Raw genomic sequence first — 56,014 nt, 5'->3', positions numbered from 1 at the left:
TTCAGCACTTTTGAACTTAAGTTTGCAATTTAGGAGAAGGAAAAGATACACAAGTAACCTTACAAACTCTAGACATACTCTATGATGGAGTAAAGAAACTCAAATAGTATTTAGCCTTTTCACAGAGCCTTAAACAGAAAGAAACACTTGAAGGGGGGCCTCCACAATCTTAAGAAGTCACAAAGAGGAACCCCAACAACTAAAGTATGCCAAGATAAGGCTGAGTGAGACACTCAAAGCCTCTTCTCAAGCCCTCTAGTTCTAGGACATCACTCAATGCTATTATAAGATGAGCGACATCCCTCATTCAGGCAAGGAAAACAATTGCACTTATTGTTTCTATCCCTTTGAACTCAGAACCACACTTTTTTTATTATTCTATTTGACAGTTCAAGAATATAAAGGATTACAGCATTTTTCCAAGTTTTCCGGGACACAGAGTTAAGCCATAAAGAATCATACATTTTCTACTAAAACTCCATAGTCTTATACATGGCACCAAACCAACATACAGTATTCATACAAACCCATACATGGCACTTTCCGCCTAATATCCCTTCAATATTTATGAACTAAATAGCTCTCCAATCGGAGTCTAAAAGAGTAAACCGTAACCTATCTCGAAAGATGAGCGGGTGCCATGAACACTCAAACCTGAGCTTTCCCCTTCTAAAGCGCTTCCGAACGAGCAAAGTCTACCAAATACAAATTTTACATTAACACACGATTCTAAGGATACCCATATTGTCTGTCACGACCCAACTCGTGGGATCGAGCGGGCACCCACACTAACCCCCCTGGTGGGCGAACCCTTCCCTTATTCAACATCCAATTCAAACATAAGAAAGTAAGTAAAAGGATAAAGTAGTATCAAATCATAAATAAATAAACATGCGGAATACTAATACAAATTCCCAGAATCTGGTTTAAATAGTACAAGAGCTACTAATACATAAGTCTGGAAATACAAGTCTGAAATACTGAAACTGTCTCATAATAGGAAATAAGACAAGACAAGTGATTTAGAGGAGTCTCCGGGCAGCGGGATCCATCAAAATCACACCTTGGACACTCTATAAGTTGAGCCTTGGTATCATTCACGAGGTGCGGAGGAGGAACCTGCTACAAACTCTGCACTCAGAAAAAGAGTACAGCAAGGTTGTATAAGAACAAACACCATATACCGGTAGGTATCGTCGACAATAATTAGATCACATATATATTAGAAAGAGATTGAAAGGTAGGCATGCGAGTAGTCAAGTCCAAATCACAACACAATCCAAGATTAGAACAGCATACGGGATATAAATGCCAAGCAGAATCAATGATATAGATGAATGAAGTAAATGAGTGCACATGCAATGCAAGGATACACTGGCCAATTTTCTTTGTACACACATGCTACGGATAGATATCCTTCACGTCTCAATAGTCATGACCAATGGGGGACCCGCGAAGTCCATGTACCAGTCACTCCGCACACAACCCAGTGATGACTTCCACAACACTAGCTACTCGGCACACAGCCCAGAGATGGCTTCCATATCAAACCTGTCCACAATCTCGGATGTTCCTTTCTCACTTATCATCACCAGTACCAATCACAGTCCGTATCAATGAATCATGTAAATGTGTATAAATGCTATGCATGATGTCAATATCAAGTGTAAATCACAATCAAATCTCATTCGTGCCTCTACATGAGCACACATCATAATACAAATTCTAAATCAATGTTCTTTCATTTATTGATGATAAGTAACAATATAAGTGAGAGATGGATGCATCACAAACACAACATAGAAAATGGGCAACAAGCCCAACACCTCACACGTGGCAATAAGACAAATCACGATAAACAAGGTGACAAGCCCACAAAGTCCAACAACAATACTAACCTAAAAATATCCATCCCAACTTCATACCCAAAGGTTACATGCTTTTTTCTGTCAATCACTAACTTCTACATATGTTTCGCTAATTGAAGTCTAACCGAAAGGTAAGCCGTAACCTACTTTGATGCCGAGATGGTGCCACAAATTATCAAATGTGAGCCTTGCCCTTCCGAAGAGCCTCTGAATACTCAAAGTCTAGTCATTATCAAAATCTCAGTTAGAAACAGGGATTATCGGTACCCATATTGCTATACATTTGTTCGAATCGAAAATCAACTGTAGAAAAGAGGGAAACCAGACCCACAAGGGTAAAACGGGGATTACAAGAGTGGAATTGGTAACCCAACGTTCTAAGAGTTCAATTCTACTCTCCAATTGCTACTTAAGCTCAATTATTGATCAATTTCATCATTCAAAAGGAAACCCCTAGTTTAGGCATAAACCCTAGTTTTCCCATAATCAAGTCATTAACCCAAATTAGAAATTCAAGCTTATTACTACTAATTCATGAAATTTCATGCTTAGATAAGCTAAATCCATCAATTAAACTCGCATTCATAGCCCAAGATTCAAATATTAAACTTAAGGTTAAGACTCATCTTCTCCAACTAGCTTTTCTAGATTCCACCATAGATTTCTAGCTTAGGAAGGTAAATAAACAAGAACAAGGTGAAGGAGACTTACCCTAAGATGAATCAACTCTGAATACACTTCAAATCGCCCTTGAGTCACTTGGAGAATTAATTTTGGGAATGGCAAGAGAATGGTTCGAATTAACACATTTAAAGATTCTGGTTTAGCGATTTGCACTCCAGCGGAAGAGTTCCGCGGACTAGCCTCGGCGGAGAACCATCCGCTGAGGCAGGTCTCAGTAAAATGGCAGACATTCGCGCCTATGGACCAAGCCTCGGCCGAGGCGATCTTGGGGCGAGACACCGAACCGACGGTCCCCGGTTTTTCACCAAATTTCACCCCAAATCTCGACATCCACCCGAGACCACCCAAATACAAAACAGATATGCACACGTAAAAACACGCTACGAACTCACTCGTGGCCTCGAATTCCCAACGGAGGTCTATTTGACTGGGTCAACCCCCAACGACCAAAAACCAACTTTCCAACCATTAGTACAGAACGCTCCTAAATGCCTCGGGAACCGAACTGAATACACCCACCAAGTCATAATCAATCCTCCGGACCTCACGGAATCGACGAATTTTTGAAAAAGGTCTGTTTACCCAAAAGTCAACTATGTCGTCCATCCCTGCGGGTCAAAATCATACTAACAAGGCTCAGGGAAGGGTCAACGGGGCTAAATAGTCAAAAGTACAGTAATGGCCAAACGGGTCGTTATATCGCCATACTTCCACTCGAAACCCAAAAATAGACCCAAAATAGCCAAACCCCAACCACAAGGGTAAAACTGGAAATTTAACTTAAATTCATCTTACCCATAGTCTAATTAGTCATAATCCTAAATATCAAATTCTAATCACAAATGACCTTCAATTTCATTGATTTCCCTTATACCTGATTTATGGAAAAATCCTTATTCTATAATCCTAAACCATGAATGGAATTAGTAAATAATGGTTGGAAACATGATTAATTACTTAGAAGATGGTTAGAAACTTACCCCAAAGAAGAATATTGAACTTAGCACTTGATCTCACCCAAAATTGAGCTCTAGAACTTGAGTTATGTGAAAATGGGGTTTAATCTTGAAGTTTAGGGAAGAAAATCCCTCTGAATCGCAATCGCAAGACCACTTACACGACCGCGATAACCCGCGACTCACCAACCCAGACCATGCTTCATCCCGAGACCGTGAAGCGACGCCACGCGATTTCCTGTCCCACCAAGGCTAGCGATCGCGGCCGCTTCCTCACGAACGCAAAGAAGGAAACTAGATACTGAACACCATATTTTTCTAGTGTTCTCCGAAATTGGTTTTGACACCCGAAATTCACCCGGCACCCCCCCCCTCCCCCCGCCCCCCCAACACACACAAAAACCAAATATGTATTTCAGTCATAAAACATGCTATGAACTCACTCGCGCACTCGAAATTCCCAAAAGAGTTTGTCTTGACCCAGGGCTGACCAAGGTCAACACCAAAACCATGAATTCTCATAATCCCAACCAATGACCCAGAACACATCCGAACACCCCAGGACCCAAACCAACTACTCTAGACTAAGTCAAAAGTCACGTTCCGGACCTAAGGGAACTATCAGAATTCGATTCCGGACACGTTTACCGAAAAGTCAACTATTGATCAAAGTCTTTCCTAAAATCAAACTTAAGAACTAAAAACTAGGATATCCCTCTCCAATACTAATCTGATTGCCTCGATAACCACGCCACCCATCCCCGCAAGTCAAATACGCCAAACTAAAGCTAAGGAAATGGTCGTTTGGGTAAAAATAGGTAGAATCATCAAAAAAAAAAAAAAAAACCTAACGGGTCGTTACAACAACTACCTATTTTACTTTCGCAAAGACTCAAATTTTACAAAATCGTATACTACGTGACTTGACATACAAGTGCAACACACGTGTATATATATATATATATATATATATATATATATATATATATATATATATATATATATATATATATATATATATATATTTAAAGGGCCAAAAAGTCAAACGACATTTAGATAAGGTGCTTCGTGCTTATATATATATGAGCTATAATTCTATTTTTAAATATGTGCCGACTGTTTGAGTTCTAATATGATACAAATCAAATATCAGTAAATTTCTACAAATTTACGTGATCTGCTAGCTTTCTTCAATACTAAAGTTGCTTTAGGTGAACTATCACTCTAAAGTGTGCACCGTGACTCTGCCGACATAAAAACCTAGAGATGTCATCCAATTCCTTTAGAATTTTAGTTTGTACGAGACCACTCAATATATGAATTTGATGAGTTCTTGGAATTTTTATTGGTGATATAATTCATGTCATGTTTTGGTGGTAATTACTAGTAAACGATCATGAGTCTGTCACAAGCACTATGTACCTCGCCTATGTTGACAGAGTATTGTGTAGGATAAGATATGCGTTTCTTTTTTCTATATCTGTTTTTAATGTTTGTTTAATTACGTCAACTTATTCTTCATAGGTGCAAATTGATGAATTGATATATACTTATTTATGAGTTATTTGGATATACTTTTTTTATGTATGTACTTGATATTTTTAATAGAAGATTAACATCTTGCTTTTGTGATCGACTTAAATTTTTCTAAATAAATAACTAAATATTCTTAAAACGGATTGGTATTATGATAATGTAATTTTATATATTTAGTAATGACTTTCAAACCTTTTGTATATGTAAAAATGATAATAAATAAATATATGGTCACTTAATCTTTAATATTGAATTATCTTATTCGTAGCGTGTTTTCTATATGGGAAAAAAGAAGAAAAAATAAACACAGAGAACATTAATTTCAAAAAAGTATTAAGTAGATACGATCATATAATATAGTAATATTTTTGTAACTCATAAGATAAATGTACATAATTACAAATAATATTATCTAAATTTTTTTTAACTATGATTGAGATTGACTGGTACTAAGGTGCAACTGCACGTTTATAGAGACTAGTATATTTAAAAACACGAATCACTTTATCTAAATGTCGTTTGACTTTTTGTCCCTTTAAAAGCAGATTTCACTGTAGATTCTTTTTTTTATATATATAATTCACGTCATAAGTGGCGCTCCCTTTTATTGATAATCATCAAATAGAAACATAGACAGAGGGGACTGGGCCAAAAACAACCTCTGTCAAAAGAGCTGTGTAACAGGGGTACTTCTGCGAACATCCCTCTGCAGTGGAGAAGAAAATGCATTGGAGGATTACGATCCATATATTAGCTTTCAAAAAATGTATTCAACAAAAAATTGTCATTTAAGCATTTTCCTAATATATAGGACTTTAAAATCTATAGTTTATTTATTACATTATTTTCTCATAGTTAGGACTTCAAAATCTACTAAAAATCTAAAATTTTACATATAAAATATTTCCTGATATTGTGTCCTAATATTTAGGACTTTAAATCAATTAAGACTCATCTAAAAACTACCTATTTTACTTGCCCAAAGACTCAAAGTTTACAAAATCCTATACTACATGACTTGACATACACGTGCTGAAAATTATAATTTAGACCAATTAATTTCTTTAGAAACGATTTACTCTAATAAATTCCACAGGTTGTTAAAGAAACTTACGGAATCAAACGTTACTTGTTGGAAGGTTAATTCACAGTTATAGAAAACTAAAGTTATTTAGGAATACAAAATCGTGTAGTACTTAACTTGACATACACGTGCAACACACGTGACTAGAATCTGGTCTGTATATATTTAAAAGCATGAAGATCCTTAGCTAAATGTCGTTCGACTTTTTTACCCTTTAAAACTAGATTGCACAATAGACTAAATTTGTCATTTGATCATTTTCCGACTTTAAAATCTACAATTTATTTATTATATTATTTCTTTATATTTAGGACTTCGAAATCTACTAAAAGTCTAAAATTTTACTCATAAAATCTTGTCCTATTATTTAGGACTTTAAATCAATTAAGACTCTTCTACAAACTGCCTATTTTACTTGCACGGAGACTCAAATTTTTTGAAAAAATCATACTACTTGACTTGGCATACACGTGCCGAAAATTATAGTTTAGAGTAGCTAATTTCTATAAAATCGACTCACTCTGATCAATTCCAAAGGTTGTTAGAGAAACTTAAGGAATCAAATATTACTTGTTGGAAGACTAATTCACAGTTGTAGAAAACTAAAACTGATCAAGAATACAAAATCGTATACTACATGACTTGACATACACATGCAATATACTTGCCGAGAGCAAATAATTTCTATAAGAATGATTTGCTCTGATAAATTCCACAGGTTGTTAGAGAAACTTAAGGTTTCAAGCATTATTTGTTGGAAGACTAATTCACAGTTATAGAAAACTAAAATTTATTAGGAACACAAAATTGTATACAATATGACTTGACATACACGTGCAATGCACGTGCCGAGAGCAAATAATTTCTATAAAATCGATTTACTCTGATCAATTCCATAGGTTGTTAAAGAAGCTTAAGGAATCAAACATTTTTTAGGAATACAAAATCGTATACTACATGAGTTGACATACAGGTGCAAGACACGTGCCGAGAATCTAGTATTAATAAAAGTGAGTAGCATAATTTCTGAAGAAAAAAACACCTAAGAATGTGAAAGATTCTTTTAATGGAACAAAGAAAGTCGATTGAAGAGTGCCACATTTGTCAAAATGTCCGTTTTTGAATGTGGCCATTTAGGAAATTTATCCGAATAAGTCTCATTTGTAGCCATTGGCATATAGAACCTTTTAGGAAGTTAATTTAACGTAGGGGTAGATGAAGCTTTGAGGTACCAGGTTCATCTGAACCCAGTATAGTGATGCAGAATATAAATTTATGTGTAAATATAACATAGGATTGCAATATATAGCAAAGATGAACTCATAACTTAAAAAAATTAATAGGTTAAAGGTTAAAAATGTTAAAGTTTGAAGCCATAAAACTTAAATCCTGAATTCACGTCGGGTCTAACGAGATCCTTAACTTGATTCTGTGCAATAAAAATCAACTCATGTTTCATGGCACTATTCGATCGAATATGGGGAATTATATTTCTACTCATGAGAATATATATCGATCATCTTTGCAACTGATAATTAATATATGAGATTACATCTTCTTAAGCCACAAAATGTTGGGCTAAAACGGCCCACACCACACTCCGCCATTTTCATACTCGTCCCGCCAAATCATTGGCTCTGATACCAGTTGTTGGGCTAAAACGGCCCAAAGATACTCTTAACATGATGTGATATTGTCCGCTTTGGGCCAAGCCCGCACGGTTTTCTCCAAAAGGCCTCACATTATTAAGAGCATATAACACCTTATAAGTAGTTCCTTTTTCGTTTCAGCTACCAATGTGGTGCTTTGTTCGCACACCCAACACAAAAAACACATGAATCATCTCTGCGCCTAACATCATACAGTGCGTCTTGAAGATGTACAATGTAATCACTAGAAATGGTTAATCTTAGCTTCTTATTCTCGTGGATCTCCTTAGGCCTTCCTCTAGATTGAAATCGTGAATTATGTTTAGTGGGAACTTGTTAATGATTTAGATTTACGGTAATGCATATATTTGTTTCGACTAAAAGTACACAATGGAAAAAACTAATTTTTATACTAGAGTTTTTGAGGTGATAAACTGATAATATGATACCCCTAAGTAATTTCTCCCTGCTCTCCCCAGCCCAAGAGTTGGAGAAAATGATATATTTTTCTTTCTTTTATTGAAAATCCAGTCAATTTCTTGCGATGAAATTACCATAGGTGGTGTACTAGTTTTCGTATTTTTAAGACATGAAATACTTGGCCATTTAAGAAAACGAAAGGAGAAAACTACAGAGGAAAAAATAAAGGCAAAAAGAGAAAAAACTAAAAGAGGGAATGAGTAATAACGGCTTGTTGAACCAATAAGGCGTGGGGAATAACTACCCAAATGGCCAAAGCTTCCGTCCTTTTACCTTAGTAAAAAACTAGTAGATTTTCACATACCCCCTTCGTCCTAATTTATATGATATAGTTTGACTAGGCACAGAATTTAAGAAGAGAGGAAGATTTTTGAAACTTGTGGTCTAAACCAAGTCATAGGTATTTGTGTGGTTGTAAATCATTTCATTAAGGGGTAAAAGAAAAGTTTGAAGTTAAATTTTTTCTAAATATAGAAATGTATCATTCTTTTTGGGACAGACTAAAAAGAAAAGTTTATTACATAAATTAGAACAGAGGAAGAGGAAGTAATAGATTATACCAGGCCTAATTATGTAGCCATGCAAGCTGGAAATAAGCATAATTATGTAGCCATGCAAGCTGGAAAGTCACACCATGTATTAACATCTATATACATATAACCACTACAAGAAATATGATATTTAGCTACGAAAATACTAGCTACGGTGCAAAACTCGTCACTATATGTTCACTTTTCGTGACAAAAGTTCCATTTCGTCCTTAAATACTTGAGGCACATATTTTTAGTGACGAAACATAAAGATTCGTAGCAAAGTTTTGTCCCCTAAAGTTTCCCTCCAAAAAAAGCGTTGGCGCCATTTATTGAGTACTATTAGCCACAAATTTAAAGTTATTAGTGACACATTATTTTGTCATTAATGATGTACCCAATTTGTGACAAACTAATTTTCGTCCTAAAATAAGTTAAATTTTTGGACAAAAAACTTTTGTCGCAAAAACTATGTTGATACATTAGTGACAAATTAAAATATGTAGTTAACCATTGTAAACTTTAGCCACATAATTTTATAATTAATTGTGACTTTAATTTTTGTCACTAATAGTTCAAACAATTAGTGACAATTGTATTATTTGTCTCTGTTCAACTTACAATTTAGTCACAATGCAATTTTGTCACAAAAAATATAAATTTGAAATGGCTACGACTTAAATTTCGTAGTTGACTAGTGCAATTATTGGCTACAAAAAAATTTGTAGTTATAAAGAAAAAGATTCAGACACATCTCGATCTAAACAAAATAAAAATTAGAGTTTTATCCGTCAATAGATATACCCTGCAAGCATAATTTTCTTTGAAATACTAGACCATACTACTGACAAGCGACATAGACCATATTACATAATAAAAGAGATAAAATGCCTATACACATATTTTTAACTAATATACCACTAAAATTTGGAGACGAAAACTTTTGTCGCAAAAACTATGTTGATACATTAGCGACAAATTAGAATTTGTAGTTCATCATTCCAAACTTTAGCCGCAGAATTTTATATTTAATTGTGACTTTAATTTTTGTCACTAATAGTTCGAACAATTAGTGACAATTGTATTATTTGTCTCTACTCAACCTACAATTTAGTCACAACGAAATTGTCACAAAAAAATATAATTTTCAAATGGTGACAACTTAAATTTCGTAGTTGAATAGTGCAATTATTGGGTACAAAAAATATGTAGTTATAAATTAAAAGATTAAGATACATCTCGATTTAAACAAAATTAAAATTAGAGTTTTCTCCATCAACAATTATACACCACACAAGCATAATTTTTTTTTTGAAATACTAGACTATACTACTGATAAGCGACATAGACCATATTATATAATAAAAGAGATAAATGCCTATACAGCTTATTTTCTGAACTAATATACCATTGCGCAGTGAGCTTAGCAGCTAATTTTATTAATAACAAGGTTCATTACAAAAAGAAAGTAGCTGCGCTTTGCAGAAAAATAAAATTCTATAATTAACTGCAAAGATAACTTATTTTGAGAGGTAAGTTTACAGATAATCCCAATCAATGACATGAAATAATCTCCATTGTCCAATTCAATCTTGTAATACGAAACCAAGAAAATCTACCTGGCCTGCCAAATACTTCCATTTCAAGTTCTAGTCTACTTTTAGCGCTACAATAAGGTGAACAAACACTTTCTTTGGTGCTTATCCTCTGTCAAACTTCCCAAGAAAGAGTATAAATCTAGCGATCTCTATAGGATGCATACTACGCTTCCTTCGTAAATCTAGAATAACTTGTGCGAGTCACTTGGATATCTTAGCGAAAGGAATACATTTTCTCGATAGTGATTCTCAAAAGCAAAGTGGAATGCAATTGTCAAGATCGAATGATGATTGTAATTGCTTCCTTCAACTTCACCAGTGGGTCGTGTCCCACCAGTTCTAGCCTCAAGAATTGAATCTAAATCCAAAGTCCGAACTGCACTGGGAGAATCCTGCATCATAAAGAGTAACAAAGAGTAAACTATGAGAATAAGGTAAGAAACTAATTTCGAAGTTAATAGAAAATCCAAGTAAAGTCATATGTAAATGATATACAACTATTTCCAGGAAACTATATCAATGTCCACCAACATAGCTTCACACTCCATCTGATACAAACTATTGAAACCAAGATGATTACATTTACATATCATATGTAATAGCAAAAAGAGTTGAAACACCAAAAAGTGAAAAAAAAACTTTATGTTATCGGTTACTTTCACGCTTTCACTAGACAAGGCGCTTTAACTAAACGATGAAAATTGGCGAAGCGACTCAAATTATAGTGTCATGTGACATTCTTAATTATCCAAGGATGCTCCATGATCTTTTGAAAAGAAAGCATTTTTGAAGAGTCCATCACAAGAAGCTGCAAAGAGAAAGGAAACAATCGTAAAAAAAGGCGTGCAACCAGAAATTTTGCAAGTGTTTTAAAATGTAACTCTTTGACCTATATACACCAGTATTATTTTCTATATGCACTGTATGTGCTTTAACTAACCACCCTTCAGTTTATGTAGTTTCTTCTTACAGAACTAAAGCATAGACAAGTACTAATAAATTTACGTGGCTAATGAGATTCTTAGGTTCAAAGAGATACATCAGGTGTTGAAGGGAAGCTGAGGTCTACCTTCATAATTCCATAATACTCAAGTTAGTTTATCTGGATTTTCCAGTAACAGTTAAAAGATGACAGAAGCAGAGGAATAGTTACCTTTTGAATGTGTCGGTCTGTCTCTCGGCCTCAAATGGAGGCACACTGTATAAAAACTCGTAGCAGAGGATCCCTAGAGTCCAATTGTCAACCGCATAATCATGAGCTTTGTTCTCCACCATTTCCGGTGCTAGATAGTCCAGAGTTCCGCACATTGTATGTCTCTTGCTTCTTGATTGTACAGACCACCCAAAGTCTGCGATCTTCAAGCGGCCCTGCATTTCATGTGATAATCTAGTCTAGATATTTGTGGCAGTTTTCAGATGCTAGGTGCTTATTAACTTTTCAAAGCACCAAAATAATCTTAAGTTCTCTAAAAGATGAAAGGAAGAAAAGGCTGTGATTAAAAGTTAGAAGTTTCTGCATTTGTAGGTTTTCAGACATAAGAAGATATACATAATTCAATCAGACAAAATCTGCAAATAACTTATGAAAGTCATCCCCCTGAAATCCGCTAAACAAGATACAAAATTCAGAAGAACTATTAACAGGTAACTGACCTTACTATTATGAGGTTACATCACAAGCCAATGTCGTCGCCATCACCTATGCTATCAGCTTCATCGTCATTAGTCCTATTATTACCTTCATTCTCCTCATTATCACTTATGTACTCTACCATAGTGTCATCCTCTTAGTCAGAATCTTCTTCGATATAATCAACTTCAACTTCTGGTTCTGTTTGACCATCCAATTCAATTACATTTGCATCCAGGGTAATCGGTTCAACATCATCTCTATGTAGTTTAATCAACATGTCTACCATCTCATTGACAATCGAATTGCTTTCAAGTGACATGTCTTGATACACGTCATTATTTGTAATATGCGACTTATCACTTTCTGTCTCTGAATTTTCCTTCTCCGGGACATCATATAAGTGTCTATCTTGAAATTTGAGCACAATTCTCCAATTTCCCCCCAATTTTGGGTCATCAATGTAAAATACTTGTTTTGCTTGAGTAGCTAGTACGAAAGAATCATGTTCATACCAAAATCTTTTAACACATATGCTCGTAAAATGTTTATCTTTTTGCATCCCCGTTTTTTCTTGCGAAGATCAAACCACTTGCATTTAAATAGAAAAACTCGATTCTCATCAACATACTCTAACTCAATGATGTCGGTTATAATACCATAAAAATCAATCAACTCATTTTCATGATAGCACCGCAACAACTATACCACAATTCGACTTTTACGTAATTCATCGCGTCGTTGAATAAGATACCTAACACCATTTATAACACAGCCGATATGTTTTCTTCCACGCACATCGATTCCATTGCCAAAGGATATAATTTCTTGATAGACATTGACTTGTCCTTATTATATAATTTCAAAATCTATGATTAAAAAAATATTGCGTTCAATTAGTAAAGAAGAAAAAGATTAAAATTTAAACACAACAACATGATTATTATCTTAAAATCACTTACTTTCCTTTTTAAACCATAAAGGAAATTGTTCTCTGTGTTTCTCTTCTATATTCCCAACATCTTGTTTCACCAACTCTTCTTTATGCTCTCTGCATGTAAAAAAATAAATTATTTAGAAATAGTATTAAAAAATAAAAATATCAATATATAAATAGAAAAATTACTCACTGAAGAAAAGATTCTGCTTCTTCGCAATTATTCAACACATACCACCGAGCCATATCAAGATCTTTCCTTGGTATGGCATCATAATCTCCATCTCCAAATGGTCTAACACTCTTTGAAAATATGTCTAGAACAGGTTCATCTTTCTTGCTAGATCCATCATCATTTCGATCTTCACGATTAAATCTAGTTTCGATGCCGGTAAGATACATAGAGCAAAATGTCAAACATTCATCAATAATATAGCCTTCTGCAATAGAACCTTCTGCTCGTGCCTTGTTTCGCACATAACGCTTAAGCTTGCACAAGAACCTCTCAATTTTGTACATCCAACGATATTGTACTGGTCCCCCATACATAGCCTCTCGTGGTAAATGCACAGCCAAATGTACCATAATATCGAAAAAAGCAGGTGGAAAGATCATCTCAAGCTTACATAATATAACAATTATATCCCTTTCAAGTTGTTCTAAGTCATCTCGTCTCAATGTCTTACAACATAATCGTTGGAAGAAATCGCCTAAATCAATCAATGATGAAGAGACATTTTTATTTTCAAATCCACGAATAGCAATAGGTAGCACTCGTTGTAACAGGACATGATAGTCATGACTTTTGAGTCTACTTATTTGACCATCATCCTCACTTACACACCCTGAGATATTTGAAGCATAACCATCAGGAAATTTAACATCTTTTACAAATGCCCAAAACTTTTTTTTCTCTTTTTTTGACATAGTATAACAAGCAGCTGGCATTGTACAACTAGAACCATCATGTTGCAACCATAGTTCTTTTCTTATGTTCATATCCTTAAGATCTTGTCTTGCTTTATATGTGTCCTTAGTTTTCCCATCAATATTTAATAAAGTCCCCAGAATACTCTCACAAATGTTCTTTTCTATGTGCATGACATCTAAATTATGCCGCAACTTCAAGCTCTTCCAATATGGTAACTCAAATAAAATACTTCTCCTCACCCAATTCAACTCTTCAGGAAGACGTTTATTTTTCTTATTATTTGAGTGTTTTCCTGGTTTATAAGTACTGAGTAAATCCAATTGTTGCAAGACATCATCTCCTGAGAGCTCTTTTGGTTTTATTCTTTTTTCCCATCAAATTTCTTGCTTCTTCTCCATGGGTGGCTAGCTTCAAGATACCGACGGTGACCCATGTAACAAATTTTACTTCTTACCCTCTGTGAAGGTGCATCCTTATTGCAAGTAGGACATGCCATGTATCCCTTAGTGCTCCATCCAGATAAATTACCTAATTCATAAAAAAAGATAATATATGTTCAGTAGCAGAAGAAGAGCTCTTCTCCTTGAGAAAATACAATCAATGATTGCGCAACTTCTCTCTCTCTCTCTCTCTCTCTCTCTCTCTCTCTCTCTCTGTTCTTCATGTTCTTACTAATAAAGTTGGTCTCCAAAATGAAAACGGAAAAAAGACTTACAGGGAGGCAAGTTTCCTCTTTAAGTAAGCTCTATAAATATATTATTGATCTAACCCATTGTATAATATGAGTTGCATATTCAACTTGCCTATTTGACGTGAAATTTAGATTTACATGTGAAAATCCGTTAAAATTCCAACAAATATTAGATCTGAACTCCTAATTCTAAAAGTACCACAAGTTTACTGCTAAGAATCTTACAGGTCAAACCTATAAATTTTAGATCCTAAATCCGCATTTGGTCTTCTCATAGTGATCATGTTAATTAGAGATACACAAACTTCAACAGAGTTATATTATTTTTGATTTACGCCAGTGCATCTACCTAGAATGAACTATTAAATAAATAAACCAGTCATCAAATTGTGTGCTGCTATCGCAAATAGTGCTAAGTTTACACATCACTAACTGATATAAATAAACAGTTTCTAATATACACAGTGTAGTATTTGTTGCACATGTCTATGCATCACATAAGTCGGTAATTATACACTACTAATTCTTTTTTGTTTTTCATTAACCTACCATCCGAAATACATCTTCATGAACAATTGAAATTACACTCGTAAAACAACGCTTCATGATAAAATAAGTAAAAGCTAATTAATATCACAGAAATAATTGCAACGACAATAGTTGCGTAAGGATAAAAAAATATATAACTCTTCATCAACAACGTTTAAAGGTCACGGGAGAACCTCGTTAGTATGCAATTTATTATCTTACGAATCTTCTTGGAATGAGTTAGCTTATTGCTCATTCTCTATGAAGTGAACAGTTGCCACGAATTAACAAAAATTGCACTTACAAAGTTTGACTCCTTCTTTGGAGAATGCAACGATCACTAGAGAGTTGAATTCCTCGGCCAACGAAATTGCTCTATTAAGAAAATGTACAACGGTATCGAGAGGTACCTATCCAAAGATTCAAAGGGAAGAAGCTCATTTGCAATAACCAAGGAAGTCCTAAATGGTTGTTCATTCTAAATTTAGCTCTGCAAAGAAAATTGTACACCAAAGATAGATTGATAAAATGGGGTAGGAACTACAGTCCTACATGTCCATTGTGTGAAGGAGCAGATGAAAACATTCAGCACTTATTCTTCCTCTGTCCAATATCAGCACTCATATAGCAAAAGATACTACATTGGCAAGGCATCTCAAAACCAGTACAAGGGTGGTTGTGATCTACGCCTTTGAAATCCAATGATATTTTATGTAATCTGTGAAATTTATAATCAGGAGAGGATTCAAAGACTATTTCGAACATCAAAGGACATGCTATTAGCTCTCCAATATATCCATTGTAGAGGAACACCAACATTTGTCGATGAATTTTTTTTATCCTTGGTGCTTTGTTAAAAGATACAACAAAATGAAGCAAAATTTTCAGTTGTTTCTCTCTTCATCTATTTGCCATACTCATATGGTGTTTTGAAAAAAAAAAAAAAACTTTGACTTTTTCCATCGATGATTCCACTAAGATCGAATGGTCTAATAATAAATAGTAGGGAATTAGACATCTTGAAAGGATGAAAAAACTATGGGAAGCATTTATGGTCCATGAAAATTGAGATTCCACTCCCCGGGAGGCATCAAGTGTCTCTACATCATCACTCCATAACTCTTTCAAATTATCAATCAACTAGGACGCATAATAAACATCAATATCCTTTCGCTTCCAAACAAGTGGAAGGAACATTTCACAAGAGAAGATTAAAGAACAAGATTTCCAAACAAGATGTTGTTGTGTTCCACGTAAGGATTCTATAATCTTGTAATTTTATTACATGGTAGTGATTATAATTAATTTAAATAATATTAATATTCTTCTTTTTGAAAGATGTATATACTTCGGGAGAGCCGAGAGAGCCTTCCATGACTATCATCAAATTATTTATACTTGGTACAAAATCGAACATAAAAGGTCTCGGTTATGGTCCGAAATCTATCTCAAGAAGAAATCTAGTAGTAAGTTCAAAGAGGAAGCTCATTGCCCAACATGATTTACCGATTAAATGCCAAGAAATGGCCATAAGATAGAAACCTAGCGCTATAAAAACTCGGCGGACCAGATACAAGCATTAAATTCTCAATTGGTTACTTTAGCGACGCCAAGAGGAAATGTTTAAAAAAATGCAACATTTTGTTAGCTCATCGCCATCAAGGTTAGAAATAACACTACTTTACATGATAAATTCTGTTTTAGTTCTTTTATTATATATATATAATAATTTGCATTTGATCCATATCCTAAAGCAACCTCTTGAATCCATAGGAAAGTTGTTAATTGTTGGAGTTCTTAGTGACAAAAAATCACATGTTTAGACTTGATTGACTTCTAAGATCTGTTTTTTTTTTTAAAATTAAATTTCGTATGGTTTGTCATCGAACGAAGAAACATTTAGGTAGGGAAGTAATTGCAAAGTAAAATTCCTCCATTTATTTTCGAAACCAAAATGGAAGTTCCACTTTGATCAAACATGGCTGTAAAAGCGTAACTTTCTTGTAGATTATCTTTCCAAGCTTAGCAAAATCTTGCAACTCTCCCTTTTTTCATTGCAACTGGTGGTGTAGAAGGATCAAGGAGCATTGTGGAATAAGGTACACAAGGGACATCCAAGGCTAGAAAGCAAAGGGAAGTTCGGGTGTTCTTTAAAAAACGCTTATAGCAACATAGTAGGTGTGTTGGGTTGGGGGGTGTGTTGACACCCAATTTTGTCCCTCCTTTATTTCAATTTATTTTCTCGGGATTTTAAATTAATTAAATTTAAATATTTTATTTTTATTTTCGCTACTATTTTATTGCTATTAATATCATTACTTTCATTTACTATTTTCTATCAACATTACTTTCGTTATTTTATCACAAATCTTTAATAGTTCGTCATCGTTTCATTTTCGGATTTTGCACTCGTTACAATTAATCTTACTTTGTTAAATCCTTTAATTTCTACTAATTAATATTTACCTTCACATAATATACATTGTACTAGATATTAAATTAAAAGCCCAAGAAAGAATTAAAATTGAAAAAGAATGGCCACGATCTCTCCCGAACCCATCACCATTCTCACCCGACCCGGTCCACTATGCCTATTCATCCCTAAAATCTAATGAAACAAAGAGAGCCACACACTCTTTCCTCTTCAATACAAGAGCCAATAAATATTTCCATACCAAAATTGTCGCGATTAAGCCTTCGTCGTTGACAAGGAAGGCATTCCTTTTCTACTCCAAGACGCAACAACCTTGAAAGAACAAAGTAAAATTGGTTCGTTTTAGGCGCGAATCCGCAACCAAGTCACGTGAAGATTACATATCTCATTCTTTTCAAGAAAACCCCAATTCAACCTAAAACCCCGCCCAAATTCCGAACCCAGCAAACCCTAGGTTGATTGACACCTATAAATACGTCGCTAAGTCATAGCCACACAGGGAAAAAAACACCAACAGAATACTATAAAAACATTTCCATCTCTCGATGATTAGTTATTGTTTTAATATAAAAGTGAATTTGATTGTTTTGTGTTTCTTCATAAAATATCTACATTTTTTAGGAGAAGTTTGAAATTGATTTGGACGAGCATTACGTGAAAGATAGTGTTGAGGATATTTTAAAAATAGATTCCGACAATGGCGTTACAAGTTAAAACGTCCCTCTTTCGCTCTATTTGAAAGTGCACGTTCCGAGGAATGTAATTTACTCGTAAAATTGAAATGATTATACGACATATCGGTATTGGTTGTTGATTTATTTGGTCTGACAAGGTCATGGAGAAAATTGGAATAAGTTTGAGATTTGAGTTTACCATGTGGGCTGATCGAATTCGATTATAAGGTAATTTATATTCATGTTATTCTCCTTGTGTGTTTAAGTTACATATATTTATATTTTTTATCTTTGTAGAAACGAAATGCATAAGCATTTAGTTTAAACTTAAAACTTGATTGTCGTATAAGTTATTTGGATTAAATATAATCATTTTTGATAAGATGTGTGGGTCAAAAGCGTTTGTACCGCATTTGGGTATTGTCCTCGAACTTGTAAGTTATACCATTTTTTGTTCTTCTTTCTAACAATATTTTAGTTCTACATCATATTAATATTTTATTTTATAGGTTTTAATGGAGTTAAAATAGTTAACAAACGTTTTAACAAGTGTAAAAGGAATTGTATTACTCGATTCCGATATACAAAGGATGGTCATCTTTATATGCCGATTATTAACTATGTAAGAAAATTATTATTTTAGTACCATATGCCATTGCATTTACAACTTGGGATTAATTGTCTATTGGCATTTATCGTGCTTTGTTGAGAAATTAAGATTTCCCTTGAGTAATTCATAATAAGTTTTTCTTGTGATTGGACTTTAAAATAATGAAAATTCCACTTTACAACTCGACAACTACTCAAATTAACTCCCGCATCTACTTTCATTCAAAGCTCTCATCCTTTTGACGCTCATCTGAACAAGAATATTGATTTTGTTATAGTCTTCCATCGAAAACTTCGTTTCCAAACAAGATGTTGTTGTGTTCATCTCATTAGACATTCTTTGATGTTGTTTATGTGTTGGTATGACTTATACTGTTCGTTGGATGATTAGTTGCTACTAACCTTATCTCACGTGATTATTTGGAATCTTTCCTTAGCCTTATAGCAAGAGTAATTTAAATAGATAGCAATATTCTTAGGATCTAGAAAACAACTTCTAACTAGCGGCCTCCCATCACAAATTGGTGATTACAAAGATATATATAAAATTAGCAAAACGATTTGCCAACCAAGCTTTTTTAACTCTAAAATGATTAAATTATGGAGTACTATACTTGGTAAAAACTTAAAGGGGTATTTTAAAAGTTCCCACAATACCATTTCAAAACTCCCCGTTACCCAATTTCTCAAGTCATTAGTTTCCCATACTTTTCGCCAAACCAAAATTCTACTTTCAAAATCATATCGGCCTTTTTGCTAAAAACATCATGTTAACCCATTTACATTCTATACTATATTTACCAAACGGATTTTCAACATACTTTCTTTCATAAAATGTTTACGACTTACACTTAGCCTAATTAATTCACCTTAAGTCCGGTCGGATTAACCATCATTAATGGAACTTAGAGGATGCCTAATACCTTCCCTCTAGGTTAATTGAACCCGTACCTAGAATCATTTGGTTTCGTAGACTTTAAAATTAAAATCAACTTTAGATAATTACTCTAATTAATCTTAGGTGCCCTAATTCACCGTAAATAATTAGGTGGCGACTCCTTAACTTTAATCAACCCCGGAATTACAATGCATTAAACTCTCAATTGGTTACTTTAGGGGGGGGGGAGCAAGAGGAAATGTTTAAAAAAAATACATACATTTTGTTAGTTAGACTATCGTCAAAAGGAAAAGAAAAAAACAATCGTACTTTACATGAGAAAAATGAACCCAAAAGTCTGTTTTATGTTTTTATTATATAAATAATAATTTGCATTTGATCCATATCCTAAAGCAACCTCTTGAATCCATAGGAAGGTCGTTAATTGTTGGAGTTCTTAGTGACAAAAAATCACATGTTTAGACTTGATTGCTACTTCTAAGATCTGTTTTTTTTTTTTTTTTTAAATTTCGTATGGCTTGTCATCGAACAGTAAACATTTAAGTAGGAAAGTAAGCTGAACAAAGTAAAATTGATGCAGAATGACCATTCGTATTTTCGAAACTAAAATGGAAGTTCCACTCTAGAAATGTTATCAAACATGGCTGTAAAAGCGTAACTCGCTTGTAGATTATCTTCTCTCGTCAACCCCCATAAAAGAAAAAAATTAGAGGAAATATGTTCCTAACTCTCCCCTTATTTTCATTGCAACTAGTGGTGTAGAAGGATCAAGGAGCATTGTGGAATAAGGTACACAAGGGACATCCAAGGCTAGAAAGCAAAGGGAAGTTCGGGTGTTCTTTAGAAAACGCTTATAGCAACATAGTAGGTGTGTTGGGTTTTGGGGGGGGGGGGGTGGGGGGGAGCAAATAGCATGGTTTGGAGGGATATAGTACAGGAGGGTTGACCAACGGCCATATAATACATACTTTTAACATCATCTTGGAGTATTAGTTAGACTATCTGTCAAAAGGAAAAGAAGAAAAACAATCGTAGGCGTCGAAGGTTGGGATTAAATTCACCAGAGAAAAATGAACCCAAAAATTGAGCTAAATCATATGGGTCTGGACAGAATACTACCAAAGGTGTCATCGCTTTGACACAACATTAGATCAAAAGTATATGTGATAAATGTTTTCTCGCAACCTGTCCACTCAATCCAATCTTCCAAAGGCCTATTGTTCGCGCGGCTTTTGCTCTTGCGATGAATATCACCACACCAGTTTGTCCCGTAAATCCAAACATATACCTCCTATACAATCCGTACTCATCAAAACTGGAATAAACAGTAGTACTCATAAAATCTAGCTAGACATTTGAAACATAAAAAAAGTTACGCTATTAGGAGAAGATATTAGAATTATAGTATTGTAGTATGATATTGTTCCAAATAGATAAATCCTTTTGATGATGAACTCTATTTAGCTTTGGATTTGAGATTTGAATTCTTCAACTTCTACACTTTAAATCTAATCTTAATTTTCTTTTCTCTCTTTTCCGCAGGTATTAAATGTGGAAATTGAATCAAGACTCGATTGCAAGCTAAGTGTCACCACATTATTAGTATTTTAGAAGAAACCTCGCACTATCCGTCTTAGTTTAGGAGTAATATTTCGTATATTTCGGTTGGATTGGTACTTTGGAAGAAACTGCATTGTCCGTCTTAGTTTAGGAGTAATATTTAGTATATTTCAGTTGGATTTTCTTGTTGTTAGACATATTTTACTTTTATTTAGGAGTTTGTAATGAGATATGATCTCAGTACAATTTTAGTTGTTCTTAATTGTATGACCATGGGTGAATTGTATTATTATCTAGCATGTTTTGTTATTTTATTTTCAATTTATGCAATTCTAATTTTAAAAATTAATAACTACAAAATAATTAAACGTCATCGAATGTCTATAATTAGTGACAAATATTTTGTCATTAAAGGATTAATTTTTGGCGACGACTAAACTAAATTTTTCTAGACAAATATATTTTCGTCACGAAACAAATTATTTCGTCATAAGTTGATTACATTCAGCGACAAAAATATATTTGTCCTAGTATCCTCCTCCTTATTGGGTACAAATTAATGCTTTATGTTATGAAAATTGTAATTGTCACTAATCATGACAATTTATAGTGACAATTTTTTTTTGTCAGCAAAAGCAATACTATTAGTGACTAGATGATAGATTTAACTACAAAATTGTAAGCTTTGTTTATAACAACAAATTTGTCACTAATCTCTATACATTTAGGGACGAAACATTTTTTTGTATATAAAAGGTAGTCTTTAGTGACGAAATTATATTATTTCAGCTACAAAATACATATAGCTTTTGAGACAATTGGTATCGTCACTGAACAAACTAAATAGTTAGTGACAAGATAGTTTCGTGGGTGTTAGTAGCCTCTTTAGTGACAAAAACACACTATCAACTACGAAAATCTATCCTTTTTATGACAAATATGTTCGTCACAAATACTATGCATTTGGGGACGAAAGGAAGATTTCGTAGTTAATAAACTTTATTTAGTGACGAAACATTAAGTTGTCTTTGTATACTTTTAGCGACCCGCTTTTAGGGACGAATGATTGACGAAATTTTTTTTGTCACACAAGATTTTTGGTGACGAAATATGACTTATAAGTGACGAAATTATTTGTCCCTGATAATCGAATTTGTTGTAGTGAACGTTTCAATGAAGAAAAGAGCGGAGTGAGATGATTGTGATATTTGACACAAATATCTTTAGTTCGCGTCATTTTCCTCTAATTTTTAGCACTTTAATCGCATATCTTTGTATCGAAATCGTTATATTCGAGCTTATGTTGGTTTGTTTGTGATGTTTAGGTACAACGAGGATGAATGGAGGAGCTCCGAGTGTTTTCGTGAAGTTTTGGAAGAATTGCATGCAATAAAAGAGACGAGAGGTAGAAGAAAATCGAAGAATCACTGAAGGCCTGCGCGGCACCTATGCTTCCCGCAGGTGCCGTAAGTCGGCAAATTTTCCAGATTCGTTCGGTATTTGGTTTTTTATTTCCAGACTTTACCCTAGACTGTAAATATAGGTTTTAACATTGTAAATACGGCTAGGACATGTTCTTGAGCACAGTAAGCCGTCGTTCTTAGTTTATTAGCTTTTCTTATAATTTTTTGTCATTAAACCCTAGGTTATTCATGAATTCTTGCATCTCTTCTTGAATCATGAGTAGCTAAACTCTCTAATTTTAGGGTTGTGTCAAAGACATGATAGCTAGTTTGACGACAACTTCTATCTATTGAATTTCCATCTTTTGGGTTGCTTATTTATTCTTGTGCTTAAATTGTTTATTTACCTGATCAATAGTTATACACTATCTGTGGCGTGTGAATAGAACTTGAGAGAGAGAGAATTTGCTTGCATAATAAGAATAAATAGAGTTTGGTCGAGATCCCTTAGGGCAATCGTTTCGCTAATGAGGATAGGAATATACCCTTTAGCCTCGCGTAGTTGAATACAGAAATTTAAATGCGTTCTTGCTATTTGTTTGATGACCATAGGAATATAGGCGTTGGAGTAGCTATAGATCAACAAACACAAAATCACTCAAGAAAGTTTAGAACAAAGTTTAATTACAACTTCCATTATTAATGGCAGGGCTTCAATATTACTTCTTCCCTTCTGATTCCTACTATCCAAGGCCACCAAAGATTACTACCGATGATGTGGCAACGACAACGGTGGTGAGTAGCGGCGTTCTTGAAAAACTGGTGAGTGGCGCCGCCGTGGTCCACCGTGACATGTTGTTACAAGACAAGATTCTTAAAGTGTCAACTCCATTGTCAATGAATTTGGTTAGATATCAGCCAGTGTTGGTTTCCAAGACTAGTAGAGTTATGCTTTATTGCAACAATTGTTTTTTCAATTTTTGATTTACTAATATATTAAGTCTTTAGTATACATGTATCATTATTAATTATTGTATAACTTAGCTTGAATTTGAAAAAAAAAAAAAAAAAAAGGTAGCTTGAATAGACTTGTGAGCAACTCTGAAGAGACTCATAAAGTAATTATTAACTGGTCAACTAGTTACCCAGAAAATAGAATAAGTAGAATTGTTAGAATACTTGACTGGATTGTCGCAAGCCATGACCTTGGAACTCTTTCTCATCTGATAAATTTAAAGAATTTCTTCCTAGTTTCATATTGCTACGAATCTCTTATTTTATTAATTTCGTTAAATAATTACAACAAACATTGAAATTGTGTCACACCCAATCCTGGTAGGGCATGACGAGCACTCGCCTCTCATCAGAGTCGAGCGAACCTCAGACATTCGCTCTATCAAAACCTGTCATTTCAAAAAACTTTTAAGAACATAAAACTTTTCCAAAAAGAAATCATCTAAAATACATACTCTTTTAAAGTATACAAATGACTCAACTGATATCACTCTATCGGCATCTAGACAAACATATCACAGGACACTGTCTGCAAAGTCTCTAACATATACAAAATACCATAACATAAGTACTTTGACTCAAAGAACACTCCGAACTAAGATGGAGCTCACCAATCCGAATTTGATAGCCCGGGAACATCCTATAGCCAAAAGTCTTCTACTCATCCGTATACACACACGTGGCATGAAACGCAAAGACCCCCGTGTAAAGGGACGTCGAGACGAACAATGTACCGAGTATGTAAGGCGAAACCGAAACAATATATCTCGACTCGGATGATAAAAGAGAGATGACTCAACTCGTACCCGTAACCAACTCGATAAACATGTACGTGCATATGAACTTTTGATGCAAAGAGTGTATATATATATATATATATATATATATATATATATATATATACGCATGCCTTCACCCCGCTCGCACCCCTTCGGGCATAATAGCATAACGGCCTCCTGGTTCCCTCTTCGGCATCATAATCATCGTATACCGAGTGATCGGTGGTTTGCGTATATAACGCCTTAGCCCTTTTCCCTTCCCCATGAAATGATGTCGTGCATGTATGTAAATATTCAAATGCATGAAAATCTTTGAAAACCATCAAAAGACTCCTTCGGAGCAACTTTAACGCAAAACGGAAACTTCTTCCCCTTTTCATTTGTCTCCTTCGAGACCCTAAAATTTAAATGTAAAATGCATAGGAAAGAGAAAACCCTTTGAATGTCCCCTTCGGGACTTAAGAGGTCAAAGATACAAATACTCCTACACTATCTAGGAATAGAGTCTTTGGAGTTCGTTTATTTGCTGGGTTCGTTTAGATAATAAGGATCTTCATCACTACCATAATCATCACCACTATCATGTCTCACTTGAATGATCCATAACATAAACTGAGGCCATATGTTATATAGCACGCTCAGACATAAGCTGAGGCCATATTTCATATAGCACACTCAGACATAAGCTGAGGCCATATGTTATATAGCACGCTCAGACATAAGTTGAGGCCATATGTCATATAGCACACTCAGACATAAGCTGAGGCCATATATTATATAGCACGCTCAGTCACGTCATGAAATCATCTAGAAACTTAGGCTTGAAAATCTCTAGGATTAGAGTCATCATAAGATTCTTCAGAAACTATAGACTTCTGGTATTTCTAGGAGTAAAAATATTATGGATGTCATGTATGGAATCATAATATAGGAATCATGCCTTTGAAAGAAAGTTTTAACCTTAACATACCTGGAAGCTTACATTTCACTTTCCAACCTACCTCCTTGAAATTTACGTCTTGTCTCAAATCTACATATAAAATCATTCATACTATTGTTAGGCCCGTTGTCATATACTTATCCTAAGCCTCCAAATAAATCTTTCTAGAATCCCAAAATTTCGGCGAAAGATCTCCTCTTGTTTATATACCTAGCCCAAAATCTCAATTCAGCAACCAACAACAACAACAACAATACCAACATCAACAACAATATTATCAACACCAAAATATCCCATAAACATCCCACACGATGTTTTATCCAATTTCTCGACCCATAAATTCCTTATATGCTCATTTAGTAACTTTTCCTCCGTAGATAAGCTTAAATCAATACTAATAAGGAAAGGTTCATACCTTTCACCCGCTAGAACTGCAATATCTTTGATTATCACCTTGAATCCAAGCCAAGTTCCTTCGCAATTCCATATTATAATCGGAGCCATGTGTTGTCCAAACTTAAATTCGGGGATTTTACTTAATTTGCGTTAAAATCTAGTGGACGGAAGTTGGGAGAGTTTTCAAGAGAATTTGAGAAATGTTTGGAGAATTTTTTTTAGGCTGAAAAAAAATGAGGGGTTTTAGCCCTTAAATAGTGAGCTAAAGTCGGTATACTGTAGCAGTACTGTTCACCACCTTACTGTTCACGGTGTACTGTTCATCCGCGAAAATTATTTCGAGACCTAAAACTTTTATACACCGATCTCTTTATTGCATACTTGGACATGACCAAAACTCCATACTGTCTGTATAACTTGTTCAACATCTCAAATTTGGCAAAACTTATTTTATTTATTATTTTTTTTTCCGATTCGTTTAACCTCCAACCTTCACGATACTTACTTATCACTTGTTGAACATAACGTAAACACTTATAACTTCAAACATAATCCTGTCCTTTGAGCTTATGTGACTAACCTATGATGCAACTTAACGCCCGAAAATACGGGATGTAACATCCTTTCCCCCTTTAAAAACATTCGTCCTCGAATGTTAAATTAAGACGCAACTTACTTCAAGCTACATCTATAATCCATCCTTGTGCTCGTACTCAAGCTTACTTGCTTCCCCCCTTAAAGGTTTTACCTTATGGTATCACTATATCCAGAGTATTCTATTCGAATCCGTAGTCGTAGTCATTTCGTCATGATCCTTAACATCCTTCCCTTTTGCCTCCACATGCCCGCTTATTTTTCCTTTATTCTTTTCTTAAAAGTATCGTCCTATGGTACCTTTCGGAACTCTAAATCTCATGTCCTTTCCTGAACTCATTTGCATTTTTTTTTTCATTTGTCAGCTTCCTTTTTTTGTCACCAATTGTTCCAGTTTCTTGAGCAACCATTTCCTCATTTCTTCTTATTGTATTTCCTTTTTCCATAAATACTATCCCGTGTGATTATCTCTACTTCCTTGCTTCTTTCCACCCCTGGTCATCTTTTGCAGTCTATTTCTGTCCTTGGTCTTTTTCAGATCTCACTTCGATTTATTCTATCTAGTTTAACTCAAAAATACTTTCGTAGCTCACCTTATGTCCCTACACTCTTATCCTTCCATTAGTATCGAAATAGCCTAATCTTGACTGCAGTTTTATCTTAACACTCTAACTTGCGTTGCCTTGTACTTTCCCTCAATTCATCCGTAATATCGTGGCGTATATCCTCCGCTTGTTATCCCACCTTTGGCATCAACTCTTCACTTAGTCCTTTCCCTCATATTGTGTCACCTCATTATCAAAACCCTACTATTCCCCTTAATCCCACTCGTATACAATTATCTCAATAGCTTCGACCATAAGTCTCAAAATCAGTCCGTATCTATGTGCAGCAATACTCTTTAACTTGACTTGAACATATAGCCGATTCCATAATCCTTCTGATAATTTACTACCTTATTGTCTTCATACGACTCGCAATACTTTACTCACTTGTTTTTATAAAACCTCAAATTGTACTATTGATCACCTTCCTTGCTGATCATTCAGGATATCTTACTTGTTTATCAATTTTCTTTATAATCCCAATAAGTCTCATTCCTATAAAGCCTTTAATCCACCTGAATCCCCTTAATCTCAACTGAGCCATCTAAGAATTCCTTCTAGAGCAGTTCACAAGTATTAATCCAACATATTTCACTTACCATCCTGTCGCTAGGTTTCCCATTTCCCTTACTTATGCAATGTACACATACTCACATGATTTAGCTTTGAGAGATTTTTTAATAGAGCTTCCCTTGTAATTCTTACTATCCCAAACCTGCACACAGCTCAGAAAGCAAGTCCAATGCCTCACAGGGCAACCGCAGAAATACAAACGATCCATAGTTCAGCTATACCAAATTCTTCTCATATATCAGCACCAATAGACGGAAAACATACCTTTCTGATACGAGCACCAATCCTTACTAGTAACCTTAAAACCAAGCAAGCAATCACTCATCAATAATCAAGACATCTGGGGTTAGGACCAGGGATTTCATAACCTATGACATAGCTCTACGCACGATCTAAGATAAGAAAGAAAGGTAACCATCCTAGATGTCCTGTAGCCTCCTGTTTATAAATGTGGCGCGCTTCACACCATAAACAAGACTCTACTGGACACGACTTTGCAGACAACCCCTAGGACGAACTGCTCTGATACCAATTTTTCACACCCCAATCCTGATAGGGCATGACGGGCACCCGACTCTCATCAGAGTCGAGCGAACCCTCAGACATTCGCTCTATCAAAACCTGTCATTTCAAAAAACTTTTAAGAACATAAAACTTTTCCAAAAAGAAATCATCTAAAATACATACTCTTTTAAAGTACACAAATGACTCAGCGATATCCTTTGTTGACAACTTGACAAACATACCACGAGGAAAACTGCAAAGTCTCTAACATATACAAAATACCATAACATAAGTACTTTGACTCGGCAACACTCCGAACTAAGATGGAGCTCACCAATCCGGCGATAGCACGGAACATCCTATAAAATGTCTTCTACTTATCATATACACTGCGTGGCATGAAACACGAGCGCCCCCGAGCAAAGGGACGTCGGTACGAACAATGTACCGAGTATGTAAGGTAGAACGAAACAATATATCTCGACTCGGATGATAAACTTTAAGAACAACTCGAAAACATGTACGTGCATATGAACTTTTGATAATGTGTATATATATATATGTAATGCATGCATCACCATTACATGACCCGCCGGGCATAATAGCATAAAGGCCCACAAAATGCGACTCTTCGGAGCATCATAATCATCGTATACCCGACCGATCGGGTCGTATATAACGCCTTAGCCCTTTTCCCTTCCCTATGAAATGATGTCGTGCGTATGTAAATATGCAAAAGCATGAAAATATTTGAAAACCATCAAAAGACTCCTTCGGGAACTTTAACGCAAAACGGAACTTCTTCCCCTTTTCATTTGTCTCCTTGAACCCCAAAATTTAAATGTAAAATAAAGCATAGGAAAGAAAACCCTTTGAATGTCCCCTTCGGGACTTAAGAGGTCAAAGATACGAATACTCCTACACTATCTAGGAATAGAGTCTTTGGAGTTCGTTTATTTCTTCAGATAATAAGGATCTTCATCACTACCATAATCATCACCACTATCATGTCTCGGAATGATCCATAACATAAGCGAGGCCATATGTTATATAGCACGCTCGGACATAAGGCGAGGCCATATGTTATATAGCACGCTCGGACATAAGGTATGTTATATAGCACGCTCGGACATAAGCGAGGCCATATGTCATATAGCACGCTCGGACATAAGCGAGGCCATATAAGGCGAGGCCATATGTTATATAGCACACTCGGACATAAAGTAAGGCTATATATTATATAGCACGCTCGGTCGCGTCATGAAATCATCTAGAAACTTAGGCTGTCTGTGTGTGTAAGATTCTTCGAAACTATAGTCATTTCTAGGAGTAAAAATATTATGGATGTCATATATATATATATGCAAAGAAAGGTTTAACCTTAGCATACCTGGAAGCTCGCTTCTCGACTTTCCAACCTACCTCCTGTCTTGAAATCTACATATAAAGCCATTCATACTATTGTTAGGCCCGTTGTCATATACTTATCCTATAACCAAATGTCTTCTACTCATCTGTATACACCTGCGTGGCATGAAATGCAGCGCCCCCAGGCAAAGGGACGTCAGTACGAACAATGTACCGTGTATATCTCGACTCGGATGATAAAAAAGAGTAACGGACTCAACTTGTTGTAACCAACTCGATATATATATATATATATATATATATAAATATATATATATATATATATATATATATATGCATGCCTTCACACGCCTCGAAATTATTCGGGCATAATAGCACAATGGCCCCCGGGCCTCTCTTCGGGCATCATAATCATCGTATACCGGCTGATCGGTGGTTTGCGTATATAATGCCTTAGCCCTTTTCCCTTCCCCATGAAATGATGTCGTGCGTGTATGTAAATATGCAAATGCATGAAAATATTTGAAAACCATCAAAAGACTCCGCCGGAGCAACTTTAACGCAAAACGGGAACTTCTTCCCCTTTTCATTTGTCTCCTTCGAGACCCCAAAATTTAAATGTAAAATGCATAGGAAAGAGAAAACCCTTTGAATGTCCCCTTCGGGACTTAAGAGGTCAAAGATACGAATACTCCTACACTATCTAGGAATAGAGTCTTTGGAGTTCGTTTATTTGCTGGGTTCGTTTAGATAATATGATCTTTATCACTACCATAATCATCACCACTATCATGTCTCACTTGAATGATCCATAACATAAACTGTTATATAGCACGCTCAGACATAAGCTGAGGCCATATGTCATATAGCACGCTCAGACATAAGCTGAGGCCATATGTTATATAGCACGCTCAGACATAAGCTGAGGCCATATGTCATATAGCACACTCGGACATATATATATTATATAGCACGCTCGATCACGTCATGAAATCATCTAGAAACTTAGGCTTGAAAATCTCTAGGATTGGAGTCATCGTAAGATTCTTCAGAAGCTATAGACTTCTGGCATTTCTAGGAGTAAAAATATTATGGATGTCATGTATGGAATCAAAATATAGGAATCATGCCTTTGAAAGAAAGGTTTAACCTTAACATACAGAAGCTTACATTTCACTTTCCAACCTATCTCTTAAGATCTTGAAATCTACATATAAAATCATTCATACTATTGTTAAGCCCGTTGTCATATACTTATCCTAAGCCTCGAAATAAATCTTTCTAGAATGCGAAAATTTCGGCGACATCTCCTCTCGTTTATATGCCTAGCCCAAAATCTCAATTCGAACCAACAACAACAACAACAATACCAACATCAACAACAATATTATCAACACCAAAATATCCCATAAACATCCCACACGATGTTTTATCCAATTTCTCGACCCATAAATTCCTTATATGCTCATTTAGTAACTTTTCCTCCGTAGATAAGCTTAAATCAATACTAATAAGGAAAGATTCATACCTTTTACCCGCTAGAGCTGCAATATCTTCGATTATCACCTTGAATCCAAGCCAAGTTCCTCCGCAATTCCATATTATAATCGAAGCCATGTGTTGTCCAAACTTAAATTCGGGGATTTCACTTAATTTGCGTTAAAATCTAGTGGACGAAAGTTGGGAGAGTTTTCTAGAGAATTTGAGAAATGTTTGGAGAGTTTTTTTTAGGCTGAAAAATGAGGGGTTTTAGCCCTTAAATAGTGAGCTAAAGTCGGTATACTGTAGCAGTACTGTTCACCACCTACTGTTCACAGTGTACTGTTCATCCGTGGAAATTATTTCGAGACCTAAAACTTTTATACACCAATCTCTTTGTTGCATACTTGGACATGACCAAAACTCCATACAGTCTGTATAACTTGTTCAACATCCCAAATTTGGCAAAACTTTTTTTTTTTTTTTTTTCCGATTCGTTTAACCTCCAACCTTCACGATACTTACTTATCACTTGTTGAACATAACGTAAACACTTATAACTTCAGACATAATCTTATCCTTTGAGCTTATGTGACTAACCTATGATGCAACTTAACGCACGAAAATACGGGATGTAACAAATTGTTACTCTCTGGAGTAGTCACATCGGAATTTGAAGTAGTTAAACAGTAGAAAATCTAAGTCTTTGCGGGTATGATATCTGGACTTTAAATCCTATACTACTTGTAAGACCGTATATACTTGCGTGTGCGTTTGGGAGCAACAAATTGCAACAAATTTAGCTTTAAGTTCTAATCATCATGAATAGTGCTATCAGATTAAGAAATTATACTAACATAACATCGTAATAACATGAAAGAAGTTGAACTGGAAAAAAAGTTGAATTCATCTTAAAAATCTTATTGATGCCCACAATTCAATTTTCTTATTTGCCTAATGTCACCATCATCGTGAGGTTTTTAAATCTACACAATTTGAAATAAAATATGTTTTCAATATTCGAATTTTTCAAATGGTATAGTTGCAAGCACTTATACCTATAAAATAGAAATTAGAAAACTGTTTTACATAAAAAAATATAGACAATACGAAATACATCTTGTTCGTAACAAAATAATTGCTAGTTAGAGGAACTAATCTTATTTTTCCCATTTCTTTTACATAATTTCTTTTAGTTAAAAAACCAGTCAATTTCTTGAATTGAAATTACCGTTGGTGGTATACTAATATTTTCCTATTTTAAGACATGAAATACTTGCCCATTTAAGAAAAATAAAAAAACAAAAAAGAGGGAATGAATAATAACGGCTTCTTTAACCAATTAGGCGCGCGGAACCAAAGCTACTCGTCGTTTTTACGGTAATGCATGTATGTGCTTGGCCTCAAAGACCATAACGGACAAAAATAATTAAACAAATATTAACTAGTTTTGGAGAATTAATTTTTCTACTAGTTTTTTGAGGTGATATTATGACACATACCACTAAGTATTTTCTCCGTGTTCTTCCCAGCCCAAGGGTTGGAGGTAATAAACTAATAATCATTTTTCCCTTTCTTTTATATAATTTATTTTAGTTAATAATCCAGTCAATTCATGATATGAAATTATCAGGTACTCTCTATCCTGTGCCTTTGCACGCCCCTTAAGAATTAATAAATGAAGTATATATTTTACTATAATACTCATATTAATTGGTGTATAGTCTCATTGAACTTGGAGAATAATTTGGAAATTGAGTAATTAATGTTAAGGGTAAAACAAGAAAAAAAAAAAGTTTGTCTTTTCTTGATTTTTTTTTTCTTTTTTTTAACCCCTCCCCCTAGGAGCTCCCTCATTTGCTTCGTTGGTGACTCGAACTCGCAACCTTCAGGTTGAAAGTGGAGGGTGCTTACCATTTGAGCAACCCCCTCTTGTCTTGATATGCTAAAGTGTACAAGTAAAATAAAAATTTATTTTTAGTATAATGGACAAGTAAAAGTGAATGGAGAGAGTAGTACACTAATTTTACATGAAATACTTGGCTATTTAAGGAAAAGAAAAGGGGAAAACTAAAGAAAATAATTAAAAACAAAAGAGGGAATAATGAATAATAACGGCTTCTTTAACCAATTAAGCGCGGGCTTTTACCATATAAATACATGTTATTCTCATATTCATCTTCTTCTCTTCCTCATTAAACCAATCCCAAATTTTCTGAAAACTATCATTCTTTGCTTCAAGAAAATATGCAGAATAATCCCAGAAACCCATTCACTTTTCGCAAAGAAATTGTTTCTTCTTCAAATATGAAGAATCCAAGAAGGGTATTTGGTTCTTCTTCCAGTCTACAAGTGGAAGTTGGTTCTTCTTCTTCAATTCCCAGAAATCCATTCAGTTTTCGTGACGAAATTGCTTCATCTTCTTCTTCAAGTCTAGTACTACCAATAGATTATCAACCTGGAAAACTTGGCCAAAAATTCATTGATCCCCTCACTAATGACACTTATCTTCTTGAAGAAGAAATTGGTTCTTCTTGTAATGGACTTTGCCGTGTTTACAGAGCTCAATATACTGCATGTCTCGAGACGAATGGCTGTTTTGTCCCTAATGGCCACGTCACTTTAAAGATCATCAACAAGAACCTTCAAGAAAGTGATGAGCTTCAAAATCAAGTTCATACAAGCATTAGTTATACTAGAGATAATACAAGAAAGTTGATTGGACTTAAGAGAAGTTTCACAACTGATGAATTGGTATGTATTTCTTTACCGTATATGAACAGAGGATGTCTTCGTTATATTCTTTCTACACGTCCGGATAAAAAATTGCCTGAAGATTTCATTGCTGTTGTTCTTAAAGAAGTAGTTGTGGGTTTAAGTGATGAACTTCATGTTGAGTTTCATAATCCAAGGGCTCATAAGACTTTAAATGCTGGAGATATCTTTGTTCATATTGATGATGCTACTGAGGAAATGTTGATTAAATTAGCATTTGAAGCATCGGTTTACGATTCCGAAGTCATTGAGGAAAATCAGAATTGTAATGTTGGAGAAGCTAGTTCATCGTCTTCGTTTTTGGATGTGAAGAGTATTTTCAAATGGGGTGCTGCACCAGAGGTGTTAAGGGGAGAAAATGACACACCAAAATCTGATGTTTGGCTATTGGGAATAACGGCATTGGAATTAGCGTATGGGGATATACGTGTGAGAAATCGTGGGGATTTGGATTATATAACCAAGAAGATAAGGAAGAAGAAGAGGTTGCCGAGATCACTTGAAAAGCTGTTGCTGAAGAGGAAAGCGAAATTGAAGAAAGTGAATTTGATTAAATGAAAGAAAAGGGCATTTTCGGAGGAGTTTGAGAAGATGGTTGTTTCTTGTCTTTGTGAGAATCCAGAAGAGAGGCCAACTGCCCATCAGCTTTTGAGTACTCCATTCTTTACTACTGCTATTGAAAGGTTTCAGCAATTTGTATTGAATGCTAAGGATAATCCAGACCATACTGATAATTGAAGATCAAACAAAGAATTATCACTGTAGAATTAGACATTTACATTCATATGATGGTATTAGTAAGAGCAAAATTCTAGGTATATTCAGCTGATTTTGGGATTAAACATCGATGTATAGTACTAGCTACTACTTCGTTTAGGAATAAAATGCTCTATTTTTTGAGCTTGGGATGATATGGTTTAGTATGCACATGGAATAGAATTTCTGCTGGATTTGTCATCTGATTTTTTCTCTGCTTTATTTTCCTTCTGATCGTAGCTGCTTCTAGTATTTGATTTGGATGATACGTTTGTATATTCCTACGAAGTTTGTCATTGTTTGTGGATAATGCATTGGTTTATGTTCAATTGTTTCTGGTGGCAGTGACCTGTATTTGTTGTTACCCACAGTAGCTGAGAGTCTGATAAACCAGTATGCAATTTTAGTGTATCACTTCAAAAAGGAGTGCAATGAAGCACATGTTGAGCAGCATACTGCTGAGGCAGGAATAATCAATGGACAGTAGATATTAGTAGCATAATTCATCAGCCAGGAAATAAACCATGTTTTCATCTGTTAAAAAACGAAGATCTTTGGTCACTTCCATCGTCAAATAGGTAATCTGTGAGGTTTAGTACCAAAAACTGGCACACACAATTGCAAGAACTCAAGTCAGTGACGCTTCACTTGTGCTTCAGAAACAGCAGCTTTGATGAAGCGCATGTGGAAAACATAAGGCGCTGGAACTGTTAAGTACCTCAACATATTCCAGCACTGCTAATTAATCATTCACATCAGCAGCATCAATGTTCACAATCTGGACTTTTGGTTTATGACATTCAAGATTAATCCTTTCATAAGCATGGTCTTTGCACCACTGAATCCAAATCAAGACAGCCTTGTCTATCTGTTGCCATAATTAGCAAGTAATTTCCCTCATGATCTCTCACACTATATGACCCGCTCCTGTTCTTCCATCTGTATTTTCCTTGATTCATTTCACTGTAGGAGTTAGAGAAAGGATTTTCAGTAGCCACATTTGTGTCATGCCATTACGGGACTAGTGTTATGTTTAGTAGCCAGATCACTGGACTCATTAATGCTGGCACAGCAGGGGTGGGGGACATAGGGGGTGGATTCACTCAACTCCTCACGCCTTTTCTTTTTCATATAATCAAATTAATCGGGGCTTCTCCGTTCACTGCCTGGCGTATCGCCTTTTCTGTTATGAAAGGACTTATTATCTCAACTCTTGGGCAAGATTTCCCTGATGGAAACCTTAGTACTCTCCAAAAAAAGGGGAGAGGATGCAAAAGATCAATTTTCAAAGGTTAGGCTCTGCCCCCCATATACATGTACAAAGCACTGTAATACAATAGTTAATTATTAACTGGACTGATTTTGGTTTCCATAGCTTATGTAATATATTTTTGGGCTTAGAACTCCACCATCTGGACATCATACTAATGACAAGGATATTCCCCCATCTGATACCTAAAGGCCCTCCAAATGAACTCCATATATATCCTCTTGGCCAAATCACCAGAAATAAAAGTATGAATCATAGTTTCTCTTTTTGGATATTTGCAGCAACTAAATCAATTTCCCGTGATATTCAGTTTGGACGCAAAATATTTCTTCTGCTCTTTGTTCTTTTAATTATAACTTTAAGTCAAATCTTTCACTGTTGATTACCTGTGTTCTTACTTTCACGAGCAAATTAAAACAGAATTTTTAGTACTTTGATAAGAACGAGCCATCCAGCAATATTAACGTGATTCTCTTTTATTTTTCCAGCAAACATTATGGTGTAGCCATACCATTACTTTGCAATTACTACATGAACAGATATTGGAAAGTATTTTCTGCAGAATCCAAATAACTTGCACAAGCTAAAGCAGGAATATAGGCAAATTTTATACACCATCAGGTGAAAGTAACTGGGAAAACTGACTACATATGAGAATATCTGCTTTTTACACACTGCATAATTAATCTAAATTTGAAACTAAGGAGAAATTAACAATAAAACGAAAAAGGGTGCTAATTAAACACTACTCCTAGCTTCCTAGATGTAATCTTGAGAACAAGGCCAGGGTAAACATCATCGGCATCATTGATCTGAGTATTCTCCTCCAATATAAAAATGTCGTCACACTTGTCCGATATTGTTTGAAGTGTTTCTCCTTCTTCAACTACGTATATTTCATCACACAATTTGATGCTTCCTAGGTGATCACCTTCTTCAAGATTTCGAGCTTCCGAGAAAGAATACTTCATCAATACTGTAAGCAACAAAAACAGAAGAAAAAGAGAGGAATAGGAATTGAAATTTGCTGTGAACGACATTCTTGAGGAAGCCATGAGGAGTGGAAAGAATTAAGTAAATAGCTGTATATATATGAGATTGAAGGGAAGTTCAAACAATTTGTTGGTTTATTAGTATGTGTAGGAAGTGGGGCTGCTCCACGTTCTTCTGTTAAGCTATTGGTTTGGGGAGTGGGCAGTTGTTATCTACGGCATTTGCACAAATTGTTTTTTTTTTTTTTTTTTTACACCTTATTTTATTTTTGAATAGTTTATACCTTAATTTTCAAGAAGGCATAGAACCTTGACCCTTGCCTTTTGTGTGAAATATAGGTAGAAGCATTGAAGCTATCAAAACAAAGTAACTATGTTTTTTTTATAAGTTGCCCAATTCACAAATGTTTGCGAGCTTGCAGACCTCACATAATTAACTCGATGGAAAAACCTTGGAAAAAAATAACTAAACTAATTTTTTTTTTACTAGACACTCAGACTCATCACACTAACTTTTTCTGTATGTTAACTTCTATGAATCAATGGACACAAAACTCCATTCTTGACACCCTCTTTTCTATATGTTATAAATCTTTAACAATGAATGGAACACCTCCATTCTTGAGAGACCTAATATAATCTAGTACAAACACTACTAAAAAAACAGGAATTACCAGCGAATAAATTCCGAAGCTAAACAACAAAATCTATCGCTAATCCTATTTAGCGACGCATTAGCAACGAAGTTCACAGCTAATTCAAGTTTCTTGTAGTGAAGTTGTCTCTAAATAAATGGGAGCATTGACGCAACAACAAGAGTTGTTGTCATGTGACTAGGAGGTCACGGGTTCAAGCAGTATATATAACCTCATCACCCCTGCAGTCTGTGCATAGTGGGAGTTTAGTCCACCAATTTGTCTTATTAGTAATCTCCAAGTACATGTTAGGAAAGAAATGGCAAAATTTAAATGGTAAGATTTTCTTGAATGGCGAGGAACGATCCAATTATGTCACCACCAACATCTGGAAATTCTTCAAATCCAGGAAGACTTTTCACCTTGCCTCTTCTATCAACTTCAACAGGGTACTTTAGGAGGTGGCCTCTCATTTCAGTTACTTCGTCAGCTGAAAATTGTTTCAAGTTTGCTTCACCCATCGATCTAACCCGCCTAACGCACTCTAGAGACTCTGGTCGGGTGAAGTAGTCATCGACAACTGCAAGATGCTCAGCCCACAGAGACATTCTATATCTAAATATCTACACAAAATAAATTGACACATAAATCATTCGTGAGACAAGAAAGTTCACCACATAGGTACTCCGAGGGTGATCTTTTACAAAATTAGGGGATTCAATCTTAACCACCTTATTCTGCAGTTACTTTTCGTAATATGTATAATGTATGTTACATTTTCTGCAGCTCCATCATAAACAGAAAATGATTCGAGATTCACATTGGGGGATAAGCAAACGTAGGAAATATGGAGCAAGTTTGAAATGTCAAAAGCCTTTGCTTTACGAAAGTATCACTAGCAATTACAGACATTCAGTATCAGTTTGCAATTGAAATGGCAAAAGAAATAGGCATTCTGCAGAGAACATTACATACTTGTTTAGAGAACTTGATTATTTATTTGTTCGACAGATGCGTGTTTTGCACCGTGTAAGAGACTGGAACGTATAAATTTTGAAAAGGGTAATAGGATTTGATAAGTGGAGTTGGAGATCTCATGATCAAGCTATCGTGTAGTAAAAGCAGAAGCAGCATACTAAATAGTTTCCTTAAAATGGAGAAGAATTTTTAAGTTCATAGAGAAGTCAAAGTTTTTTCTGGATTTAAAGATTCAATCAAATTATTCAGGTATACATAGAACTTTTCTCAATGATCACCTGTCCACTGGGATTCGATTGATTTCTTGCCCATGTATGATACGGTTGATATGCTCCCATTGCTATCTCCGTGTCTCTGGTACCCTCTAGTGAGCGTTGATTGATGTTTGCAGATCCCACTATGACATACTCATCATCCACAATCATTCCTTTAGAATGAACATAAATCATAAATCTTCTGTATTTTCGACTCAGTGCCTGCAACGTCATTAGTGATAACTAATGTGAACTTTGCAGGCTAGAGTCTAGGCAGAGAATTATACAACAAATGTATAAAAAAACTAAAACGCAAAGCTTCTAGTAATCGGCATTTTTACTGAAGCTTATCCTTCAAGAAAAGCATAAGCAACAGTTCCATCTTGCAATGATGCGATTAGGCATTTAAAGATGAGCAAAGTAAAGAGAAAAAGAGAAATGCAAAAATCCATTGGATTTAGGAACTTTGGGTTCTTTCGTTGGAGAAGAGAGGTCGTAGGGAAGTACCTGAGGAGTGTTAGCAGCACCCGAATTCTCATTTTCCCCTACATCAGCCTCACGGTTACCAAGACAGAAGAAGTTCAAATAATCTTGTGGAGAGAAAGCATCCTCAAGGCCAACCTCCACTAAAGTCTTGTAAATAGTTTCGTACATCATTTGTATCGTCTTATGCTGCCAGCCAACATACAGTCTTAAGATTCACTTGCACAAACTACTACTATTAGCAGAAAAATTAATAATTTGCTAAGCTGGTAACTTCATATCACAATGTTTTGCTCACACACTAATATAAGATGTACAATAATAATTGGGTTCACAGTCAAACAATTATAGATATTTAGTGGATATTTTAAAAGATATACAGGGTTTGAGCAAAAGCTATTAGGTTCCTATGAACCCGCAAGTAACACTCTGTATCCACCACTGACTACAGCTCGACAGTTTAGGTAGTTTTTACCTGCCAAAAAAGAATTCTCTGTGTAGCAGCTCCAGTTGGATTACCCTCTGGCCACATTGGGATGACAATATATGCTGCAAACCTTTGATGTGCTCTAATCTTTTCGCAAATTTTAAGTGCAATTTCCATAGGAATCAGATTATTGGCTCCTGCATAAAGCAGAATGTTCAGGTATCTGAAATGATAAAGAGACAGAACAATGGGGAAATACAAAGTATTATATCATTCTCCCAGGATATGTAAAATTGTTGAAAGGTAAGTTCAGTTAACCAAACAAAGATGTCCAACCAGTGTGGGATGAATTGAGGCAGCACCACACTGAGTTCCTATGTTTAAGATAAATAAATGGTTATAAACATAAAATTACTTTATTTGATAAGATATACCAGTGCTTTTTGATAAACGGATCTCAGGAAAATGATCTACTGGTAGGAAAAATTTCCCATCCTGTTTCTTTCATCTGAGGAAGACAGGATTTTGAAATGTTTCTTTAAAGCATATTTACTACCTGTTATATTTGTTTCAGCTGATGCTATCAATTGCTAATTCATTCTTATATGTGCATCTCCTTGAATGCGAGGAAACTATGGGTGTATAATTTTCTCTGATTAACCGAAAATCTCATCCTTCTGGTCCGCTTCAGTATTATCAGAGTTTTTGACATATGCAAAAATCACTCATGATACCTCCAACCCCATCTCCCTTTTTTCTAATGGAAAATAAAAGTGTGACATCCAATAAGTGGTGTGCGAAAGGTTCGGATTCTCCAATGTAGAGAGCTTCTCATCCCAAATAATGCTAAATAAATGCAGTTGGATTCTCTAAAATGTCAAGAATGAGCTGGAGGAGGATGTTGGTTCCACAAAGGGGACGGCTAAGCTTATTATAGTGCCTAAAATGCTTGTGCATTAATGGAAAAAAGGGGTGCATAGAGTATATGAGTCTAAACCGACAATCAGATAAGTCTTTGGTCTAGTTGCAGATATGGCTTGACTAGTGAGATCTTAAAACTACAGTCAATAGGCTTTCCTGTAAGATTAACACTATCTTAGGTATACTTATTCATCATAGATTAACATTCCATGATAATGGTTTACATAGAGAAGAATAATTTCTTACCCACGTCGTTATATTGACTCCAATTGTATGAGGAACCAATGAAGTACTGATTTTCAATGTAAACGAAATGTTGCGCAGAACGAATGGCTTTCACGTAAGCTGTGTGAATACTCATGTCAATAAGTACATTTTTTCCGCATACCAGGTTCTGCAAGAAAATATAATTAGATTAACTCCAAAATAAACCATATTTTGGAACACAATTCCGTCCATGAAAACCCTTTTCCACCTTTCTTTCTCACCTTCATTGTAGCTTCTTTGGGATCTTTTGGAAAGCCTTTGACTGAATTTGAGTCAATAGAGCGGAAAATCTGTATAAGAATGGAAAGAAAATGTATCTGTAAGACCAATGCTAATACTCCAATTCATCTCTAACACTATGTGGTTGTTTGGTAGGGTGTATTAGGTAGAATGATGCTGGTACTAAATTAGATACAATGTTCGGTTGCAAATTTAAGTCTAGTACAACTAATACCAGTATTACTTATACACCCTATTCAGTACTATTCTTATACATAGTAAACCATGACATTAACTATACCAGTACTATTCTTATACTTATACACCTATTCAGTACTATTTAGAAATTATGCAACGCATGATATTTTTAATACAACATACCAAACAGTCGATAAGAAATAATGCCAGCATAACTCTTCTTCGAACCAAACGACCCCTATTAATATTAAGTTAATAACTCACCTGTACATGCCAATTATCAGGATCGTTGCTGCTCGTAGATGAAGTCTCAGAAATACTAAGAATTTCAGGCATTCTTTCTATTCGGAGCAAGGAATCATCATACGTCTTCTTCAACTTTCTGATGCCCTGGGGCTTTGAAGCCTTCAACCAGCGTTCCTCAAAGTTTTTCAGAACATCGTATGCTGCTGGACCATCAATTTTACAGTGCAAGTCATGCCATGGTTCTCTTGGACAACCAGTAGTACTCCCCTGTTAAGTACATTCACATGGATTACTATTCAAGAAACACTAAGAATGATATTATATATAGGTGGAAGGGGAAATGGTAGGACATGAATTATTTCTGTCCCCAGGAAAAATTGCAAAAAAAACACTAAAATGCAACTGATAGGTCTAAAACATGAGACTTCAGGCATCAAGATTGTGATTGAAAATCCTACAAAAGCAAGTTGACATTACTCAATTCAGGTCAGTACGTCGAACATTTTTCTCTTGCAGTACAAATTGAATGACTTTGCTCAACGAAGCATAATTTTTTTTGATAACCGTGGTGTCCACAGTGGCGGAGCCACATTATGCCGAGGGTGTTCATCCGAACCCCCTCGGCGGAAAAAAAATACTGTTTTTACAAGGTTAAAATTATTTTTTATGTATATATAGTAGATGTTGAACCCCCTTAGGCTTCTTCGTATGTTTACTTTTTTATATTTTGAACCCCCTCGGCGGAAATCCTGGCTCCGCCACTGGGTGTCCAGGCCAGCTTGCACTTACATCGTCTAATTCCACAGGGTACCTGCTACGTCCGGCCAGCATAGGTACCGGGTAACTCTATCCAACAAGGCTTCGACGAAGCATAAATACCATGCAAGAACTTGTATTACTTAGAGATGAAGATATAGGGCAAAGATCTTTCTCTTCCTTAGGAGAAAAATAGAAAGTCAAGACTACTTTTTCCAAATATTAAAAACTACATTAGCTTGTCAACCAAATTGGTGCAGATTATAATCCGCTAGGTGCAAGTATAACAAAACATTTAACTAGAACTGATTATTGAGATGATAGCTGAAAATGGAAATCATCAATATTAGTTGGAAATGTACAGAGGAAAAAATGGTGAGATTTTAAATAATTTTCAATGTAAAAACATGTAAACGTTAATTTTCATTTACCTTGTTGAGTTACATAATACTGAAACCAAAACGGGAAAAACAGAATAAATACACATATTAGGAACGAAGTAATTCATTTTGAAATCAGGAAGAAGCTTGTTAAGTCAATGCAAAAGTTGTAGGAAGCACAAATGACAACAACCTGCCCCTAGACTAATTTACAGCAGCTCATATTTTCATGAATGAGCGGATCAATCTTTTAAGTTACAAATTGTTACTCTTTGAAAACATGAACTGCTAAATATCCTTATTAAGAAAAGAGGAGAAAATGGTCTACGCAGCTGTAGTTGAACACGTACATCCATTTTAGACTAGGTAATGCAAGGGAGTTTTAGAACGAAAAAGGGATAGGAGAAGAAGCGCCAAGCATGAGGTTTCTATCGGTGTTCCAATGCTTAACAAGCTCTAGTATTAAAGACTGTCAAAAATTAATTGCCATTGATCTTCCTAAGAAGCTCAAGTTGTTTAAAGTGTCATACTTGTTCACTTAAATGTTAAAAATGGTGGAAAGTCGAGAACCAAATCAACAATTCCTAATCAATATATCCAAATACAAGCCAAGTGATAGTAAGGATATTAAGTTACTGCATAAGTGGGATTATGATAGTCATCTGAGTGCACTGTCTGCAGTGTTCTAAATATAGGATGTTCTGGAGTATCATATCGCCCATCACACAAGTCAAGTCCTCCAACAAAAGCTATGATCTTTCTTCGATTGTTTCCAGCATCAGCATCTACTATCACGGTTTTCTGATGATGCGTATATATTACTCCAACTTCCTGAATAGCAGAATTACAAAACACTAGTCATTGAAATAAACAATAAATCTTGATTAGATAGTGTCAATTTACCTCACTAGGAACGACATGCAGTTTTAAACTCTTAAGTAAGACAAATTTTCATGTAGTATGCAATACAAAGTTGACAAGACCGATCTACCACATAATGGAGTGTCAACAAATATCTTCAACATATGGTACTAGGATGTTTCAGAAAAGAAATATAGCAGAGAGGTAGGAAGAGTAGTCAAACAAACATAATATTTACCTAACTTTATTTTGTTGTGAAATTATTATTGTCAATAATCCTCAAGGAGTTCATCTATCCATCAAACAAGGAAGGGAAATCAAGGAATTATATATGTAACCAAATGAGATTATACAAATGTATCAGAAACAGGAAGATGTTAAACAGCTACAGGTCAAGATCCACGATCTACCAAATAACCTCCCCAAAAGAACTCTGAGAATTTCCCCACAATGCCACAAACTATTCTAAAACAAATGTGGTACATTGCGAAAATGACTATCAAGAGAAACAAAAGAAATCATTTACAACTAACATACCCTTTGCTTGGCCCAGCTGTGACGCTTTCCTGCCACACGAGGACAAAGCAACACTTGCACAGAAGAATGCTTGAAAAAACGACGAGTCTCTTCATCGTGGGTTGCCATGAGGCCGTCCTGCACATTTTTCAAACTTGATTATCAATAACTAAAATTACATTACGTTCCCTGAAGAATATTAACTAAATGCCGACATGCTTATACAAAGAACGTAAGGTTAAAGACTCATAATTTATTACCATAGTTAAGGAAATCCTAAAATAGATGTACATCAGCTCTGATTCGAACTGATGGTATGAACAAATGCACAGCCGAAGATATGATGTACGAGAAATCTTGCATATAAGGGACATGGATTCTTTTCAGTGTTATTAGTTAAAATACAAGTTTTATTCTCTACCACGTATAAACTCACTCTTGGTGTAGCTTAATTTAACTGTCAATTTATTACAACCGAAGTGTCAATGGGTGTGTGCCTTGATAAATAATTAACAAACAATATGAATTCAGGCAATAAGTCTTGACAATTTGACAAATAACAGCAGATAGCATTGTCTTCATGTGAATAGACAAATATGTTCTTCCAAAGACTTTACATCACCATCTGAAAAAGCAAAAAAGTAACATGAAAAAATCCATATCAGACCATCAAAAAGATCCTTAATACAAAAATTTAATCGAATCCCTCGAAGATTCTTGAGTATGCAATTTCTTCACATAACCAAAACATTGATTTACCGTTTTATAGCCAAGGATGCTTCTTGAAGTGGGATCATCCCACACAAGAAGCAGAACTCTCACTCCTTCTTGTGATTTTGACTTCAAAAGTTCCCCGAGATCGCTAGCTTCTACAGAAGCATCATCTCTAACCAGTCTCACTTTATGCCACACTGACCATCCAGTAATGTATATCAACCGTCGGGCTTGGCATATTGCATCAAATATATCGCGCCAGCACTTTCCATGCGCGTATTGCATCCCATAATCAAGCTTTAAATTTGGAAGACATCCATCAGGCACATGAGCATCTTGATAAAGTGTAACTGATCCACCCATCCTCAGCGGAAAATAAGTCCCGGGAACCCCATAATACTCGGGACCTGCTCCAACTCCATGATGGTAAAAGCTTAATTGATCCATTGGGTAATACTGAACTGATATCCTTAAAACAGCTCCAGCTTTGCAAGGTTTTCCATTATTCAATATCGGAAAGAACCCTTCGACTTTTCCTCCTCCGTGTATATGTTCTACCGGGACTGCTACTGTCCCTATAAGCTGGGAACCTACCATGTCATTATCCTTGACAAGAAATTGTACTTCAGAAGCATAATGTGCAAGAGGTACATTAAAATGTTGCATCCACACAGGATTTTCGTTATTGTTTATGACATAAGTACGCCCAATAACCGCGCCTGCTAGTATAATCGAGACATATGGATCGCTTGTCATGTTACCAAGTTGCCCGTTGTTTCCCATTTTGTTAAACATATCCCCTATGGTTTTGTGGAACACGTCCAAGTTTGGGAGGTTCCTTGCTTCAAATACCCAAATATCAAGATTACCATGTAAGAGCAAAACATTTTTAGAAGGCATAAATGGCATAACTTGCATACCCCAATTATTTTGTAGTTCACCGCTACTTGTTCTTGAATGAGTTGGTCTATGAGACGGCTCGGATTGGACCATAGGAGATGTTTCACCCCTTGAAAATGAGGCATTAGGATGTCCATATATAGGTCTTGGTCCCAAGTGATATGTCGCTAATGCAGGGGCGGAGGCAGGAGCAGGATTTTCATACAAATGCATATTTGCTAAGTGATCATCTATAGGTGGATGAGGTTCATTTTTACCATGATCAGAGCTAGCCAATGAACTATTTACGGACGATACACTACTTGCACCGGAACTACTAACCGATGACAAACTATTTTGGTGTTGGAGCCTAGGAGAAGATGCACGGTCTTTCGATGGTTGCCTCTCTAGAGGACCTTGAGATGAATTACCATATTGAAAACTCCCTTGTTGTTGAAGAACAAGTCTAGAAGAAGACGATATTGTAGGAGGAGGAGGAGGGTGATATGTATGGTACATATAAGGAGCATGGACAATATGTGATGGTGGAGGATAATTACTATAGTCTAAAGGGGTATTGGTCTGGTGTGGTCTAGGAGCTAATTCTGGTGGATGATGGTAATTAAAGTGACCAGAATGTTGAGAAGTGTAAAGAGGTGGATGATAATGAAGGTATTGAGGATATGGATATGGAACAGAACCAGGAGGAGGATATGGACTAGAATTATTGTTAGAGGGATTATATGATGGTTGTTGATTTGTAGAAGGTGGTGGAGGAGCTGTGTTATATGGATATGTTGATGAAGAAGAAAAAGACTTGTCGTTATCCATTAATGTGCAAAATAATACCGAATCACGTCACTAGATTGAGACTCACCAATTTGAGCAAAGAACGAATACCGGACCTTACTAATGTCTAACTAATGACCAGGCTTAAATTCTAAATTTTAGATTTCTGACCTTGAGAAATGACAAAAGTGATAGATGGTCGCTAGATCGAGATTGTCACCTTCCTATTTGAGCAAAGAATGAATATCGGACCTTACTAATGTCCAACCAATGACCAAGCTTAAATTCTGGATTTTAGATTTCTGACCTTGAAAAATGATGAAAGTGATAGATGGAATCGTTCAGTAAGCTAGTTTCAACTTAAGAACTATAGGAAAACTATTCAATTACCTTTGCATAGTAAGGATATATGATCAGTACTAAGGATCTAAACACATGAACATTTTAATTTTTCTTTCAGAGTCAGACTATAACTTATGACAAAGGGAGAGAAAAGGACATTTATGTGTATGCTTTTTTGAGTATAGTAACATGCAAAATGATCAAAGAAATGACATTGATCATGCAAAGGTAGAAAAATACAAAGATGATGCCAAAAAAATGGGATCCTTCAATCTTGAATTATACAAGAAATCGGAAAATTATCGAGAAATGCTGCAAGAAATCTAGTACCTCTAGAAGGTTTGATGAAAATATATTAGATGTATATACGAACAAAAACACCCCCTTTAGATAAAAAGAAGAAGATTACAAAATATAGATCTAATATAGAAAGGAGATATGCCGGGATTGCCTTTTACAGTGAACAAAAAGGGAAGATGGAGATCAAACCAACACCTCTTCCTAACTGCAAATAAATTCCCAAATTCGTCTGCAACCTTTTGTTTTCTTTTTTCCCATGAAATAGCTACACTGATATTAAATCTGATCAGCTGGCTAAATGAATTAACGATTTAAACAATTATTAAAGAAAGCACTTTCACCAAAAAAAATTATCAAAATAAATAGAGAAAAGAGGTACTAATTTATATCTATACTATATTAAAAGCACGAAGGGCCGTAGAAATATTGATTGAACTTTTTGCCCTTCATTAAAAAGACTTTGCAATAGATAAAATTGTCATTTATTATTTTCCTAATATTTAAAAATAGTGATTTAATTATTTTTCTAATATTTTGAAATAGTCAATTTAGTTATTCTCCTAATATTTAAGATTTTGAAATCAACTATAATTTTAATATTAAATCTTTCCTTATTTAATATACTAAGCCTAAATTTAAATAGATTCTCGTAATCGAACTAGCTATAGAGTCGTTTTCAACTTTTCCACCGCCTATTGCTTTTATATATAATGTTCTTTCGCATATTGCATTCTCACCATTGTATTAGTGATTCATGGTCCTACATCTAATGTCTTCTTCATTTTTGTTTTTGTATTTCTTTTCATTCTAATTCCATGGTCCTATATCTAATGTCTTCTTCCTTTTTGTTTTTGTATTTCTGTTCATTCTAATTCCACTTTGAGCATATGATCAAATTGCATATACGATTTAGCTTTTATTTCTTTGGCTTTTGTAGTTCACCAACGTAATTGTCGAAGTGGAATTAGAGTAGGGAGAATGGAACTAAATATAAAAAAATCATTACAGAAGTAATGCACATTGTAAAAGAATGAAGTTCTATTAGAATAATGCCCTCCAAGATTTTGAATGGAGATATTAAATTAAGAAATGACTATGGAATGGAACACATATATCCTCGGACCCCGAGTTCTTGCAAGTAACAAAGATCAACTTAAAAAATTATATACAAGTGTCATTTAAATTCCACAAACAATTATTATTTAAAGTTAATCAGGTTGACAAAATTCTCGACCAAAGTTGAAAGGTCGAACACGAATTAAGTTTGTGCGGACAAGCCACAATTTAATGTTTTAAGGTTACTGATCTATTGCATTGTTGTTCGACCTTATAAATGGTAAAAACTTACCCGCACCAGGTGTTTACACCCAATGTAGTTAAGTTAACCATAAAAGACAAACTAAAGTTTATTGGAGTCTTAGTTTAAATTAAAAAATTTGAAAAGACAGTAAATACTAATTAACCTAAAAGGAAGTATAGTTATACTAACTAACTAATGGTAGAAAGACTTAGGGTTGCCGTCAACTTCTTCTTTCTTTAATTTCCTGCACGTCTTCCTCTTTTATTTCCAGAGCTAGCGTCACTTTTTCTGGTAGGTAACATGCTTCGTCGATTAATATATATTTCAAGTGGATTTGTAGTGTTCATTGTGATTCAAGGTAACAAGGGACGAATGCAAAGGGTTATACATTTTTTTTTTTTTATATCAATTTTCCATCCCTATTTCTTAGGGCATGGAGGATATATTATTTAAAAACGGGATGTACATAAAGGGAAGATCGGGGAAACCAATTCTTCCAATCTGTACAGGATGTAGGTATCAATTTAAGCTCCCAAAAATTAGCATAGCGCTAGAAAACAGAGTTCCCTTAACAGGGAAACTCTTATGCACAGAAACACAAAATTAAGGAACATCAAAACTATACATCCTGAGGATCTGCAAAGGGTTATACATGTGTCTCGATAACTGATAATTAGACTATACTATGAAATCTCTATGTGAGTTTGTCGTTCTAAACTTCTGTCAAATGTCAATCAAAGTAAGAAAAAGTTAATACATTAATCATATTAAAATGGCATCCAGATAATGAATATTCTGCACTGTCATGATTTTGTGCACACTGTAATACCATTGTGATGTGAATCCAAATTCATTCACTTGTTCGTGCATTAATCGCTACTACATCATGATGTTCTTTTCAGTTTAATATTGGTTGCTAGGAGAAAAGTAGTTTTATGTTTCTGTCAAGCAGAAAAAGGTTAACTGGTTATTATTTTTTCCAAAGCTATACCCAGTGTTGTTTGAGAGTTGGGAGAAATCTCATCTTATACGGTGAGATATTAAAAATGAAATTTGGCTGAAAAAGTTAGTTGACTTCCAATGAATTAGCATTCTGAACAGGAAATTTAAAAAAAGGTTTGAAAGTTAAATATTACTTATTTTATATATTTAAAATATGTGTAAAATATATGGTAGCTAACTATGGTTAAGTATTAAAAATTGTAGTTAAAGACAGTGACACATGTCACTTGTTTATTGATAGGGTGTAAACACCCGGTGCGAGTAAGTTTTTGCCCTTATAAATTATCAATACTATAATTACATGGAAGGTATTACGGTTATATTACATAATTTAAACACGAAAATTATTTATACGAAGTAAAATATTAATCAATTTTAAAGTTTTAATTATTAAGATTTTCTACATAGTTCAAATAATGAAAGATGTAACAATCAAAATTGTAGTTGAATTCAAATTCATAAACATTAGGAAAATAATTAAATTACAATTATGTCTAATGTGAAACCTATTTATAAAGGGTAAAAAGGCAAATAACATCTCGCTAGGGATCTTCGTGCGTGAAATGTCGTATGTCTCTTTTACCTTTTTAAAATAGAATTTAGATTGAACAAAATAGTCATTCGATTATCAACTAAAATTTTACTTATTAAATTCTTTTCCTTCTGTGAATTATTAATAATTATAAGTGAGGATATCAATCTTGGACACTAAACTTACCCTTTAAAAATGAAGTAATTGCACGATTTGCCCTTCCAATGGACTGGTCTTTAATCTTTTCCCTTTATAATCGAACTTATGCCTACTAGGGCATAAGTTCTTTAAGGGGTGTACCAGGGCATAAGTTCTTTAAGGGCGTGAGCATAACTTGTGGATATTATGATGCGTAACTTATGCCTCTCTAGGAATAAGTTCGATTTTGAAGGGTAAAAATTAAAGATCAGCCCATTTGAAGGACCAATATAACCCTTTAAAAAATAAATTTCACACTGGACAAAATTATTATTTAATTATTTTTCTAATATATAGGACTTTCAAATCAACTAAAATGTTACTTATTAAATTCTACCTTCCGTGAATTAATAATAACTACAAGTTAGGAACTTAGGATATCATTCTTGGAATCTAAAACCTATATGAAGTAATATTACCTGACTACCTGTTATAATAATTAATTTAGCCATGTTCCCTCTACTTCATCTTTCCTTGTTTAGAAAATGTTCTAGCTTTCAATTAAACATTATTTTGGTTCCCTTGATGAGTATAGTATTTATGTTCATTATTGTAAAACAAACAAATACGGAAGCGTAACATGAAGAAGTACTCCTAAATATTAGGATTGAGCAAAAGTAACATTGAAGGAATTATAATTATGTTAAATTATTCAAATAAGAAAGGATTCTATAAAATAAAATTATACTTAATTTTAAAGTTCTAAATTAAAAATTTCTTTCATAGTTTAAATAAGAAAAAAAGATTTGATATTCAAAATTTAATTACGTTAGATAGTTCAAATAAGAAAACGATTCATATTAAACAAAATTCATAACAAACAAAATTTTATAAAATGCTAACGTTTTAACAATAAGAATGAAATAATAGAAGACAAAATGCATTACAATGAATTGTAATTAAATTATTTTTTGATGCGTTTGCTCCCACAAATGATAATTTCATAGTTTTTTATATCCTAAGTTATTTTCTTAAATTTTTATATATTAAATATTATAAAATGCTAGCATTTTGACAATAAGAATTAAATAATAGAAGACAAAATGTATTACAAATGAATTGTAATTAAATCATTTTTTAATGTGATTGCTCTCACAAATGATAATTTCATAGTTTTTTTATATCTTAAGTTATTTTCTTATATTTTTTTATATATTAAGTAATTTTTGTAATAAAATATTGATTCAACATTAGTCAATTTAGACTTTATATTATAACTTGTCAATTTTTTGTAATAAAATATTAATTCAACATCAGTCAAGTTAGACTTCATATTATCGCTTATCAATTTTTTTTTAGTTTGTTGTTAAATGATGTACGCGCTTGTTAACTAGTATTTATAATTATACTATGAAAGTCAAATAAGTAAGATTTGGACAACTCATGGAATGAAAATCAAAGAGTTTGTACAAAAAGAATAATATTATAAATGTTATTTATTTATTGTGAATGTCTATCTTTAGGAGAAAATTTATGGTTAGTAATTTGGGACCAAGTTACTTTTTTATTATAAATATTATATTTTTATCCCTCAAGTGAAAAAAAATAATTCTCCTCTCTTCTCTTTCTCTGCAATATTCTTCTTCTAGTTTTATTATTTTATAACACGTTATCAGCACGAGTCTCTAACAACTTGGGATTATGTGCTTCAGTCGGGTACTATGTCTTCGTGCTAAAACAATTACTCAATTTTTCTTTCCGATCCAGGGACAAACGATTTCTCCTTTGCAAGATTATGACGTGACTTGCTGGTAAATTTCAATTCTTTTAGTTCAGATTACACATATTCGCATTACTATATTTTGCTGAATTAGTTCTCTATGCTTAGTTTACTGGTTGTGCTCATATCTCATCTGTTCACATGGCTTTTGTTTTAACGGAAAAGGCTCAAATATGCCATCCAACTATCGAAAATGGCTCATTTATGCCACTCATCAATAGTTTGGCTCATTTATGCCATCGAACTATAGGAAATGGCTCATTTATCAAAACTACTCTTGATGTTTTTTCTCCGCCACTATCACCCAATTACATGAACTAATGATCAATTTAAAATCATATACTTATTTGGTATCGTGATAGCACCAAAAGTTATGCCTAAGTTAACCGGGGCATCTCTTCTGTCGAACAAATTATGCTTGAGCTTATTAAATTGAATATATACTTGCTGACAAGTTTAGGTTTTGTGTATACTAAAGCAATAAAGCTAGAATATTTGTTTATATCTATGACTATCAGAAGTTGAAATATTTTTATACGATTCTTATGATTAGTTCGTTTATGCCTATAACCATCAGCCTATAACCATCAGGAGTGGTAATATATTTAATGTCTTCATTAATCATCAGAAGTGATAATATTTTCATAGTCTTGCTACTATTGCAATTAAAGATATATATATTAAAAATAAAAATAAAAAGAATCTCTATATTACATGTATGCCTCGATTTGCTTAGCAATATCTTAAAGAGGTTGTAAGCAATTATAATTTTGTGTGATTAAGGCACGTTTAGATGATTATATTCCATTCTCGAAGAATGCGAACCTTTAATAAATATTATAGAAGTGAATGTAAAAATATTTAGTAAATTTATAAATACAAATGTGCAATTGATTATGAAAATATCACGATTACCTCCAGAAGAGGTAGAACAATTGAGAAGAAATAATCAAAAAAAAAAAAATGCTTTGCTCCGGAAGTAGTAAACTCTGAAATCTATTCTCGAAGTAGTAGAACTTTGAACTCTACTTCCGAAGTAGTAGAACTTTGAACCCCAAAGTAGTAAGATTGTGAAATTTACTCCCGAATAGGTAAACTTTGAAATTACGTCCGAAGGGGTAAACTTTAAAATTTACTCCCGAAGTGGTAAGACTCTGAAATTTTCTCCTGCAGTAGTAGAACTCTGAAATTTACTCCCGAAGTAGTAAGAATTTGAAATTTACTCATGAAGTAGTAAGATACTAAAGTTTACTCCCGAAGTAGTAGAACTTTAAAATTTACTCCTGCTATAGTAAAACTTTAAAATTATTCTTGAAGTAGTAAGCCCTTAAACTTTACTCCCGATGTAGTAAGGTTTTGAACTTTACAAGTTTCATTTTCCGAAGTGAAAAGCAAAAATATTTACCACAACAAATTGCTTTATGATATTATATAGGTGTATCTGCATGTTAGTATGGTCTTTTACATTTTAATGAAGGACTTTGCATTATGTTTACCAGTATCGAATTGGAATCACAATGAGTTTTGAAAGTATATTGTTTGAGTTATTATCTTTCATGTGGAATTTAACACCTTTATTAGTTTAGTAAACGATTATGATAGATCAGATCAAATTGCAAGTAATTTTCTAATAAATTACTAGATACATCTAATTGTGGTCTGATTATTATATCTTTGTTGTAATGATCAAAATTTATCTTAGATGGATACAGTTGAGTTGAATTAAAAGTGGACTATGTTTTTCACTAAATATTTTGATATTTGTTGTTCCGTAATGCATAAAAATTAATTGCATTCCTACTTGAATTGTACACTGTCCCACATACTTTGTTAAAAGCAAATAACAAAGGATATAAATGTTATTTGGTGGTATGAAGACATTGCCGCACGTTCTTGTCATACGTCGAAATATATTAAATACTTTTATGCTGAATCATTCTATCACGACCCAATTTAGAATCGTGTGGGCACCTACCTTTCCCTCCTCGGTAGGTGAACCCTCAATCAAATAACACATCAACCAAGTAAAGACAATTCATTTAACCCAGTAAATATATATGTAATAACAGCGGAAATCAATTCTTTTAATAAACTCAAGATTGAAATGATTACAACAGTTAAATAAATAGAGACTCTTTCCGACTTCCCACGACCTGGTCTAAACTAGTACAAGAGCAACTAAGTGATCCAGATTTACAACAGAACTCCAAGACCCAACCTCCGATCCTGGAATGAAGTGGGAGGAGGCCTTTAAGATAGGCACCGCGCATCTTTCGGACATTTCACAATCAATCACCTGAAACACTCTACACCCAAAAAGGGTGTAGAAGAGTAGTATCAGAACAATCAACATATACTGAGTAAGTATCATAGGCCGACAATGGTTAGAAACACGTATCAGTAAAAGAATTCACAAATAAGCATGATAAGTAACTAAATCAAATCATACATCTATCCACCGCTCATTTCAACATCCAAACCCTTGAATCATTAACTTTCCTCTAATAACCACGAGTCAATTTCACAACAATCTCACAAAAATCATATATCATTATACCATTTGTCTTTAGTCTAGAATTCGACTCGTGATTATGATATTCTTTATTCTACATCCTTTAGAAGCCAAACATATACTGATCCTACGAACGATCTACGAGATAAATTAACAAGTATAAGGCAACCATATTCAGAAACAAGCACACGTCATTGCCTAAGTAGAGCATCTAAACCCAATTGTACCAAGTCTCAATATGTCCAATCTGAAACCAACATCTCAATAGAAAACCAAGTCATACAATATAAGCCATGACGCAATGCAATGCGATAATGTATGAATGCAAATGCAATGCAATGCCATGCTGTGTACACATGTACTCTGGACGAAAATATCGACATCTCAGTAGCACAACCCAAGGTGATTCGCGAAGTTTAAGTGCCACTCGTCCCGGATCTTTGCCCAACAGACAAACGAGACCCCGGATCTTTGCCCACGGAGGGTTCTCACTGGCACCACCCTGAGGACCTGCAGAGTCGATGTACTCACTCAATCCATGATTCCGGTGCTATCATCGGATATCGGACTCTCACATCACTCTCATCGAAAAACCGAGCCCAGCTTATAACAGTGTTTCATCAAGTAACAACAGTGTCTCAACAGTATGCCATGAAGAATGAGAGTGCGTGAAATGCATGTATCAACATCAGCAATCATGCTCAATATCACAAGTACCAACAAAGGTACTCCAACAATGTATAAATGTCACAAATACCAACACGAGTATGCCAACAATATCATCAATAACTACACAAGTCATACAGAAATCTATCCTCGTATCAACATCAAAGTAAGGTACCACCATATCACAATCAAGATGTAACAACAGTTCCCAATACCTATTAACAACACGTGGCATCAAGCCAACACAATAGATAAATCAAGTCGCAATACATTATTACCACTCTCCCTTTATAAGCCTTTTAGCTTAGTACAAGTAAATCCACCTTCTACTCACAAGACATTCGTTACTACTCAGTCTAGAATTCAATCACAATCGTTGGTACCTTTAATCCACCCAATTATAAATTAGATTCAAGATTAATGGCATAGCACAATTAATCGCATATTACGAAAATTCTCATCGAGAGACATAGAAAAATAGGTACCACCCACTACTTCGAAGTCGCATAAAATCCACCAATACTCAAGGAAAACCAATTCAGGAATCCTAGGGAATCTACAGGCCACAAGCCCGAACATACAAATCGCACAACAATACCATCATAAGATTCCATCCCAAATCTCCAATTCCTACACATGCATTCTCCATTCCTTCTAATACATGAATATGGGAAACTAACCGGAGTCTACCGAAAAGAAAGCCGTAACCTACCTCAAAGCCGAGCGGGTGCCATGAGCATCCGTTGATTCTTCGATTCGTTTATCACGTCGTAATCCGCACGAAGGAACTCGATACCATCATGAAACCCAAAAATATGAATCACCGTTAGAAATCTTATAGGAGATTTCAGATTAATAAGGAAGGTTTGGGAATTTAGCCTACCTCTAGATTTCATTCATAACAACACTAGGTGATTTATCAACCTCCATTCATGACTAATGACACTATTTAAGCTACTAGCTAGGTCAAATTGCCATTTTTATCTATTCTTTAGAAATCCATTTCCAAGATTCATAGAAGAGACCCATTTATAATCTAGTAGCGAAATGGGAAACTAAATTTAGAAGCCATTCTAAGGTGATGAGCAAGAGGGAATAACCCAATGAATACATATTAAGAGCAACTAACCAATTATCTTTTTAAATCTTAGGAGATTGAGATACCCATTCTTGTAGTTTTCTAGATGAGGGACT

At 34.7% G+C, this 56,014-nt stretch overlaps 3 protein-coding genes across 5 annotated transcripts; 1 reads left to right on the top strand and 2 right to left on the bottom strand.

Annotated features, from left to right (window-relative positions):
• Nucleotides 1-12,717: 12,717 nt before the first annotated feature.
• On the bottom strand, nt 12,718-14,405 carry LOC132054886 (uncharacterized). The gene is made up of 2 exons (XM_059446845.1): nt 13,146-14,405; nt 12,718-13,066 (listed from the first exon to the last, which is right to left on the bottom strand). The coding sequence occupies exons 1-2, from the start codon at nt 14,051-14,053 to the stop codon at nt 12,970-12,972; spliced, it is 1,005 nt and encodes a 334-aa protein (XP_059302828.1). The 5' UTR covers nt 14,054-14,405; the 3' UTR covers nt 12,718-12,969.
• An 8,977-nt stretch (nt 14,406-23,382) lies between these two features.
• LOC132054229 (serine/threonine-protein kinase BLUS1-like) lies at nt 23,383-34,265 on the top strand. The gene is made up of 2 exons (XM_059446274.1): nt 23,383-23,502; nt 33,186-34,265. Exons 1-2 carry the CDS (start codon nt 23,383-23,385, stop codon nt 34,263-34,265), a joined length of 1,200 nt encoding a protein of 399 aa, XP_059302257.1.
• A 2,060-nt stretch (nt 34,266-36,325) lies between these two features.
• Nucleotides 36,326-47,096, bottom strand: LOC132053571 (phospholipase D gamma 1-like). 3 transcript variants are annotated; one of them, XM_059445661.1, is made up of 10 exons: nt 44,626-47,096; nt 43,888-44,004; nt 43,126-43,320; nt 41,372-41,620; nt 40,912-40,980; nt 40,670-40,817; nt 39,551-39,699; nt 39,058-39,264; nt 38,617-38,835; nt 36,326-37,983 (listed from the first exon to the last, which is right to left on the bottom strand). In XM_059445661.1, exons 1-10 carry the CDS (start codon nt 46,288-46,290, stop codon nt 37,690-37,692), a joined length of 3,312 nt encoding a protein of 1,103 aa, XP_059301644.1. In that variant the 5' UTR covers nt 46,291-47,096; the 3' UTR covers nt 36,326-37,689. The 3 variants fall into 3 exon arrangements, with proteins under 3 accessions (XP_059301644.1, XP_059301641.1, XP_059301642.1); XM_059445658.1 differs by having other exon boundaries at nt 38,617-38,814; nt 39,100-39,264; XM_059445659.1 differs by having other exon boundaries at nt 36,326-36,709; nt 38,617-38,814; nt 39,100-39,264.
• Nucleotides 47,097-56,014: the final 8,918 nt, after the last annotated feature.

Source organism: Lycium ferocissimum, chromosome 4, assembly GCF_029784015.1.
Source record: "Lycium ferocissimum isolate CSIRO_LF1 chromosome 4, AGI_CSIRO_Lferr_CH_V1, whole genome shotgun sequence".
Classification (NCBI taxonomy): domain Eukaryota; kingdom Viridiplantae; phylum Streptophyta; class Magnoliopsida; order Solanales; family Solanaceae; genus Lycium; species Lycium ferocissimum.
The sequence above is the reverse complement of the archived record's forward strand: the minus strand, read 5'-3'. Positions and strand labels throughout refer to the sequence as shown.

Bases quoted from the DNA above. Each gene is read 5' to 3' on its own strand.
- LOC132054886 (XM_059446845.1), bottom strand. From the start codon at position 14,053: ATGCACATAGAAAAGAACATTTGTGAGAGTATTCTGGGGACTTTATTA. The intron at 13,067-13,145 runs GTGAGTAATTTT...TTTTACATGCAG, and splicing joins GAAGCAGAATCTTTTCTTCA to AGAGCATAAAGAAGAGTTGG.
- LOC132054229 (XM_059446274.1), top strand. From the start codon at position 23,383: ATGGCAGGGCTTCAATATTACTTCTTCCCTTCTGATTCCTACTATCCA. The intron at 23,503-33,185 runs GTGAGTGGCGCC...GAAAATATGCAG, and splicing joins GCGGCGTTCTTGAAAAACTG to AATAATCCCAGAAACCCATT.
- LOC132053571 (XM_059445661.1), bottom strand. From the start codon at position 46,290: ATGGATAACGACAAGTCTTTTTCTTCTTCATCAACATATCCATATAAC. The intron at 39,700-40,669 runs GTAAGAAATTAT...TGCTTTATGCAG, and splicing joins GAGTCAATATAACGACGTGG to GAGCCAATAATCTGATTCCT. The intron at 37,984-38,616 runs GTGATCATTGAG...TATTTTGTGTAG, and splicing joins AATCGAATCCCAGTGGACAG to ATATTTAGATATAGAATGTC.